This window comes from Cyrtonyx montezumae, unplaced genomic scaffold (genome assembly GCF_038088225.1).
Source record: "Cyrtonyx montezumae isolate F1298 unplaced genomic scaffold, pur_monq_1.0 scaffold_16, whole genome shotgun sequence".
Lineage (NCBI taxonomy): Eukaryota > Metazoa > Chordata > Aves > Galliformes > Odontophoridae > Cyrtonyx > Cyrtonyx montezumae.
Window position 1 is genome coordinate 1,343,674 of NW_027071892.1, and position 70,598 is coordinate 1,414,271.

A 70,598-nucleotide genomic window follows, 5' to 3' on the forward strand; every position below is an offset into this window, starting at 1 on the left:
CGATTCCTGCTGAGGGAAAAGAGAAAGGGCTGCAGAATGAAGCTCTGCTTGTTCCGCGTTGACGTCTATTCTAAAGCTGTGAAAAAGAGATTTCTGAACACGGCAAGAACCTTTCATGTCCGAATTAAGTCGATCCGACAACGCCAAGTGTTTCCACGAGTTGCGGTGTTTAATTTAAAGGATGCTGTTCTAGAGCCGATAACAAATGAGGCATTTTCCTTGATAACAGACATCTGGAAGATGAGCGTCGCACCGCTGCTTTCCAAAGGGCGTTCCGAGGGGAGGAGCGCTGGTGACAGATCCGCGCCGCTCTGACGCTCAGTGGCAGAGGGCTGCATGGATTTGTCTCATTTCCAGCTGGGACGGAATGGTTTCCGGCGTCTCTGGTGCGATGCTGTGGGTGAGGTCCCAGGAGAGGAACGTCCGTAACACCGATGCGTGCACCGAATAGGTGCGGTGCGGAGCCGAGGCTGTGCTCAGCGACGGGTGCGAGGAGAGAGGGAACGGAAGCTGAGAAGTGCCGGACCCGGGCGGGGACGCTCCGCATCGGACGGCGCCGTGCGGGACAGCGCGGGAGGCTGGGAGCTCAGCTTTCCTTTGCACCGCTCGGGGCCGAGCCGGGCATCGCTGGGGGCGGCGAGAGACCCCTTCTGCATCGCTTCTTACATACGCACAGATACATACATTAGACATCGTTGTCCTTTTCCATTTCTCTCCATTTTCTCTCAACCCACGCGTTCTGCGTTGGGTTTTTTTTTGCTCCTCTCCCCCCAGCACAGGGAAGGGGCAGGGAGCGGTGCGGTGCGGTGCGGTGCTGCCTGCAGGACGCAGCTCGGACCTGCTCTCCCCACCCGCTGTGCCGGCTTCTCCAGCTTTTTCTGTCCCTTTCCATTTTTCCCCCGGCTTCACTCATTCCCCCCGCATTCTCCTGCTCCCCCTGCCTTTTCCCTTCTCCTCCCCTCTTGTCCCCAGTTTTTCCATTTTCCCACTGAAACGTTTCCCTTGCTTTGTTTTTCTTGCTTGACCTTGTGTTCCCCGGTACACCTCACTTTTAACTATTTCCCCCATTTTTCCACTCTTTTCCTGCATTCCCACCCTCCTTCTCCCTTCTGCCTGTTCTCTGGTTTCCACTGCTCTCTTTTTCCTGGGGCTTTACTGCCATTAAAAACAACCCTGGCGCATTTAATACTCGGCTTCTCAACACTGCCACGGTGGCCCCGACCAAAACCAGTCGTTAAAGCAGAAATGCGAAGGAACATTTTGCCGATTTCTGACCGGCACAGCTAAGGGCCGCCGGAGCAGGGAGCCCTCAGCAGCGGCCCCGACGGCACCGGGAGCAGCACACAGCCCCGGCCGGGGCGGTTCCCTACGGCGTGAGCTCCCACGCGGCACCGCCCGGGCAGGATTCCCGCACGAGTGGGCTGCAGGTCCCGGCGCCGCGCGGGGCGGCTGCCCGCACTTCGGAACCGTCGGCTCCTGCGGGGCATGGCCGCGGCTCGGAGCCGCGCGTGGGACGTCCTGGAGCTGCCCCTGCGTTTTCCGTCCCTAGTTCCAGCCGTAAAAGAAATCGAAATAAACAGAAGGCTCCGGGACGCGGAGCAACGAAACGTAGCCCGGGCGCCCCCCAGGCCGAACAGCAGAGCGGGGGCTGGGCGGGCCCGGGCCCGCCCCTTCCCCATCCCCTCCTCCGACCTTCCGCGGGGCGGAGACGGTAACGAGAGGGCGGCTCCGCGCTCCGTCCGCGCTCCAGGAGCTCCGGCCCGCGCCGCGGGACACCGAGCGACAGCGGCCGGCGGGAGGTGAGCGGGGCCGGCACTGTGCGGACGGGGCACGCCGCTCCGGGTCCGGGTCTCGGGGTCGCCCGTGCAACGCCCCGCGGCGAGGCCTGGAGGTCGAGGCCTCCAGGTTCCCTCCGGGAGAGGATCCGGGCGGTGGGGCCGTGGGGGCTGCGCTCAGTGCCGCGGTTCTGTGCCGCAGTGCCCGGGGAGGGGAGGAGGCGGCCAAGTTTGGTCAGAAACGCTGACGGTTACGTGTTCGGAAACAGAAGGAAAGCGTGACGTGATGCGGGCGATGGAATCCAGCGACTACAGATGACGTCTGCAGGGGTGGAAAGAAGGGTTCGGCGGCTGCTGCTGCCCCGACACTGTCGCGCTCGGCGATGCGGGGACGCGCTGGGTGCAGAGCTGAGCTGAGCTGTGCGGTGCTGAGCTGAGCTGAGCTGTGCAGTGCAGTGCTGTATGGCCACAGAACCCTCCGAGTTGGAAGGGACTTCTGAAGGCCATCGCTGTCTCCCTGCAATGAACACGGATGTGCACAGCTCTGTCAGGTGCTCAGGTGAAGAGTCCATCCCCAACTCCTGTCAGTCCCCTTCAGCCACTGAGGGCCGCTCCCCGCGGCCCCCGCAGCCCCCTCCCCTCCTCCCGCACAGCCGCAGCTCTCCTTAGGGCGGTGCCGTACCCCCGTGCTTAAACGGCTCGGGGCTGTCATCCAAACTGCAGCCGCTGTGTGGCGTTGGGAAGCAGGTATTCGCAGTTGGTGACATCCACCCTAAGCACGTGTCCCTGAACCAAAGACCTTCAGCTGGTCGCGTTTCTGCTGTTACGTACACCAAACGTTCCCCGGGCAGTACACACATACTCAGCTCTCCCCCCAAACCCATTCCCATAGCATCCCTGCGCCTTGCACGAGCTCAGTGGCTTGGGTGGGGGTCTCAGGGTCCTCAGAGGTGAAGTAAGTGGTCTTCCTCTTTGTGACCCCAGATTGCCCCCTCGCTTTTTGCCAAGTTGGCCGTCCTACAGGGACATGCTGGGGAGGACCCCCACGCTGTCCCGGATTCCGATGATGTGTGGGACTTGCTGAGCAGGGAAAGGAAACTGTGCTGAGTGTCAGAGCCAGTGCTGCTTGGTGCTGGCTGCTTTTGTGAGAGCAGGCATTGTTCCATTAGGGATATTGGGGCCACAGGGAAGAAGATGGGGTGGACTGATTGGTGTTTCTGCCCTTGGGAGTTCGAGAAGAGCTTTCAGGACCCGTGTGCTAGGTTTCATTTGCAATCCTAATCTTCTAAGCTCCAGATCACAGAACTGTAGGGGTTGGAAGGGATCTCTAGAGATCATCGAGTCCAACCCCTGCCAGAGCATCTCCCTAGTACAGGTTGCACAGGTGGGCTTCCAGGCAGGTCAGTGACATTAACAAACAGAATCTACAGGATCTGTCTTGGCAAAAACTTTTTCTTCCTTTTCAGGAAACACCTGCAGGAGTGTGCAGTGCCCTGACCGTGGCTGCAGGGAAGGCCGGTGGCTGAGGAGCCCAGAGGTCGCACAGCTCACAGCATGTCTAAAGAGCTGCAGGAGCTGCAGAAGCAATGGCACTTCATCGTGCAGTCCATCCACAGCAACTCAAATGTAAGTGTGCACGAGAATGATCTGTAACGCACTCATGAAGCCAGGACCTTTCAGCTCTTGAGATGTGATGCCCCCATTTCTTTCAGTGATTTTTTTTTCCCCATTTTTCGGTGCTCTTTCTTAAGTGAACACTCATGAGCGCAGGGGAAGGGCAGCCCCACCTCTTCTGCAGTCATGTGAGAGGACAGCTGTTCTGCATTTCTGTTACTGCTAAGAACCATTTGAGGCAGAGGAGCAGCATCCTGGTGACATGCTTGTGCTGCTCTACAAAAAACTAAATCCAGTGTACATATTTCCTTAGAGGAAAAGAAATGCCTCTCCTACCTGAACATGGCAGCGTGTAAGTGCTGTAACAAGAAGGCTTTGCTTTCCACCTGCTACGCTGTACTCCCAACTATGCAGGCTTAGAAAAGACGTACCCGTGTTTTTCACTGGAGAGCTGTGGCCTTCGGAAGTTACGATGAGATGAAGTCTGAAGCGTTCTTCTTCCCTCCGCAGGTTGTCGCCTTTATGAACTCCCGCGTTGGCCTGTATTTAGATGACCATCCTTTTGTTGCCCTATCGCTCCTGATGTTTGTTGCCGTGTCCACTATTCCTGTGGGGTTTTTCCTGATTTTTGTTGTTACAACAGTCGTCATGGCTTGCGTCGGTGTGATAGTCATGGAAGGTATTGTATGCGTGCAATTTGTGGATGCAAAACCTTTTCCTTCCTCTTCTTCCCGGAGTCCTGGGTGAAGTGGTTGAAGATCCGTGTGTGTGGTGCCCCAAGCAGGCAGCAGAACTCAGCCCTCCGATGCTTTGCTGCTCTCGGCTCTTACCCTCTGCACTCAATGATTTTTCTCAAACGCTTTTACTTTGGGGTTGTGGTTGAATGCCTGCTTTTCCAACACGTTTAAATAACGATGTCTATTTTGTTTCCATAGGTGTTGTGATATCCATTGGGGGCATAGCCCTGCTTTGCGTGCTCTGTGGCCTGGGTGCGCTTTCACTCGGAGTTTCTGGAGTGCTCAGTGTTTGTTACATCGTTCTTTCAGCTCTGGTCAACTACTGGAGCTCCTCGAGGTAACAGCCCGTGTTTTGGTCTGCACTCTGACTTCAAACTGCAGCTACCCTGTAGCATTGGCTGCTTCATTTATTTTAACAGTGAACCGCTTCTGGTTCGTTTAGTGGATGTTTTCTGAGTGCTGGGGCATCTTCATCTGTTTTGGTGCTTCAGCGTTAAATGTAAACACCAAGTTGTCAGTATGGGGTTTGGGGAGAGTTACAATCATAGAGTCCTCGCAGTTGGAAGGGACCTTTAAAGGCCAACTAGTCCAAGTGGCCTGCAGTGATTAGGGACACACACAGCTCTGTCGGGTCCTCAGGCCCAGCCTGACCTTGAATGTCTCCATCCGTGGGGCTCCCAGCACATCACAGGGCATCCTGTGCCAGTGCCACCACCCTCACTGTAAAAGACTTTTTCCTTATGTCCAATGTAAATCTCCCCTCTGTGTGCCTTTTCTGAGAGCTCTGGCAGACAGCTAGCAGGTGCCCAGAAGTCTCAGACAGCGTCTCATCTCATGTTGCTCAGCTGTTCCAGCACAAAGTTAAAGGACAGCGGTCTTAGGGGAGGACAGAGCATAAAGCCATTCTTTTCTCCTTTGCACAGGAGCCAAGTGAGGAAGCAAGAAGCTAACGGAAGCTCGCTGCAGAAGAGTCTGTCTGTCATGGACTTCTCTGACAACAAACGGAAAAGCAAATAAATGGGATTCTGTCCATCTCCTTCAGCATGCAGGTCTGTCCTCTGCAGTGTACTCGTTTACGTGTCAAGCATTCAGCCTCAGTGCACGCCAAATGCAAACTGAAAGAATCAGCACTCACCTTGTGTTGGCACTGAGAAACAAACAGTTTGAGCAGCAATACTACGTGCACTGTGGCATGCTCGGCAGCACTGGGTGAAGGGAGGCTGCAGGCAGAGCAGAGCTGGTGGCTGCTGGGAGAAAGAAAGGGGGGTAGAAGGGGGGGTTGCCTGTGTTACTGGAGTTCTGGATGCACTAATTTTACAATTTGCAGATGGCTGTCGGCCATTCTGTGTGTAAGTGTTAAAGCCCAGAACATCAGAAATATTTTTGAAAGGTGAAAAAGTAATTACTAAGTGCTAACAGCCCTTATTAAAACACTGTGTACACCACACTGCTTTCTGTTGCAAGAGGAAAACGGGGTTTCGTCACGCCTTAATTTGTGGAATAAGCTCTTCACGCACATCTGCAGCGATGCTTCCTCGCCCTCACTGCCACATCACAGCAGCATGCACTCCACTCCATTTTGTCGTGTCCTTGTGGTTGTTTATGGGCCTGTTGTGCTTCTTGGTTGTAACCTCACACTTTATTTAAACTTTTCCCATTTCTGAAAACACTGTGGTATTTCTAAGCATTATCTAACTGTGCTCATTTAATAAAGCCTCATTTGTTTTACCATGGTCTTTCATTACTCTTTGCTTGAGAAAGTTCCCCTTTTAACTTAAAGAGAACTTATCTTTTAAGATAGCTTTCTGTTTCCTTAAGGGTTTGCCTCTCAAGCAGGTAGTAGCAATAGACAAGTAGCAGGTACATTCTCCTGAACTTCTTCATATGAAAACAGGGCTGTGATACTGTTTCTGTAATACACAGATGGAGAAACCCATCTACAAGAGGGAACAAAGACCCCATTTGAGTATACATGCTCAGTTTTTGTTTTTTGTTTTTTTTTGTTGTTTTTTTTCACTGTTACTTCTGCTCAATAAAATTTGTAGTGGCCAAGACCCAGGCCCCTTGAGCAGGGCTGCTGGGCAGCACCCCACGGTGCAGGCTGGCTGTGCTGCCATGGCCACCCCATCCCAGAACCCAGAACTGGGTTGATGGCCAGCAGCTCTCTGGCTCTGCAAGGCCCTTCCACCAGCTCCTCTCCCTGTACTGGCAGCAGGCTTACTCAGACCTTCTAGTGCTCCATTGGTCACAGAATCACCCACAAGATCATCCCATCCAATTACCCGCCTGCCCCAGGAGTTCTCATTAAACCACATCCCTAATAAATGAAAATATTAAGAGAGCTGGCCCTAAAATAGAGTCCCATGGAACCCCAGGAGTGACCAGCTGCCAGCCTGACCTACCCCTGTTTACAATAACCCCATGGGCCCAACCCATCACATTACATTTTGGGCTAGCTGTATGCTGGACACTTTGTGTAGTGAAAGCCTTACTGAAATCCAAAAGGTAATACCAGCTGGCTTCTTACTCAGCCACATGGGGGACCTTATCACAAAAGGAAATTACATTTGTTAAAGCAGACCTTCCCCTCACAAACCCGCAGTGTCCTTTGGGTGTTTGCAGTACCTCCTGGCATAATTCCTTCCCTCCTTGTACCAGGCACTGAGGTGAGATGACAAGCATGCAGTTACTGAAGTACTCTTTCTCACATTGTCTTCAGACTGGAACATTTGGCAGCCTGCATCTCTCCACATTGCCATCAACAGATAACCCAGAAAGGTCTCACACCGACCTCAGCCACCTCTGAGTACCCTGGGATAGATCCCATCAGGTCCCAGGGACTTACAGCCTACAGGTGAAGCAGCAAATCCACATGAGTTGTGGGGTGGCCAGGAGCTCCTTCATCAGCGATGCTGTAAGTTACCGGATGCTGATCTCCGCACACACTCCGTATGCAGTTCACAAGTTTTAGGGTAGTAAGTTCTGGGGTTCTCAGAGTCTGGCACTGATCTGCACTAACAAGTCTCACCTCAGCGTTCACTCAATGCGCTTGTGATGGCGTGTACTCCCCCACATCCTTAGGACACCCTCTCCAAGGCCCTTCTCAGCACTGACAACAACTGCTGAACACTGAGTTAGCCTTCCTCACCCAGGAGCCTCTTGAGCTCTAATCCTCATTAGAAGATCACACATGCCCTCTGCCATTCCTCCTAAACATTGTGAAGTGTGGGTGCCTATAGGTGCAGGGTGGGTCAAGTGGAGAAAGGATAGGAGCATGCCTCAAAGTCCATTACAGTCCCCATTTTGAGTGCCATCTGTCAGAAGCCAGGATCCATCCATCACCAGCTGAGTTATCTCAATCTGTGTGAAATAAGGCAGCAGGAGCTGAGCCCCAGCCCTCTCCCCTGGCCCTGCAGCAGCATCACAGAGGTGCCCACCGACCCACATCCCCCACGATGCCCCTTTGCCCCATTCACAAGAAGATGAAATCACTGATGAATAATTCTGTGGTGACATTAAAAATAAAAAGCAAGCTTAACTGTCAAGAACAGCTTTACTACTTCTTGCCACAGCAAAGCTCTGCATGCTCTCATAGAACTGTAGGGGGTGGAAGTGATCTCTAGAGATCATCCAGTCCAACCCCCTGCCAAAGCAGCAGCAGGTGTAGGACAGCACAGCTGTGTTTTTGAGAAAAGCTTAACCTTACACTGCTTCCCAATTGAACAGTTTCCTTGAAAGAGGCTTGATTACATCCATATTCCCACTCTTCTCTTTGTTCCCAAGCCGATTTCTTTTTGCTAAGCGGTTTCATGAGATTAAGGGTTACAAATCTCAAAACCAAAGCTGTTCCAGCAACTTCTGAGCAAACACACATAAGGTAGGGAAAATTATGTGCACAAACTTGGAGGTCCAAGGATAGCACCTCAAATCCTGACATGAGAGAGCCAGGGGAAAGTTCCTGTAAGCTCCACTTGGAAGGTCCTGGTTCCTTAGGAGCATCTAAACACTATGTACATCCAACACTGAACACACCAACCCCATCACTCATAGCACTTCACTCTTCTCTCCAGTCTAATATGGGATTAAAAGCAAGTACCATCTCCATGCTCAGTTTTAAGATGAATCTCATTAATCCAAAGCCATTGGGACCATTCAGCTTACTGGGGAAAGAGCTCACGTTCTCCACCTGTGAACTCCAGAAGCAGGAGTTCCTTCTGGAGATCAGTGCATTGGTATCAAAGGTGAAAGCAAGGAAACCGTACAAATGAAAGCTCCGCTCACAACATGACCTCTGTGCTGACAGCAGGTTGCCTGCCTGGGGCCAGAGCAGCCCTCACATCAAACACAGCGCAGTGAAATCAGTGCAGGCATGCTGGTCTTCCAAGGAGGCACAGGCAGCATCTGTGCTCGCCCTCCTTGCTTGCAGGCAGCCCTAGGTTAATCTGCAATGAAACCTGATCCTCCTCAAGATTCCCTCACTTTGAGAAGTGTTTCTTCAGAGAGAGGAGGAGCAGCCCACCTGCTCCCTGAAGCCTTATTTGATGGGAAGGTATAATACTCCAAGGAACACTCAAAGGGACTGCGGGAGCCTTCACCGAGGTGCATGGCACACTGACAGGAGTGCTGGGAAGCCGACAGGAGTCACTGCCCTGAGCTTCCTCCTAAGAACTCTTTAATGGGGGAAGAAAGGAAGCCAACGTGCACTTTATCTTCCAGCTGAGCACGCCACATTCACTCATGTTCTGCTTTCTGTTACATCCTTGTTTCTCACTTGCACCCTCCTCCCCCAGGCCCAGCTTGTTTTTTTGTGCACCTACATGAGCTTTACTGAAAGCTAAAGCCTCCAGGAGATCCTCTCCTGTTTTCAGCTTGGTTCCTCTGACCAAAGGCCTTAACAGGGGAGGGGGATGACGACTGCCTATGCTCAGCAAGTGAGACCCATGTTTTTACCTTCAAGGAACTAGACAACCAACTCCAGAGCAACATCTCTTACCTGAAAAGCCACATTTTTAATCCGAGTTTGTTTGTTAACAATTGCATTAACATACCACATTTTCCATGAATGCTCTTTTCTTCAGGCATTTAAGAAGAGCCCGGAACAGCAGCATTGTGGCCACCAGAGAGAGAACACCGACAGCAGCCATCGTAAGCACAGCCCACACCTCGCTCAGCAGAGTGCTCCCTACAAAGGGAGCGGAGACACACTGCAGTGAGGGGCTGCATCCCACAGCCGGGCAGTGAACACCAGCACCGTGCTGCTCCTCACCTCTTGCTGCCAGCCATCCATCGGGCACTAGGAGCACAGGACCCCGCAGGCTGACCACAGAGCTGGCACCCAGCATCCCACTGCCTGCAACAGCACGTGGCACAGGTGAGCAGTGCAATGCGGAGTGTTCATTGGTACTGCCATGTGACCCAGCACCCGCTCGGGCATTACCTCGCTTGCTCCTAGGTGGCCTGGGGCACCTCACCATACACAGAGGGGAGTCCAGCTGGAAGCGGTTACACATCAGGATGCTGCAGTGGAAATACACCTGGACACAAGACAAACATGGCCTTTTGCTTACAGGAATTTGAAATCATTTCATGATTTGAAACACTAGGTAAGAATGGTCCTACAAGATCAGTCCTACAAGATCATGTAAGCCCAACCATCCTCCTATCACCATCCCGACCCACTGAGCTACTCAGTCATATCCCTCAGCACCTCATCCAGATGCTTGCTGAACATCTCTAGGGATGGTGACTTCATCCCTTCCCTAGGCAGGCCATTCCAGCATCTGACTGCTCTTTTAGAGGAAAGGTTTTTCCTCATATCCCATCTAAATCTTCTCTGGCACAACTTGTGGCCATTGCCCCTCATCCTCAATGTCTTTCTGGGAGTGAGGGGAAGGAAGCAAGAGGCAACACTCACTAGGCTGGGGAGAGTCTTGTCACCAGATACAAAAGCAAAAGCCTTCACTTCCAGCCTCTGACGATAATTGGGGTAGCTGACACCACTCCCCACAGGATGGAGCACCGTTCTGTAGCTGTCCAGATCATATTCACACCTGTAGGGGAAATGAGCAGCCAGCTGATGGCAGGGCAAGGACCATAAAACCGTCTGGGTTGGAAAGGCCCACTGAGACCACCTAGTGGCTCTGTAGGGGGAACACCTCTCTCTAGACCAGGCTGCTTTGTTCGTGGCAGTGGATAACAGCTCGAGGCAGATGTGCTGCTGTGCTGCAAATTCCAAAACATGGCCACAGGTGGCAGCTGGCAGGACCCCCAGCGCAGCACCCCACCTGTCACCCCATTCTGCTCTATCAGAGCACAGAGATGTGGTGAGGGGAGAAGCAGCCAAAGCCTGCTGCCCGCTGACAGCAGGGCACTCACCCATCCACAACTATATTCCATTGAGGAAGCGAGCTCGGATCTTCTGATGCTGTTGCCCAGCAGTCATCCAGTTGGAGATAGAGGTTGGGGTCATTGCGGTTCAGGACCTGCACCTCCAGGAAGATGGGCTGCTGGAGGTACCTCACTAAGGGGTACTGGTCATCGCGGTACGGCTGCCTGTATGAGTCCTCTGCAAGAGCCAAAGCCCTAGCAGGTAAGCCAGTGTGCAACAGGAGCCCCGAAGAAACCTCAAGTGCTGTGAAGCCAGCCAGTGTACCAGCCACAGCTCCTCCTGGAGCCAGAGACACAGCTCCAGAATTAACTCCTTCACTTTGAGTAGCATAGTACGAGGAAGAGAAGCTTGTCAGGCCCCATGCACCTGGACTTGCATACCCTCCCTCTCATTTCAAGCATCAGTTGTTGCCCAGCTACCTGAACCTGGCAGTGGCTTACCTGGGTAGCTTAGAAGAATTAAAGAGAGTGGGCCTTGGTTCATGGAAGAAGGCAGTGGGGGAGGGCTGTCCACCCTTACAGAGAGGGAGGCATCGCCATTGCTGAAGGAGCACAGGACTGTTAACCTGAGCAGGGAATGAGCAGTAAGGCTCCTGTCTGTGCACAGGACACCCACAACCAAGTCTCACCAAATAAGCTTCCTAACACACCTGAACTCACTGTCCCTTGAGATCCTGCGCAGCAGATGGTCGGACCGCAGTGCCCTCACCTCGTTCTCATATGTTATCTTCTCTCCATCAAGCTGAGAAGAAGTGAGAGCAGCATTAGTGAGAGCACTCCCCCCACATGAAGCCCCCCCAGTGACTCTGGGAGCACTCACCCAGTACCTGGTCCCACACCTGCTCAGTGGGACATGGAACCAGGCCCTGTCGCTCATGGGGGACCTGAAGGCAGGCTTGCACACAGGATCTCTGAGCCTGAGTGTGTCCAGGGCTAGTGGTGGTGTAGTACTGCCAGCAAGGACTTCAAAATCCATGTACCCATCCTGGGTGCACAAAGCAGCTGGAACAGAGGTACAAGAGTCATGCCCAAACAGGGACAGCTCAGTCTGCTGAAGAGCTGCTGTATTTTGGCCAGAGAAAGCCTCCCAGGAAGGAGTAGGCCAAGAATGAGCAGGGTTGGGGCATGCCAGCTGAGCAGCAGCTTGGCCCAACTCCATCCCACGACAGAACTCACCTATTGGTGCACGCTGGTCGCAGGGGCACTCCGGGTACATCACTATTGCCACAGTCTCTCCATGGAAATGAAAAGTCAGATTCAAGGACAGGTAGGACTGAGCTCCTGGGCAGCTCTCCCCCCGTGGCTGGAAGACAAGTTACTCTCCTGGAGTGTGACTGCAACAGCTGCCCTTAACTCACACAGTGGAACAATTCAGTCCACCCTGCAGCCACACTGGGTGAAGAGCAGAAGACATGCATTGCCCCAGGCACCTCAGACATTGCCCGTCCCGGAGCAATGTAACCCCCACCTGCTCTCACAAGGAGGGTTCATGAAACCTGAGTTACTTCTTATATTGGTGCTTATCTGCTACTGGGCTGACATTTCTCTTCACCAGCCCCAGCACACACAGCTGACCCAACAGCCTTTCTGTTAGAGGTGCTGTGCTCTGTAAAAGGCAAAGGCCATAGAGCTGTGAGCACACCCAGCCCCACGAGCCCATAGCCTCAACTCACTGTGGACTTCAGGACCGCCCTGCTGATGTGCAGCTCGACCCCTCTTGCTGTGTTGAGGGTAATGCCATTGTCCTGGAGCTGGCCCATTGGGATGGTCTCATCCTCTACAGCCACAGCCACAAGAGTCCCTGGGAAGGCTGGGATGGTGACAGTCATATGTGTTGCATTACAAAGCACCGGGCCTGGAATGAGATCCTTGTTGAAGAAAACAAGCACAAACATCTTCCCCTGCCCCAGGGAAACAGAGAGCTTCCTCTACACAGTACCTGGAGCACAAAGCATTCTTGACTGTACAGTCAGTGTATGTTCAGGAGGGCCATACGTCAGCTTGAGTGCCACAGTGTGGAGCACCTTGTTGTTGTGCTGCAGGGCAAGACAGAGCAAGGCACTCAGTGCAGGAGCCAGCACAGGCCCAGCTCTGCAGAGCCACATACACCCACCTCAAGTGGGTTGGAAGGACCTGGAGCTTCGCGCATCTCACTGTCTAGGAAAGCATCCATACACCACACTGCTCACACACCCACAGGACAGGCTGCACCAGAACCCCAGCAGAGCCATGCTGCTGGAGGTGCACCCTGAGCAGGGCCAGACGACTCAAGGCAAGCCCCGCAAACTGGAGCAGCTTGCTCATGCCATTAAGCACAGCTTCAGATGAAAACAACTCTAGGCAAACTCACAAACGCCTCCATCAGGAGGAAGGTGTTCAGCCCCTGAAAAAGCCTTGTCAACTCCTCAGCACGAGCTCTGCACTCCTACCTTGTAGGAGACAACTCCAGTGGCAGTGAAGGCCACCTGAAAAACCAGGCGGTGGCCATCAGCCAGAAAGCTGTAGCCTTGCTGCATGGCTTCCCCAAGGCTCAGCTGGTGCACCCTGATTCCATCATCAATGGTCAGTGTCCCGGTCATGGCAGCTGCCTGAACCTGTGGAGCAGAAAGGGGTTCCTTCAGAATGGAAAGCACAGCCCCATGGCAGCAGTGAGTTGTGTCTCTCCGTGGTGCAGGTTGTGCATTCAAGCCATCTGTACTGTTTACACATCTGGCTTCCCAACAACAGGTAGCTGCCCCAGCCTGAAGGCATCAGGTTGCTCTTGGGTCCAAAACCAAGGCATGCCTCACTTCTGTCAGCCAGCAGGCACCTACCATGTGCTCATCATGGAGGTTCAGTCCTGGGAGAGTAACCTGAGGAAAAAGAGTGCAAGAGTTACCACAGAAGCAGACAGTGATTACAACTTCATCAGAGAGAATCCTCTGCTACAAGACTCCAAAGCCAGAGTTGGCACCAGCAGGGCTGCAGCCAGACCCCCAGCACCGGTAACGGCTGTTTGCAAGCGGCTCTCAAAGAGCAGAGGGCCGTGCCAAGGTAAGCATGCAGCAAACAGACCTCCCCAGAGCCCAGTGAGACGCCAGCCTGCCCCCAAGGCCCCCAGCCTCCCCTCACTTACTGCCATGGAATCTTTTGTGCAGTTTGTTGCACCAACAAAGAGGGGAGCAATGATTTCGTCCTCGTGGGCAGCGCTGCACTGAGCACTGTAGGTGACGTTCATCTCCTCTCCCACTGTGCCATTCAGCAGCAGTAGCAGCCTCAGCTGGTGCTGGCCATGCTGTGTGTGGGGAGGCAGGCTTTAATCAGAAGGGACAGCACATCAGAAAGCAGCAGATGCAGTCACTGCACCACAGAAGACCTTCACAGTTGGACCCTTCATAGGGCAAGCAGGAACTGATATTTCAGGAGCTCTGGGGATGAGCATGGGCTCCCTAGGAAAGCATGGGATCAGCAGACCAGGGGAGGAGAAAGAAACACTGAGAGATGCAGGAATGAGGAGGAAAGCCTCAGAGAGCTAGCAGCAGTGTCAGCTGCTCCTGGAGCAAGTACCAAGTGCCAGCAGACACATCAGTGCCACAGAGCCACCAGCACCAGGAAGGTGAATGCCTTTGGGTCAGCATCCCACTCACTAGTCTCCTCCAACAGCTCTGAAAATCTCAAAATACATATTTGTGTATCCATATACCTACATATTTGTGTATACACATATTTGTGTATACACAAATACATATTTGTGTATACATATACCTATGCTGACACCCTTGGCCCCTTCCTGCTCCCCATGAAGCATCACTTAAAGTTACTCAACTGCATTGCAGGAGAGCACAGTGTTCCTGGCAGCACCTGAAGGTGTTTATTGCACAGCTGGAAGAGCAAGCACTCAGGGATCTGTACCCCAACAGAAGCAGCTCTCCGCAGTAGAGATTTCTACTCTTGAGAAAAGTTTGAGCTAGAAACCCTGTTAAATCCAACCCAGCAGCAGAAAAGCCCAGACACTGTTCAACAGTACACTCCCAGAACAGAAACGCACTTTACCTCCAGGCTAGTGCAGTTCACCAACGGGGCACTGAGCAGCAGCTTCTCATAATCCACAGAGTGGTCACAGGACATCATCTCCTCCCCACTCGCATCTAGGGAGAAGGGAAAGGCCAGCTCAGCAGGCAGCAACAGACTTCAAGCTATGGAAGGAAGGACCAAGCCATGCCAGCAGCAGTACCTACCCACTGCATGCACACGCCACATGTGATTGCCAAGCTCTCTGGGAAGCTCCAGCTCCAGCCTGTCCTGCAGACAGGTCACGCTCACTGCAAAGGGAAGGCCAGGCAGCTCAGCTCCAACCCTGGATGAGTCCCAGCCCCAGAGCCCCTTCCACACCAGCACAGGAGGAAGCAGCTTCAAGCAAATGCAGAGCCCCCCAGACCAGAAGCAGCAGAAACAGGGCCCATTCATTACCCAAGAGATCCCAATCCCCTACGGCACCAGGGGCCAAGGGGAGCAAAAATCCAAACAGGAGGAACAGCAGCAGCCTGCAAGCAAAGCAAAACTACATCAGAGGGCAGCAAGGAAAAGGGCCCAAAAGGCCCAGCTCCCCCCAGCCCCACTCACCCCATCCTGAAGGCACCACAGCACTGCTGCCCCCACTAACAGCCCTATCTCCCCCCAGGCACCACAAGCCTGCAGGGTGCTGCCCAGCTGTGTTTATATGGGGCACACACAGGTGCAGCCTTTCTGATGTGGGGCGGGCTGCCACCTGCCCCTCATTGCAGCAATGCTGGGGATGCTTGGCTGATGCAAAGTCTTTGCTGTGGGGCTGTTGGATATGATTTTAAGGCATTTTTTCTTGCTCCAAGTTTATTTCCTTCCTTCCTTTGCACGCTTTTTGACAGCTATTATTTAAAAGGGAGATTTCTGTGCTGCTTTGATTTCCCAATGATTTGGAACAAGTGCACTGGGGGATCTGGATGTAACTGAGAGTTTGATTCTTCTCCCTGGGAACCCTGCGGTGACGGGCAGGAGAACTCGAGGGGCACTGAAAGAACAAAATGTCCCTATCAGAATTTAGGACTGAGAGAGCCTGGGGGCTCTGCCCAGCTCTGTTGTTCAGAGCTGTGAGGAAGAGTCCCAGGGAGAAGGAACCTCAGAGCTGCGCTCTGTTCCAGCTGCCTCAATGCTTTGGAAGTCAGACAGAGTAGGAAAAAGCAGCAGCAACAACAGACCCATATTTTTTAAAGCAATTGAATTCTGGTGATGCGAGAAAGCAAGAAGGCGGATCACAGGAGTGGGAAAAAGTGATACGGGCACCCATCTGGAAATGAGAAATTTGTCAGGGAATAAAAGCGTTGTGTTAACGTCGTGCATGTGACCTATAGGCATTCAATCATCTCTCTAGTTTTGCCGGCACCATGGTGCCCTCTGCGTGGTGTGGGCCCAGAGGCAGCACTGCAGCCACAGCATGGAGCCAGGCAGCGTGGCACTGCACAGTGTGATGGCACTGCACGGTGTGATGGCACTGCACGGTGTGATGGCACCATTCAGCCACCACTCTCCCACCACACACCCCCCCATGTGCCAGCATGCTGCTTCCCTTCTGTGCCTGGATTCTGAGCGCAGTTGTTCCACCCTGAGAAGCTCTGCTCCCCCTGCCTGCATGCCCAGCCTGTGCTGTGGCTCATACCCACAGCACAGTGCTGCTGAATGGCCACTCTGTGTCCTGGAACATAAGAGCATCTCTTCAGCTCTCTTGTTTCTGTGCTGCAAAACCCTGCCAGGTCCCCTCTTCAGTTTCTCTGTTTTTCTTTTCTTTCTTTGGTTTTCTGCCTTCTGGAAAACAAAAGGCATTTCCCGAGGCCGGTGCCGATCAGCCCAAGACAGCAGGTGCTGAAGACATCTGAGCACAGCCCCGCAGTGCCTGGCGCTGGGTTGCACACCACAGCAGGATGGCATTTCTTCCCCGCAGGAGCCTGTGGTGGCTGTGAGGAGGAGAGGAGGAAGCCTTTATGGTGTCTTCAGTGCACTATCATCCACACTGCAGAGCGGCCGTCACCCCGCGTGCCCCCGCTCCTTGCTATCTGAGCCCAATGGGGACGTGCTTGCTGCCCCTCGGCCCTCACCACACCGCGTTTGTTGCTCTCCAGTTTGCAGTGAGCAAATGCTGGCCCAGGGGATGCACCGTGCAGAGCAGGAGCAACGGCACCACTGCGTTTGTCACAGCTGAGAAGGGAGCAGCCAGCTACTGACTGCTTTGAGTGGAGCTGCTGTCTCTGGGACAGTCCTGGGAAGAAACAGAGTGATAACCAAAGACACAGCAAAAACCAAAGATGAAATGTGAGCTGGTGGCTCAGTAAGCCCTTAGCTTCCAGTAGCATGCACCGTTACCACAGCATTTCTCCCCAACCTGGTGGGACATTTCCATTGCAAGAGCAATGGTTTTAAGCTCCTTTCAAACCCCAAAAGAAAAGCTTCATTCAAACTGCTCCGGGACTTGGAAAAGCTCTCTTTTTTGAGCATTGCTCTCAAAAGAAACATCTGCATTCAGGCTGGGAAACTTCACTCACTTACTGTTGAGTCATGTATCACATTTTAAGTTGAGGTTTTCAGATGGGACAAGAGCTAACAAATAGCAGGAGCTTGGGAATAGATGGAGATGTTTGGTCTTTCCTCCTTTGTTTTTGTGTGTTGTTTTTCAGTCTTTCCTCCTGTGTTTTCCCTCCTTTCACTTTGGTGATGTTAAGAATTGGAGAGCTTTGCGAGGTCCCAGAGCTTCCCTCCAGCTGGAGCAGGTTTTGCTTTGCCTCCAATTAAAACTTGGAACAATAGCTTTCCACTTAGCATCATACAAAAACTTCCTTCTGAAAAAAACCTTTTGGGATGTTTAGATGACAACCAGCACTGTGAGATCAACATTTTGTGCACTGAACTAATTAGCAGAACGCTCATGAGTGCGTGGGAATGAGCGTACTTCTGCAGCGGGAGCCGTACCCAGAAGAAACCCTGGAGGCAGCTGTCGTGCCCCCCTCACTCTGAGGGCTGCGCAGGCTGCATAGGGAGCACGGCTGGCACAGGGAGAAGTGCAGCCCCCCTACTGAGGGCCGACATGACCGCCCTGGATAGGGAACAGCTCAGGTAGCACAGGGCACAGCTCAGCAGAGCACTGCACGGGGAGCATCCAGAACCTCTCTGAGCAGCCTGTGCTGGTGTCTCACCTCCCTCATAGTGAAGAATTTATTTCTGACATCTAGTCTAAGCCAACCCTCTTTTAGTTTAAATCTATTTCTCTTTGTCCTGTCGCTACATGCCCTATGAAAAGTCTCCCCCCAGCTTTTCTGTCCTTCAGGTCCTGGAAGGGCTATAAGGTCTCCTCAGAGCCTTCTCTTCCCAGCTCTGTCACTCTGTCCCTGTAGGGAGGTGCTCCATCCTCTGATCATCTCCATGGCCCATAAGATGTGTCCATACTGCCCACTGCCCACATCCCTCAGTGCCACATCTCCATGGTTCTTCAGGCTCTCCAGGGATGGAGACTCCCACCCTCCTCCCCCTGCAGTCTGTTCCGATGCATCACCACTCTTGTGGAGTTTTTCCAAGCACCCAACCCTGAGGTCCCATTCCACCGGCTTTCCCTCACAGGGGTCACCCATTGCTGCGGAGCAGTGCCATCAGTGGAAGTGGTGTCTAAACCAAAGACTGTGCCCGTGAGGATGAGGCCGGGCAGAGCTCCGCACTGCTATTGCAGGAGCTCCCTGCACTGCCTGGAGGAAATCAGCGACGTCCCACCATCTGTACCTGTGGGAATACAAAAAGTATATTTAGAGCTGCGGCTGTGGAACAGGATAAACAGCATGAGAAAGGAAGGCTGAGGACCAAGGACACTTCCAGAAGAAGAGGAAAACAAGTTCAAGTAAGCTGTGTGATGGCAGGCCCTAATTGGAGGAAGAGTGCAGGGCTTGGGAAGATTCACAGCCCTGACTGGATCATCACCTGTATGCACCGTTAAGGACTGTTTGGGGAAGTTATATCGTTGATATGTAAAGGCAGGTAGGAAAGTTACAAGAGAGAAATTGTGAAAGTATATAAGGGATGTTAAAACCTGTAATAAACGATTTGGATCGTTCACATCTGAGTCCATGCCCGAGACACTGCAAATGGTGCCCAATGTGGCGCAAATCAAGCCGCGGCTGAGCGAGCCCGGTCCAGCAGTGTCGCCTGACTGAACTTCAGATTGTTTCGTGCACGCCTGCACCGTTCTGCAGGACAGAAAGTGAGCAGTCGAGAACCATGGGGAGTTCACTAACGAAGGAGCAACAAGTAAATCTCGATGTACTATGGTTAGTTTTAAACTTCCAGGATCAGCCTGTATCTAATTCGTAACTAGCTACTTTTCTTAAATGGATAAGCAAAAATGTCCCCGAATTTCCGAAAACTGTGTTCTCTCTTGATGGCGAACTCTGGGACAAAATTGGCACAGAACTCTGGGAGGCTTCTGTTACTAAAGACAGAACGGCTGCCAAACTTTTACCTGCTTGGCACCAAACAATGGAAGGGCTTAAACAAATTCGACAAGGAAGAAGTTCTTCCGGCTATTCTCTATCACCCTCCTTCCCACCCCCGCTTCTGCCTTCCGGTTTGGGAAGCAGCCCCTGCCCGGACCCGATCCGCGGCTCCGACCCCCCCCGCGACCGGGGAGAAGAGAAATCGCAGCCCCAGCCGCGCTCCCGCCCTCCCCTCCGCGTCCGTCGTTCATCTCCGCTCCGCCCTCCGCTCCGCCCTCCGCTCCGCCTCCGACGCTCCCCGCGCTCCCGCCCTATGTTCCACCCCCGTCGCTCGTCGCGCCGCTCCCGCCCTCCGCTCCGCCCCCGATGGTCGCCGCTCCCCTGCCGCCTTCCCCTCCGGTTACGTGGCTTACTGCTGCTGCGCCGCAGCCTGCCTGTAACTTGATAAAAAATGAGGGCGAACCAGAACCAGAGGATCTTTCAGATCCTGGTTCAGTAGATATGGACGACAAATCGAACATTTTCCCTCCTGATGATAACTTGAAGGGAGCGGGAAAGAAAATTTTTTCTACAGCATACTATGGTGCTTTAGAGCAGTGCAGAAAAGAAGCAATATTACAGGGTGATGCTGATAAGTTGCAAGCCTTTCCTGTGTTCTATCATGCAAATCAGCCCCCCCGGGGGAATCCCTGCCTTATGAGGCAGTGAAGGAGCTAAGGAAGTCAGTGAGAGATTATGGAATTCAGTCTCCCTTTACATATCATCTTTTGGCTGCAATTGGTGACAGTTATATTATGACCCCTCACGATTGGAAAATTTTGTTACGAATAATTCTGTCTCCCATGCAATACACCGTGTTTAAGACAGAATATCGGGAACTGGCTACCATCCAGGCTATGAATAATCTGAATAACCTCAATCACATTGGCATAGAGGAACACATGGGGGAGGGGGTCCGGGCAATACCTCATGCTCAGGCACAGATGGACAGGCAATGCTTTGAACAAGTTAAGACTTTGGTGTTGCGTGCTATCCGTCGGATACCCGACACTAATTCATCTAACACATCATTTACATCAATTAGGCAGGAGGCTGCCGAGCCCTACATTAAATTTCTTGACCGTTTACAAAATACGCTATAGAGACAAGTCGAAAATCAGGCTGCCCAGGAGGCTTTGCTTAAGCAATTAGCAATAGAAAATGCAAATGCAGACTGTAGAAAGGTCCTACAATCCTTAAAGAATGCAGATCCATCCATTACTGACATGATTAAGGCCTGTCAGGATGTAGGGACAGAAAGCCATAAAATGGCCTCACTAGCAGACACCCTGGCAGCCCGACTTGGTGCAGGGACAGCTCAAAACATAAAGTGCTACAACTGTGGGGAACCTGGTCATGTACAAAGGGACTGTAAAAAGCCTAAAAAAGCAGATAAAAATGCTTCTGCTCTTCCTACTTGACCCTGTCCCCGGTGCGGGAAGGGGCTACACTGGGCGAGACACTGCCGGTCTAAGCTCCCTGTTGCTGCACGGCCCCAGGAAACGGGAAGAAGAGCGCGAGCCCACGTGCTATGACAGTAAATACAGTCCCGAATCAGCTGGCTGCTGCCTGTCCAGCTCACTCAGACCAGCCACTGCTGGCAGCGCAGGAGTGGATTTGGCCACCGCCCAGTCAATGACGCTGACTGATACCGACGTAACTCTTATTCCAACAGGGGTAATGGACCCCCTTGGGGACGGGCGCAGTGCCCTCCTGATAGGACGTTCTTCTGTTACACGGATGGGACTTTTTGTTTTACCAGGAGTTATAGATGCTGACCACGCTGGGGAAATTAAGATAATGGCATGGACACCCTCCTCCCCCGCTTTATCCCCAAAGGCCAAAAAATAGCACAATTAATCCCTTTTCATTCTATGACTAAACCTGGTATTGGGGATCGAACTGGGGGATTTGAAAGCACGGACAAGCCTGCCGTGCTATGGACTACAAAAGTATCAGAAGACAAACCACTATTATCATGTCTAGTAAATGGCAGGCAGTTATTAGGCCTAGTGGATACCAGAGCTGATGTTACCATCATTAAGTCAAGCGACTGGCCCTCTGAATGGCCACTAACACACCCTAGTTCTGCTATTGTAGGAGTTGGGGGCTTACAGCAGCCCAAAGTGCCCGAATTTTATCTTTTGAAGGGCCTGATGGTTCCATTGCTCACACTGCTCCTTACATCTTGCCAGTTCCCTATACTCTGTGGGGTTGTGATCTTTTAAGTCAATGTGGCATGATTTTGCAAACAAATTTTCAATAAGGACCATTGATTGGCAGCAACCTATACCCCTAGTTTGGAAAACAGAACAACTAATCTGGGTAGATCAATGGCTCTTAACAAAGGAAAAGTTGCTGCATTTACATGAGCTAGTTCAAGAACAACTGGCTGCTGGTCACATAATGCCTACCACCAGCCCTTGGAATACTCCAGTGTTTGTTATCCTCAAGAAGAGTGGAAAATGGAGGCTTCTACAGGACCTGCGTGCTGTCAATGCGGTAATTGAGCCCATGGGGGCATTGCAGCCTGGCCTCCCTTCACCTCCAATGTTACCATCAAATTGGCCTATAGCAGTCATTGATTTAAAAGGCTGTTTTTTTTACCATTTCGCTTCATCCAAAAGACGCACCACAATTTGCTTTCTCAGTGCCCTCCATCAACCAACAAAGCCCTGCTCAGTGCTATCACTGGACTGTGTTACCACAAGGAATGCTTAATAATCCAATGGTATGTCAACTGTCTGTAGCAAATGCATTACAACCAGTACGAAAAACTAGACCCCACATCCTTATTTATCATTGCATGGACGATATATTAATAGCAGCAGAACGAGAAGAGAGTCTAAAGGACACTTTAATGCTTGTAAGGCAGGCAGATCAATCTGTTGGCTTACAAATAGCAGAAGAAAAGGTGCAACTTAGTTCTCCATGGAAATATTTAGGATGGAAAATTACATCTCACACCATTCAGCCACAAATCCTCAAAATAATACCTCATGTACAGACATTGAATGATCTGCAAAAATTGTCAGGAACCATCAACTGGTTACGACCGCTTTTGGGTATTACTACTCAAGAGTTGCACCCTCTGTTCCAGCTACTCAAAGGAGACCCAGATTTAACCTCTAAAAGACAGTTAACACCACAAGCGTTACAGTACTTAGACTCTGTAATAACTGCAACATCGATATTGCCATCGTGTCTGTTTATCACTACCAGTATCTCTTGTAATATCAAATACCTATCAGCCATATAGCTTGTTATGTCAGTGGGATACCTCAAGAAAAGATCCTCTCATTATCCTGGAATGGAAATTCTTACCACATACCTTTTCAAAAACCTTTACATCACGGGTAGAGATGTTTGCAATGCTAATACAGCGAGGTCGTCATCATTTACAAATTTTACGAACTCTTGACCCTGAATTGCATCTACATACCTGCTACTAAAAAAGATTTAGATTGATTGCTTGCACAGTCACTCACCTTACAAACTGCTATGGCAGGCTATACAGGACAGATCTCCACCTATCCCCCCAAACATCAGTTACTGCATAATTTGAGTGATCTGTCCCTTTCTCCTAATATTTTACTTTCACATGTTCCAATACGTAATGCTGTTACTGTATTTACAGATGGCTCCAGCAAGACACATCGAGCAGTGGTTCTCTGGCGCGCGACTGCTACACAATGGCAGTCAGATGTACATGTTGTGGACGGATCACCTCAAGTTGTAGAACTCACTGCCATAGCCCGAGCTTTTCAAATTTTTTCAAATCAAAAGCTTAATATAATAACTGATTCTTTGTACGTTCAGGTATCATTCAGCGAATTGAAGGATCTTTTCTTAAGGAAGTTAATAACCCTGCTTTGTTTGCGCAGCTCAATCGAGTTTTACATTATGTCTCTCACCATACACTCCCTTACTTTATTATGCATATTCGATCACACACTACATTGCCTGGTCCAATAGCTGAGGGCAACCGTAAGGCTGATCACTGTCGCCTTTGCTACACCTCCATTGTTCCAGCAAGCGTGACTCTCTCATCATTTTTTTCATCAGAATAGGAGAGCTTTACAAAAACAATTTCAACTGAGCAGATCAGGACCGTAACATTATTCTAACATGCCCAGACTGCCAGGCAATTGCCCCTTTGCCTCAAATTGGGACAAATCCCCGTGGCACAGAGCCTCTTCAACTGTGGCAGACAGATGTTACTCATGTTCCCGAATTTGGCCATCTAAAATTTGTCCATGTAACAGTAGATACTCATTCTTCATACATATTTGCCACAGCACGTACAGGTGAACACAGTCGCGATGCCCGTAAACACTGGTAATCTGCTTATGCTGCTATGGGGATCCCACATACTATAAAAACAGATAATGGGCCTGTGTACACTTCTAAGGCCACTCGAACTTTCCTCCAAGAATGGGGCATTAAACATATTACAGGCATTCCTCGTTCTCTCACCGGACAAGCTATCATTGAGCGTGCTCATCAAACACTGAAATCCATTCTTAATAAACAAAAAAAGGGGAATACGGGAGATCCACCACAAGAAAGATTATGTAAGGCTTTGCTTGTGCTGAATTTTTTGAATTGTGATCATACAGATACAACTCCTGTGGACCGTCATTTTGGGGTCTCCCCAATGCTCAAGGAATTTCCAATGGTTAACGTTCGGAATATGGCCACAGGGCATTGGGAAGGTCCTCTACCATTGATAACTTGGGGTCGTGGATATGCTTGTGTTTCCACAGGGACTGGTCCTACATGGGTTCCAGCATGATATGTTCGGCCTCATCTCAAGGCAGAAAATAGCATCCAGCCTTTATGATTACTGGGATTGTGTGCTTCTGCTATTTTAGTGGTAGATCGAGTGTGAAGAATTATTATCTAGGTTGTTGTGTGCTTCTTCTGTTTCAGTAGTAGATCAAGTGTGAATTAGACAGGATTTGATGTTACCAACGCTGGAGTTTATGGAAATAGCACTTTTAATGTATTAGGAACGCACGGTTATGATGTTATTAGCCCATCAATTAGCCTTTTTTCTAATTTGCAAAGACAAAAACCTGGAAAAGAATCCTAGGCAAAGGGATGATTTTGTGTTTTAGAATGATCAACTCTCTTTCAATTCGCTAATCAAAATAGTTTTTTATAACCATGCATCATTTGAGACAAAGGCATATGCTAAGAGAGCTAACCTGGATAGTTTATTCTGTTTTTCAAGCAGGTGTTCCACTTGGGCTCCGCATCACGCACTGGCCACGCGGATTTGGTGTACAAATGGAAAAAACTCTTCAAACCCTGAGAAGAGTAGGAGCAGGGGGGAGTCTGTGGTGGATGGAAGAGGAAAAGTGCACCTTGAAGCAGGGGACGCCCTGCTGGCACTGCCTATCGCGTCCACCACTGGCATGTTCCTTTTCTCTCTTCTTTCTGGTGGTTTGCCATTTCTCAAGGATCAATAGCTAATAATGTGTTTACTTAGGGAGTTTCTGCTTCTCACACTAATCTGAAATGGATGTCTGCATGTGTGTAAGTGTGTGTATGTTGGCTAAAACCCTAACCCTCTGTGTTGCTCTGAATGCACAATTTGCTTGCTTCTGCTCTTGAGATGTCTTGTCTCTCAGATCCAGGATACCGTGAAACAGCACCGCTCAAGCTTCAGCCACAATCACCAAGTTAGGATGTTAGTTGGCAAAGGAAAGCAATACCCCTAGTGATACTCTAGCAGGCCTAGCCACTGATGTTGATTCCATTTGACATGCAACTTTATATCTTCTAATCAGTTACTGGTACACAAAGAATGGGACCCTCAGGGATTCTTTTCCAGGTTGCAGGAACCTAAAGCCATGGGTGAAAGGTGTGTTTGTTCACTTCTTATTAAGTTTAAGAATATTTCTTGTCCTTACGATATGATGACCTTGTCTCTTTCCTTACATTCAGTGTCTTATCAATTGAAACCTTGATTAAATTGTGATAGCCTAAATGCATTCAGAAATACTGTTACAGAGTTAAATTATTTATAGTATGTTAATAGTTTGCTAATAAATAAAAAAGGGGGAATAGTGGGAATACAAAAAGTATATTTAGAGCTGCAGCTGTGGAACAGGATAAACAGCATGAGAAAGGAAGGCTGAGAACCAAGGACACTTCCAGAAGAAGAGGAAAACAAGTTCAAGTAAGCTGCACAATAGCAGATGATTGTAACCTGCAGCACTGTCTCATATCCAAACGACATATATATACGACATTGTGTCATATCCAAACAACACGCTCCAATGGCAGAGCAGCAAGCGACGTGGGTGGGGCAGAGGGAGGCAGCGCAGAAGGAGTTTGCCATTTTCCTGCTCCGCAGATGGGGCTGGGTTTGGAATCACAGTTCGAGCCCGGGCTGGAGCTGCTTCCTGTGCTGAGGGGTGGCAGAGGGGATTGCGGGGCGGGGAACAGTCGGAAGAATTTGCCCTTCCTTGTCGAGTTGTTTGAACGATTTGGAAATGAGAGAGAGGTGCCCTTATTCAGGGCAGTAACTCAGTAGAGCTCAAGGTCACCCTTACACGTATCATGCCTCCCCAGCACTTCCCAGTCGTGCTGGGACCTTTGGTGACCGTCCACTTAGACAAGCAAGCTGAGGCTGGGACCAAGGAGGCCCTCCCTGGCGAGAAGCTCTCCCACTGCTTCTCTGGCTCAAAGTGCTGGCCCCAGCCCTACGCACTCTATCCCAGTGGAAATGGTCACAGCAGCAGCTTTTGGACAGAGGGTCTTTATTGGTCAAAAATTGCTTCTTTCCAATAATTAGTCAAAAAGTGGGCCTTTCCAATGAACCTGAGCCTTGCTTCCAATGGCTACAGGGTCACTGGATGGCTCAGGGGAATCCCTAGAATTGTGGTTGCTGGTGGAAGAGGCACTGTCAGTGGGAGAACTCCTGCGATCCGTGGACTGGTGGGAGGGGTCTGTCCTGGTTCTGCTGCACAGTGAGTCAAATTGTGCAGCAGAGGATGGCCTGGAGCTGCTGTTTTTTTCCTGGGCAAGTATGTTCTCCTTTATAGCCTCTCCCAACTCTGCTCTGCCTTTGTCTCTAGTTGATTTGGTGTGTGGTTGATCCAGTCCTGCTGCTGCCCATTCTCTCTTGCGTGCTCTGTGGGAATGATTTTGCTGTGCTCACTGGCAGGAACAGAGGGAACACTTAAAGGACCTTGCAACATAAATCCTGGCAGTGTACTGCCAGCAGCTGATTTGGCTGTCCAGGATCCTGTCAGCACAAATGCTTTGTTACCAAACGCAGTAATTGTGTTTTAAAGAATAGACAACTCACTAATATTTTTTCCACATGCAGAGCATAAGAATAAAGCTCAGCGCCAGCACAGACAGCAGCGTGGACAGCAGAACAGCACAGGCCACTTCCAGCACAGGGATGTTGAGTGTTTTGCAGCTCAGGAGCCATGGTGGTATTCCCAGCATCCACCTCTGGAAGAACAGATGCAATGCTGCAGGTTACCGGGGGGAGGGGGAAAAAGGGAATAGATGGGTCTACAAAAATAAAACTACGGCACGATTTGAGAAGGAACGTTAACTTTACTAAATCTAATAAAATTGAACAATTGAGAGAGAGAGAAAGTTTCCAAACCAAAAACTGGGAGCTTACGTTGGCGAGGAACTGCAGGAGAAACACACGTGCTGAATCTCCACAGCAGCTGAGAGAGCGGGGCCTGGCATCTGGTGTGGAGCTCTGCCCCTCTGCTGCTCCCCAAGAGCATTAACTCCTTAACTGTCTGCATGATGTTCTGATGTGGAAAACCGGCATCAAAACCACAAAACCACAACAGAAGAAAACTGAGCTCTACACATTCCCATTCAGAGCAGTGGTCGGTGCACCCATGGCACAGACAGCTGCACAGAACAGGGCTCCAGGGGCACTGGCTGCTTGCTGAGTCACTGTTGGGAAGGGTGAGCTTCCATGTATCCCAATGAAGAAAGGCCAGAGGAGAAGCAGGCATGAACAGCACAGGTATAGGTGCAGCAGCAAAAGCAGCAGAGCTCCCCAGGAGTGAAATGCTTCCTTGCAAGCATGGGAAGTGGCAGCTACTGCCTGTGCTCCACTGCTGCACCAGACATGGGCCCTGCTCTCTCATCTCCAGCCATGGGCTGGCAGCTGTGTCCTTCCCAGCCAGGACAGCAAGCCCTCAGCACTTTTCATTGCCTGCAGCTCCCAGCAGGCCCAGGCGAGGGCACAGGGCAGCAGTCTTGTCAGCGAGGAGCTTGCCCAGAGAGCCCAATCCAGAGTCAGGCTGTAGAGAGCGGTGAGTTCTGCCAGAGTCCTGATTGACTGCCTGAGAGAGCGCACTTTGGACTTGTTTCCTCAGAGCTGAGCAGGTGCAGGTTTGTGGCCTACGGCACCTGCAGCAGCCATCTGTCCCCTGTGCCTTCCCCGTGCTCACACATACGCCACAGCCAGCATTTACAGGGCCAGCCAAGGGAGATGGAACATGGCAGCTGCATTTCACTCGTAGCTCTCATTTCCTGTGTGATGGTGGGACACAGGAGCTGAGACACAGTGCCTCTTGTTCTGGTCAGCTCTGTACCCTTCCTGCACCTGTACGTAGTGCTCTACATCCTTGGCTGCTGCCACTGCTCCCGAGTTTGAAGGGCGCTGTGCTGTGCCTCCTGTCTGTACCTGCTTTCCAGTTCCCATTGCTAGACATGGTAGGTCCACCTGGTTGGAACTGCAGTCAGCTAATGTGTGTATGAAAGAAGGATGACAGAAGTCTTCTTTATTTCACAGGCTTTAGTCTTCAGTACACCTTGTGCTTTGGGTCTCAACAGTGCGCTGCCACTTGCAGAACGTTTACTTTCCCTTCAGATGAAATATTACTTGTGTATTCTTTGTTTTCTTTTTCTCTTCAATTAATCTGCAAAACATCCCCAGACATAGCAGATGCACCACAGAATATCCTTACCAGGCACTAACAAGGGCAATCCTCAGCTGCAGATGCTGATGGCATTCTTAATCCCAGAAGTCACGAGGCTGAGCTGCACTGCTACATCCCAGTGACCTTCATAGGGATTACAGAGAACTGTGCTTGAAAGCTTGAAGTTAAAATGCTGACGGATGATGGCCAGCAGGGAAGGGGCCTAGCACTTATCCTAGTGGAGCAACTCCAGGGTGCTCTTGGGTTTGCTCTGCTGAAGAAAAAATATATTTCATCTGACTTATACTGTCAATCCTGAGACCTAGCTTCAACTGCTAAAATCCCGTGGTGTTTGCTTAAAACTATTTCAGCCCTGATGCGCTGGACAGCAGAGACGTTTACACACATATAGTCACTCTGATGCCTTGCTTCCCGCTACTGCTAACAGATGCATTCGAAATCCCAGGACGAAGCAAATTAACAGTGCTGCATCCTTCCTGATCAAAATTTCCAGACACCTCAGGGGTACAGGGACGCTCCCTTAACCCCACCTAATTGCCACAACACTTCCTGTCGAGGTTCCCATCAGTTCAAAGGTATTAGAGTCGCTCTTGGGCCTGTTTCTTTCCATCTTCTTGGCTGTTCTTTCTGGAATGCAGGGATTTCTTTTGGGGCCCGCAAACACTGCCGGCATAACCAAACACAAGCTATCCCTTTTAATGACCTTCCTTCAGAAAAACTCAGTGCTGCACAACTCTGTATTAGGTACAGATCTCTTCAGTATTGAATGCAGGACTGGAAGGTGTAGGAAGTAAGTTTGCAGATGGTACCCAATTGGGAGGAGCAGCTGATTCCCTTGAGGACAAAGGTCTTGTAGAGAGAGCTCGGAAAGTAAGAGGGCTGGGCAATCACCGACCGTATGAAATTTAGCAAGACCAACTGATGGATTCTGCACCTGGGATGCAGCAACCCTGGATATAAGTTACAGACTCAGGGAGGAGTGGCTGCAGAAGAGCTCTGTGGAAGGGGATCTGGGGGTTCTGGCTGGTGGCAAGTTGAATGTGAGCCAACTGTATGCCCTGGTAATCAGACAGGCCAACTGTCTTCTGTTGGGCATAAGGCCCAGCATTGCTAGCTGATCAGCAGAAGAAACTCCCTTGCTGTGCTTTATGCTGGGCGACCTCAGCTCAACGACCGTGTGCACTTTTGGGTGTCACGATATAGGAAAGACTTAAAACTTGTAGAGAGTGTCCTAAGGAGGGTACCAAAGATGGTGGAAGGTCTAGAGGGCGAGACATAGGAAGTCATTTTGATAGTTCAGCTTGGAGAATAGGATGTCTGCGGAGAAGGAGCTGGGTGTTCTGGTGGACAACAGGCTGGCCATGAGCAAGCAAGGTGCCCTTGTGACAAAGAAGGCCAGAGGTATCCTGGGGGACGTTAAGCACAGCATGTCTGGCAGGTCGAGGGAAGTGATCTGCTCTGCTGAGGCCACATTTAGACTGCATTGTCTAGTTATAGGCTCCCCAGTTCCAAATCAGACAGGGACCTCCTGGAAGGAGGGCCACAGAGATGGCTGGATGGAGCCCTGGACAGGCTGAACCAGTGGGTGGTGTCCCTGCTCACGGCAGTGGGGTTGGAGGTATAAGTTCTTTAATGTCCCTTCCAACCCAAGGCATCCCAGGATTCTGTGATTCTATGATGGAAGCAGCGGCCCCAGGCATCCCTGGTGAAGCGCATTACGAGAGGAGCAGCCTGCATCGAGCCTCCACCTGGAATCATGGTACCGAGAGGTCACAATGCCCCACTGTATGCCTGCACTGAGTCATGATGTCACAAGGTCCAACTGTGACAGCTGTTTCATGACACGGGCATTGCCCTGTGCCTGCCCCAACAGCAGCACTTGCTGTGGCTGCAGCAACAGTAGTGGCAGCATGGCACGATTGTGGGGGGACATGGCCCCTACCCACCTTGTCCTCCTCCTCCTGCTGATGGCTATGCTTACACAGGAGATTGGTGCTGCTCCATGGCAAGCACAGGGAGCAGGTGAGTGGGCAGAGACGGGTCCAAAACTGAGCGCCACTGGGGGCAAGAAGTCAGGCTGTGACCATGGCCGTGCGTCAGCCTTCCCTTGGGATGCCTTCCATGGTGGGTGTTAGGCAGGGGATGACAGGCAGCATCACAGGAGCCAGGCAACAGCCTGTGACAGCATGGCTTCCCAGGGCTGAAACAGACCATGGTTCTGCTGCTTGCTGGCTGGAGCACTGCCTTCATTCTGGGACATGTCCCTGGAGAGAGCTCAGAAGATGTGTGCTGGGAAAAGCATGAGCTTTTCTTTTCCAGCCTCGTGGTACTCCCCATACATGAGTCCCAGTTTCCAACACAGAGCCCCAGCCCACAGGAAGAGAAGGGCGTGTTTTCCTCTGGTGCTTCAGTGTGACCTTCCTTTTTTGTGCACTGGAGATGTCCCCAGAAGAAGGTCCCAAGGCGGTGTATCTTCTGCCATGAGGTCCGTGAGGGGTGTAGCGCATGGTGTGGAGAGTATTCTGTAAGCTGCCAGGTGGCAGACAACAGCTCATCATGTCTGCTCTGCAACTGTGCCAATCATCACCCGAGTCTTTCTCCCGTCCCATTTCCTGACCCAACTCCACTTACTAAGGGAGAAGATCACAACATGCAAAGGGAAGTACTCTAATCTGCTCGTCTTAATTCTAGATGATGGCATTGGTGTGCCCTATACAGATGATGACGAGGATCCAGGCTTGGTGTCCTGGGGTCAGCACAGAGGTAAGTTGTGAGAATTCTGCTAGTACCTTGGAGGCATTGCACAGGTCAGTCGTGAGTATTTGGGTACTTGGAGAGCTGCCAAGTTTCAGTGGGAAGGACCCCGCAACTCAATGAGGAAAAAGTGGGTCTCGACACGCAGAGGAAGCTCTCCTCACCACTGCCTAATCACACTTGTCCCTGCAGGCCCTCTTGGTCAATTTGCGGAGCCGAATCCTGTCCCAAAGCCTGTGTTGGATGCCGCAGGTAAGTCACCAGTCTTCATTTCACTGACATGTGTTCATCCTTGGTGCTGATACTTCTATAAGGGAAGATCACTGACAGAGCATCGTTCTGTGCTGTTTGTGTGCAGATATGACTGGAGGTGAAGGTGATCTAGCTTCCCCTCTGAGTTCTGGGACTGAAGCTCTGACAGGTCGCTTGGGTACGTCATGGCTTTTCACTTCCTTTGAGAGCTGCCAGCTCAAAACCCTAATCTCAGTCATTTCTGCATGCAATTGTGAGAGCGTCGTACTTTATGTGCGTGTATGCCCTTTGTTCTCACAGTCTCAGGGTTTGCTCCGCTATTCAGTGATGCTGTGTTGTGTGATGGAAACTTTTCGTGTGTCTTTGGTTGCAGAAGTGCCTCCAGCGAGGGCTTATCCGAGGCCTTGGTTCCTTCCTGCGCCGGAGCCCAGCTGGAATCCCGTGGGTGAGTAGTTTGTGTTTGGGATTCCACTGACTCCCCACTGGTATTCAACACTTCAGGCACAGGAGATTTACCCTCATACATTCTGTTAAGGTCTAGAAAGAGGAAAGGATACCTCTACAAAAGAGGAATATTTCCAGAGGTCCTCTCAGATCATAAGAAAACTGTTGCGGAAAATTTTGAAGGCAGAGCATGGTGAGGAAGAGACTGCACAGCAGGAGCCATTGCAGGAAGGCATTGGTGACACACAGGCAGTCTCTGGCAACGAAACACAGGCAGTGAAAGGAACTGGTTGGCCAGGTAATTTCTTTCCAGTGGTCATCCGTTGTCACGTAGCAGAATCACTGTGTGCCAACAGGCTCTTCCTGCCTGCTCTCGCACAGCAGACCAGCAGCCAAACCTGAGCATGTTGGCACAGAGCACGTGCTATAAAAGAAGGCTCCCTCAGGCGAGGAGCCGGGCCCTGTGTGGCAGGAGCCTGCAGGAGTGTTTCTCCCCAGGGCTGGCTCCAGCTTTGCCTTGTGCTGGCTGGAGCTCAACCTTGAGCCTGGGGGATATCATCTGAGGGAGATATCAGGGCTTGCGAGACTGGGAGTGTATGAGGGTTCCTGACCTTCAGTGCTCCTAGCAGTGCAAGCCCAGAGCAGAGCCCCAGCCCTTGACACTGAGTAAGACACGGGCAGCACCGGCGTATCCTTTCCCCCCCAGTGAGAAGTGGAAGCAATCATCCTTGTCCTCTGGTGGCCAGGCAAGAGAGAAAGAGCTACCCACTGATGAAAAAGGACGACTCTTGGGTCCATGAATCACACTGAGAGATTATCTGCAGCACAGATGATTGTAACCTGCGGCATTGTCTCTGTTCTTCCAGGCGTGGATGCTGGGAATGCCACCACAAAGTCTCCTGTTGGCAGAGAGCTGCCAAAACTGGACATCCTTCTGATTAGTTTGCTCTTAGCTATGCTGCTGTTTGAGCTGGTGATGTCCTGTGTTCTTATGCTATCATTGTGGAAAACAAACCAGTGAGTTGCTTTTTCTCTAAAACACTATCACTGTATTTGGTAAAAAAGCATTTGTGCTGCCAGGATCCTGGACAGCGAAATCAGCTGCTGGCAGTACACTGCCAGGCCTTATGTTGCAAGGTCTTTTTAGTGTCCCCTTGATTCCTCTCAGTGAGTACTGCAAACTCATTCCCACAGAGCATGCAAGAGAGAACAGGCAGCAGCAGAAGGTCTGGATCATGCGGACAACAACTGGAAGAGAGATCCAACTGGAAACGAAGGAAGATGGGAGATGGGAGAGTCTAGTTGTCATGAATGAAAATGACGTTTCCAAGCCAGCCTTTGGAACATCTTGAATCACTGATCAACTGAACGAGGGAAGACCCCACATTTCTGCCCATGATTTCCAGCAGCTCTTCCACTGTCAGCGACTCTTCCTTCTCTACTTGAAGTTTTGACATGGGTTCCCAATTTTTGTTATCCATATTCCATATCATAATATCATGTAGGGCACTGTGATGTAAAGGGTTAATGTTGCAGTTCCATGGATTTTCGAATAGTTTCAGGCATCCCTTTCTCAGAAGGGAAGAAGAACTACGTACCCCAGAGGACTTTGCATTACGTTTGATTTTGCCTTCTCCATTCAGAGGAAAAGATGAAACAGGTGGCAAGTAAAAAGAGCCCTCTCTTTCCTGTTTAGATTTTCTCAGCAGCATGTTAGGCCTTCGGACTCCAGACACTCACTCCTCTCTCTCTCTCTCTCTCTCTCATATTATTTGATTGATTAGCCTCATTTCCAATTATATTGTATTATATTGTTATTTTGCATTCCAATGTCCTATTTATATAAGCTAATAAATTAGCTTTCCCCCTCAGATCATTGTCACTGTTATGTTTTTACGCCCATCTGTCTACCTGCCCTTTTCCTCTTTTCTTTCCTGGGATGGGGGTCTGTGTGTCCCCCATCCTTCAAGTCACAGAACTGAGCTGAACTGACCCATAAAATGTTGACAAGTTCTCAGGATTCTCGTGAGCCACCCAGTGCTCCTATAACCGGTGCCAGCAAGGCTGGGGTTCTTTGGAAAGACCTAGCTTTTGACCAAGAAAACATTCTGTCCGAAAGCTGCTGCTGTGCACATTTCCACTGGGATAGAGTGCGTAGGGCTGGGGCCAACACTTGGTGCCATGGAAGCAGTGGGAGAACTGCACTCCGGGGAGAGCTTCCTTGGTCCCTGCCTCAGCTTGCTTGTCTAAGTGGACAGTCACCAAAGCTCCCAGCACAACTGGGAAGTGCTGGGGAGGCTTGATATGTGAAGAGCTGTCCTTGAGCTCTAGTGATATCGCCCTGAATCAGGGCACACTCACCACTGTCAAGGATTCTGCAAGGCCTATCTCTGCCTCTCAAGGATATACGACCTAAAGGGAGATAGACTGTTGGGGTTTGAGGGTGTTGTTTATATTTATTCCCTGCTGGACTGTGTCCCTTATTACAACATAGAAACAAGTTATATCTTACTGCTCCTGTGGCCAAGGAAGAATGCAAGCTTTTGTTTGCATGTATGTCTGCGTGCAGGAAGGTGTCACGGTGTTATCCGTGACAGTGACCCTAGGGAAACCGAGAAGGGGGAGACAAAGGAATGAAAAAAACTGCACCGTCAGTGGCCACGTGGCCGCCAGAGAAGAGCTGCGTGCACTGGGGGGAGGGGGTAAAAGGGAATAGATGGGTCTACAAAAAAAAAAGAAAATCTACGGCACGATTTGAGTAGGAACGTTAACTTTACTAAATCTAATAAAATTGAACAATTGAGAAAGAGAGAAAGTTTCCAAAATAAAAGCTGGGAGCTTACATTGGGGAGGAACCACAGGAGAAGCACAGGTACTGAATCTCCATGGCAGCCAAGAGAGCTTGCCGATATTAAGAGCGCCACCTGGCATCCGGTGCGGAGCTCCGCCCCTCTGCTACGGCCCCACAGCATTAAGTCGTTAACTGCCTGCATGATGTTCTGGTGCCAGCATCAAAACCAGAAAACCACAACATTCCACCCCTTACTCCACATCATCACATCATGTTTAACACATATCTGTACAGAACCAAAACAGAAATAACATAAGTTACATACAAACATGTCTATGCATACGTATACATGGAATCAAAGACTGCACTCCCCCAGCATCAAATTCCCTTGTGGTACACACTGGACGTCCCCATTTTTATCCATTACCCACCAGGTGCACCCAGGTCCCTGTGCAAAAACGGTTCCATGGAGGGGTTTGCCCTTTCCAGAGGCTGGAAGGACCCACACCGCTTTTCCCAACATGCTCCTCACATGTACCACAGGGACCTTATCTTCCTCTACGGTCTGTAGAGAGCTGGATTGTGTAGGACCAGCTCGGTTGACTGATCCCCTAGTGCTGACCAACCAGATGGCTTCTGCCAGATGCTTCTCCCAACGCTTAAATGTCCCGCCACCCATTGCCTCTTTGCCACAGACTCCAAGTGGGATCTTTCTCTCCAGCAGCAGTGTAGAGGATGTTCTTTACATCCTGTCCCATCTGTACTGGCCCCAGGGCCACAGCACAGGCTATCTCCTGCTTATTTTGCTCAATGGCCAGCCGCTGTTCAGGAACCCATGCAAAATTATTCTTATTTTGGGTCGCCTGATAGAGGGTCTTACTATGAGGCTGTAGTTTGGGATGTGCATCCTCCAAAAACCTACTACACCCAGAAAAGACTGTGTCTCTTTCTTGCTAGTCGGTGGTGACATACTGGTGATTTTATCACCAACCCCCAGTCACCCCAGAAATATAGTTTAAGTCTGTCCCTTGGTGACTCGAGGCCATTAGAGTGCACTGAGAACCAGTGTCCACCAATGCCTTATATTTTTGTGGTTCTGATGTGCCAGGCCATCGAATCCACACAGTCCAATACACTCTATTATCCCATGCCCCCCCCCCGGCTGGGGGCAGGGCCCCTCTATTTGTTACCTCTGTTATTTTTATGCCTACTGCCTTGTCTGTCGGTTACTGGAGCAGTCAACTTCTTGGAGAAGTTCACCCTGATGGTTGATCTATTTCGTAACTCTTTTACCCGTGCCTGAAGTGCAGATGTGGGTTTTTTATGCCACTTCTTCTTATCTTCCCCCTGGTCATGTAGGTAACGCCACAAGGCAATACATGACATAGTCTTACTGTTGTCACTTCCTCGAGCAGGCGAACATCCTCTTTTGATAGCTGAGACATTACTGTTTTGGGAATCCTGGTTCCCATCACATCCATCAGTTTTGTCAGAATCAAGCACAGTAATCAGTTCGTCCATTATATCTTCTTGATTGCTCTCTTGTCTGTCCACTCTTTCAGTTACCTTTACCAAGGTTGAAACATAAGCTCGTAGAGGGGTTAAATGTAACTCAGTGTCTTGAAGTTTGTTAATCAGGTCATTTATAAGGGGTCTTCTTTGTCTTCTGCCATACATTGCTGCTAATGTACTGGCATACCTGTCTGGTGCAGTCCTCGTGAATATACGCCACATAATTGGTGTACATCTGATTCTCTCAGGGTCATGCTCTTGGTTTGGTTCATCATGAATGAATGCAAGGTCATGTAACAGTTCCACCACAGCATATTCTCTCAAATAATGTATGCCCTTTTCCATATCAGACCATTTCTTCTTCTCAGGCAACAGATCATCTGTGAAGGGATATTTTTCTTTCACGGCTATCAGCATCCGCTTCCAGAGAGTGAAGGGTCTATTGTGGCATGTACTAATGCCTCTATCAATGGCAGAGTCCCTGGCAATGCTACCCAATTGGCGAGCTTCGTTACCATCTAGCCACACAGTATTGGCCCCACTGTCCCAAAAGCATAGTAACCAGGTGACAAAAGGTTCACTTGTGTGGCGTGTAAAGTCTTTTCTCAAACTTTGAATTTCATTCATTTTCATAGGTCGAGTAACATCGGTAACAATTTCTCTTTCATCTCCTACTCTATCAGGACTCATTGCCCTTCTAGGCGCTGGTGACCATGATCTTGTTGGGTGACTCAGCCCTCCTACTGGAAAATCTAGAGTTCTGAACCACTCCTCTGGACCTCCTTTCTTCTCTTCTCTTACAGTGTCTGTTTCCTCTACTTTCTCTTCTTCTCTTTCAGAGTCTGCTTCTTCCACTCTTAGCTCCTCTTCTTCTATTCTAAGGGAGTTGAGACTTTTTTCATTCTCCATCCTCTTACAGGGGCAACTGACATCGATTCTGGTGTCACCTGTGGTTGATCATATTGGTTAGTATTAATGATCATTCTCTCTAGCTTGGCTCGAGGTTCATCTCGCTGAGCTATGAGGGAATTTAGTTCACCTTGGAGCTTGTCTTATTAAGCCGGAACATGGGTCAGTTCATTTTCATAATGGAATAATGTACCTTGGCAGGAAAGATACTCAGCTTTGAGGAGTTTTTGGTCAGATTGGAGGGCGTCTAATTCAGATTGGAGGGCATCTTGCTGGGACCAGAACGCATCCATATTGGGTCGGAAAGCATCTCGTTGAAACCGGAGGTTGTCTCTCTCAGTCTGGAGGTCATCTTTCTCAGTCTTGAGGGTGTCTCTCTCAGTCTGGAGAACGTGTCTCTCAGTCTGGAGGGCATCTCTCTCAGTCTGGATGGAGTCTCTCTTGGATTGGAATGCGTCCATGTTGGATAGGAGAGCTTCTTGTTGAGACTGGAGGGTGTCTCTCTTGGACAAAAGGGTGTCTCTCTCGGTCTGGAGGGTGTCTCTCTCAGCCTGGAGGGTATCTCTCTCGGGTTGGAGGGCATCTTTCTCAGTCTGGAGGGTGTCTCTCTCAGCCTGAAGGGCATCTCTCTCGGATTGGAGGGCGTCTTTCTCAGCCTGGAGAGCATCTAGATTGGACTGGAGAGTCTGATTGTCAGCTAAAAGACTCTCTTTCTGGATCAGGAGACAGTTCCTTTAGGCTCGGAGACTCTCTCGCTCTATTTCAAAAACTCTATACCTCTCTGGGATAGTATTGAAGAAGGCCCGGTAAGCGTAAGCCAAACTCCAAATAATTTGGGCCTCCTCAGATCTGTTTGAGCCGCAACATCCCTGTCTCAAATATCTGCTTAAGTTCTCAGGATCTTGCAGGTGTTCAGGAGAAAAGTTCCATGACACTGGTGATGCCCATTTCTCTAAAGTCTCTCCTAAGTCCCTCCAAACTCCCTGCCAGTCACTATTCTCTGGCTCTGGGGAGGGTTTTCTCATAATATTATAAATACAAATACTGAGTAAAATGATGAAGAGTACATTCAGGGAGACTGACACCACAATCATTACTAGCATTGGATGAGCATTCAGAAAATGCATAATGAATTCAAAGGAGAGGCCAGGAGTCTGTTTAAAAATCACAAGTTCCATAGAGTTAGCAACTCCATCTGGAGTTACTCCCTCCAGAACTGAATGCCACATCGTGTGCAAAAGCCAGGAAGGTATTTCCATCAGTGTATTTAGTTTATCATATAGAGACCATGCTCCATGGATCAGACAGGCAAACTTAATTAAGTCCCAGTAGGTTCTGAGCATTACAAGGGAAAAAACGATGAAACGCAGTCCCTTTAAGACCAGTTTAAAAAGAGAAAGCATTTTTTTCTCTCTCTTTTTTTTTTTCTTTACAAAAAATAGCTGGCAGCACTCAAAAAGTTTACAAATATCCCAGGACAATTGGCAGTACGCTCAGACTTCAAGGTCGTGTTTTGCCGTACAGCACATGCAGTACAGATAAGCTTCCTAACGAAGCTCTCTCTCTGAGAGCAAAGAGAGATTCGTTCTAAAAGTATGTCTCTGCCCGGCTAAGGCAGCTGGTTTTGCCCCATGTTGGGCGCCAAAAATGTCAAACGGTTTACGGGCAGGTTTGGCCTGGTTCCGTGACAATTGGTGTGGGGGACCCACGGATCCACGCCTCAGGAAAGGGGAAGGGGGAAAGGGAAAAGGGAGATGGGCCTAGGAACACAACAGCGGCAACGATCTGAGGAGGAAAGCTAATTTACTAAATAAGATATCGGAAAGAAAAAAAACACAATATAATACAATATAATTGGAATTAAAGCTTATAAATAAAATAAAATTAGCAAGAGAGAGTGTCTGATAAACCAAAGGCCTTACGCTAATGCTGAAGGCGAGACAGCAGCGAGCACCCACTGCTGAGTTGATCCCAAAGGAAAAAGAGACCGTCCCGTGACCGCAGACAGTTTTTATCTTTCCCTCTGAGCGTAAACACGTAAGAACGCAAAGCATCGCAAAAACATCTGGGGACTGTAGTACTTCTTCTCTTCTGACACAGGTATACCTGGAACTATCGATGATCCACGGAGCTGGAGCATTAACTCTTTAACTCTAAATGCACTACATGAAGTTATGATGTGGAATACCAGTACCAAAAATCATAAAACCATGACAGCAAGGCAGGGGCCAACCAATTCGGGACCGTATTTGTTGTCATAGCGCGCTGTTACATGCTCTTCTTCCCGTTTCCTGGCAGATCAGAGGGCCATGCAGCAACAGGAAATTTAGACTGGCATTTTCTAGCCCAGTGTAGCCCCTACCCACAATTGTAACACTTCATTTTTTGAGCTACCCCTACACTGAGTCATTTTATGACTTTCTCTGCCTATATCTTGACAGGCTTTAATCAGGTCAGTTATGGATGGCCCTGCATTATTTATGCATCATAAAGCCTTTTGACAGTCTGCATTAGCATTTTATATCATAGAATCATAGGGGTTGGAAGGGACTTCAAGATACCATGGAGTCCAACCACCCTGCCAAAGCAGGTTCCCTACACCAGGCCACACAGGGCATCCACAACTCCCCTGGGCAGCCTGTGTCAGTGCTCCATCACCCTCACCATAAAGAAGTTTTTTTCACAGTCGTGTGGAATGTCCTGTGCTGCAGTTCCTGGCCATTTCCCCTTGTCCTGTCTCCACACACTGCTGAGAAGTGTCTGGCCTCACTACTTTGTCCCCCACACCTCAGATATTTATAAGCCTGGATCAGGTCCCCTCTCAGCCTTCTTTTCTCAAGGCAAACAGACCCAGTTCACTTAGCCTTTCTTCATAGGGGAGATTCTCCAGGCCCTTCACCATCTTTGTGGCCCTCCGCTGGACTCTTTCTAAGAGATCGCTGTCTTTTTTATACTGGGGAGCCCAGAACTGGACACAGTACTCCAGATGAGGCCTCCCCAGACCAGAGTAGAGCAGGAGGATCACCTCCCTTGACCTGCTGGCCATGCTTTCTTTAATGCATCCCAGAATGCCATTGGCTCTCTTGGCCACAAGAGCACGCTGCTGGCTCATGGTCAACCTGTCGTCCACCAGGACACCCAGGTCCCTCTCTTCAGAGCTCCTCTCCAGCAGGTCATCCTCCAGACTATACTGTTGCATGCAATTATTCCTCCCTAGGTGCACTTGTCTAACGTACTTTGTAAACGGACAAGGAATTCAATGTAGGGCTCGTCGGTCCCCTGCTTATATGATGTGAATGAGGCACTGGGAGAATTGATATTGTCCTCGAGATCAACTGCTTTAGAATCGGCACAGGCAGAGCTGCAGTGGCAAGTTTTGTGGTGCAGGGGGTTTTTCAGGTGGTTCCTGTCTCACAGGAACGGAATGAGAGCGACTAGTCCCTTTCAGCTCCCGGCAGCTCTCTCACAAGAGGCTGATGTGGCGTAGGCGTTGCCAGGGCAACGGTGCCCTTGCCCACACCCTCAGCTCTGAAAAGGCCTCAGGGAGGGCAGTGACACATCACGAGGCATAGGGAGGAGTGATGTACACGTGAGTACCACCCCCTTACTGTGCTGCTGTAGGTGTGGGAGCTCGTGTGGCAGAGTTCATCCTATTTATTGCCGGTCTCTGTGTCAGGTTTTATTGTTTGTTTGTTTTTTAAGATATATTTATTTTTATTTTTTACTATCATTATTTATATATATAAAATTATAATTTTAAATTATTTTCATTCATTTATTTTTAATTTTACATATTTATTTATTTTTATTCCTTTTTTTTTTTTTTTTTTTTTGTGCCATGCTCTCTACTAGACAGAGGGTTTGCATTAAAAAGGCTGTGGCAACCCAAAGTGAAGGTCTGCCTAGAAACGTGGCTACACAGGTCTCTGGCTGCAGGGAGTGCCAGAGCCTGCTGCTGCTGGAGGAGGGTGGCAAGCAGTTCTCCTGTGCGAGGTGTGAGCAGGTGGAAGATCTGCTTAGCATGGTGACAGAGCTGAAAGAGGAAGTTGAGAGGCTGAGGGCCATCAGGGACTGCAAGCAGGTGATTGACTGGTGGAGTAGCTCCATTGAGTGACAGAGAGAAAGGCGCCGGGGAGATCCCCTGCAATTGGTGGTGGACTCCCTGACTTGTCCCTGTTGGGCAAAAGGGGGACGGTATCTGATGAATGAGGAGGGCTGGCAGAGAATTCCTGCTCGGTACCGTGGGCAATCTCCACCTCTGCCTACCTCGTGTCCCCAGGTCCCCCTAAGCAATAGGTTTGCAGCGTTGGACGTTGAAGAGGAGATAGGGGGGGAGGTGCAGGAAGATTCTCCAAGAAGGTCACCAATGGCAAGGCAGTCGACTCCACGCATTGAGACTGCCGCTGACAAGAAAGAAAGGAAGATGATCATAGTGGGCGGCTCCCTTCTCAAGGGAACTCAGGGCCCCACTTGCAGACCAGACCCAAACTATAGGGAAGTGTGCTGACTCTCTGGGGCCCAAGTCAGGGACATAATTAAAAGACTCCCAGATTTGATATGCCCCACCGACTACTATCCGTTACTCATAGTTCAGGCAGACAGCAAAGAAATAACTCAGAGAAGCCTGCAAACTATAAAAACAGATTTCAGGGGTTTAGGGTGATTAGTTTAAGGGGCGGGAGCACAAGTGGTGTTTGCTTCCATACCTTCTGGGGCAGTGAAGGACACAGAATGGGCTAGGAAAACACAGGTGATGAATAATTGGCTGAGAGACTGGTATAGAGACAGACACTTTGGGTTTTTGACCATGGGGCAGTTTACTCAGCTCCTGGCCTGTTCTCTGTTGATAGAATGCACCTGTCTCAAAGGGGGAAACGAATCCTAGCACAGGAGCTAGCTGGACTAATTGAGAGAGCTCTAAACTAGCTTTGACGGGGGAAGGGGATAAAACAGGGCTCACCAATAAAGAGCCTAAGGGGGCTGTGCTGGAGCAAGGGTTGAGGCAGATGTCTCAGCTGAAGTGCATCTACACCAATGCCCGCAGCACGGGCAACAAACAAGAGGAGCTTGAAGCCATTGTGAGGCAGGCTAACTGTAACCTTTTGGCTATTACAGAAACATGGTGGGACCCCTCCCATGACTGGAGTACTGGGATTGATGGCTACAAGCTCTTCAGAAGGGATAGACAGGGAAAAAAGGGTGGTGGCATAACTCTCTATATCAAAGAGTGTTTTGATGTTGAAGAGCTTGAGGTTGGAAATGATAAAGTAGAGTGTCTATGGATAAGGATCATGGGAATGATCTTTAGGGGCGACATCGTGGTGGGGGTCTGTTATTGACCACCTAGTCAGGATGAAGAGATAGATGAGGTGTTCTACAAGCAACTAGTAGATGTTGCACGATGGCCAGCACTTGTTCTCATGGGGGACTTCAACTTCCCTGATATATGCTGTAAATATAATACTGCGCAGAGGAAGAAGTCCATGAGATTTCTAGGATGTGTGGAAGATTGCTTCCTGACACAGCTGGTGCAAGAACCTACCAGGGGACATGCCTTGCTAGACCTGCTCTTTGCTAACAGAGAAGGACTAGTAGGAGATGCGAAGGTTGGAGATTGTCTTGGCCAGAGTGACCATGAAATGGTGGAGTTTGCTATTCTGGGTGACGTCAAGAGGGTGACTAGCAAAACTGCTACCTTGGACTTCCGGAGGGCAGACTTTGACCTGTTCAGGATGCTTGTTGCAAGGGTCCCTTGGGACTTGCTCCTGAGGGGTAAAGGGGTCCAGGAAGCCTGGATGCTCCTCAAGATGGAAATCTTAAAGGCACAGGAGCAGGCTGTCCCTGAGTCCCGTAAGTCAAGCCAGAGGGGAAGAAGACCAGTGTGGATGAACCGGGAACTTTTGTTGAGACTCCGAGAGAAAAGGAGAGTCTGTGTCCTCTGGAAGATGGCACAGGCTACTTGGGGAGACTACAGAGAATTTGCCAAGAATTTGCACTACTCCGGGAGCACCTCTCCTGGAATACCATTCCACATATTGAAACTTAACTGTGTCTTTGGAACTGTTTATGTGTTTGCCCCTCAGGAACCTATTAAGTAATTTTGGGACCTGTGAAGATTATTGAGTATTTTCAAAACTTAAGAGTACTTCCTAAAGTGAGTGGGGAGTTACCGTCATTTAGGGTTGTTGCATTCAATTGGACCATCCCAGACTGGGTGTCAGGTGGGAAATAGAAGTATGGAGAGGAATTAGAGCAAGTTTGGGTGTCAGGTGGGAAATGCAAGTATGGAGAGGAATTAGAGCAAGTTAAAGGGCCACAATTTCAGTTGCTTGTCATCAACTCAACTAGGTCCGTCTTTGTTGACAGAGATGGGGAGGGTGATTACAGTGTAGATGTAGGATGGCAAAATCTGACAGATATTGGTTGTAGCTGGGAATACGGTAATTCAGGGTTGGTATCAGGCAAGAATGAAACATCCCATTGGAAGCAGGGTGGAGAATGTGATCCTTGAGAAAATAGGTGGAGTGCTTGGCACTCAAACAGTGAGGTTTTGGGAACTGTGGGAATGGGAAAGGCGTTTACGCAACAAGAGAACATGACCAACCCTTGCAAATTGCCTTTTGGATATTGGTGGCTATGTGAGGATGGTTGGGCTCGAAAGGCATTACCGTGGAATTGGACGGCTACATGCGCAGCAGGGTATTTGATGCCACAGGCATCAGTATATAACAGATCTTTACAGGGCTTGTTACAATCCCCATGGAACCACGTGAGAAGGACTAATAATTCCCTTGTGGACAAGCCCACAGGATTCCACAGTTTCATCAAATGTTTTTTTCCACGTTTAGGAGTTAGTGAGTTAGAAAAAGCAATTGTAAATATTTCAGCTTCTCTGGAGGTGATAGAAAATGCCACCATTGATGCCATCAAAACAATGCAGGGAGAGGTTTCAGCATTAAGTAGAATAGTATTACAAAATAGAGTGGCATTAGACATCCTAACAGCCAAGGAAGGTGGAATCTGCATGGTAATAAACCAGAGTTGTTGCGCTTATGTTGATAAGACACAAAGAATAGAGACAGACTTGCAGGCAATATGGGAACAGGCCAAGGTACTTCATCAAGTGTCTATGGATGATACTTCACTCGGAGTTTTGGACTTATGGGAAAAGCTTACGGACTGGTTACCTAACCTGGCGTGGTTAAACCAACTTTTTATTGTCTGTGTCCTGGTGCTTCTGGTGATTGCCTGCATCACAATCTGCATACCATGCTTCATGAGCTGTCTGCAATGATGTTTAAGCAACATGATGGACAGAGCTTTTGATCAACGCGTGGAATACAGTAGACTTTTCGAAAGATTGTAATCGGGTTCGCGAGATCATTAGGTAAAAGTCTTATTTATCACCCGCACTTAGAATAGTAGATTGTTAAGCTGTTAGGAAAATTATTTGGTAAGATGAAATAGAATTGCTAGGAACATTGCGTTCGCAATGTAAAGGGGTGAAGCTTAATCGAGAGGACAATGGCATGTATAGGCACAACGCGGGGATTTCGGGATGTACACGGTTAGGGTCCTCTCGAGTTGTAGTAGATTTGTTTGAGCTTGGGGAGGGGGAGATGTAGTTAACGGAAAACCTGGAAAAAGGATGTGGTAGTCTCCAAGTTGCAACAGGACCCACAGGGGACCCTTGACTCTTGGGAAACCATGGTAACACTATCTTGAAGATAAGAGAGGAGAACAAGTATGGCTAAATATGGAGAAGACAAGACATGCCACACATCCATTGGGTAGAGATAACCGTAGGATAGGTGACTGGTAATACTGTAATGTAGAAAGCTATAAGAAGAGTGCACTGCTTTCAGTAATTGCCATTTGCCACTCACCGTATTGGTGCATATCATGGTGGCAAGTGGACCGGGTGGGGCATGGGACCGATAGGGACGGGCGCTGGGCCTGTAGGCTGTGAAACCACTGCAGGACGGAGTGGACCGTAACTGAGGTTGCCGGGGAAAAGGCAACAAGATTTGCAGGCAGGAAGTTAGAAATGCAAAAGCCCAGCTCGAACTTAGACTGGCTACTGCAGTAAAGGAGTACAGAAAATCCTTTTACAAATATATTAACAGCAAGAGAAGAACTAAAGAAAATTTCTCTCCTTTACTTGATGCGGCAGGGAATGTAACCACTGAGGATAAGGAAAAGGCTGAGGTTCTCAATGCCTTCTTCACATCTGTCTTTAATAGACAGAGCAGTTATCCTCAGGGTACTTTTCGCCCTGACCTGGAAGTCTGGGGCAGAGCACATAATACAGCCCCTGTGATCCAAGCAGAGACAGTCAGAGACCTGCTCTTCCATCTGAACTGTCACAAGTCCATGGGACCAGATGGGATCCACCCAAGGGTACTGAGAGAGATGGCAGAGGTGATTGCCAAGCTGCTTACTACCATCTCTCAGCATTCCTGGGTATCTGGAGATGTCCCACAAGATTGGAGGCTTGCCGATGTGACTCTCATCTACAGGAATGGCCATAAGGAAGACTCGGAGAACTACAGGCCTGTCAGCCTGACCTCGGTATCAGGGAAAGTTATGGAACAGATGATCTTGAGGGAGATCACGCGGCACGTGCATGGCAACCAGGGGATCAGACCCAGCTAGCACAGGTTCATAAAGGGCAGGTCATGCTGGTCCAACCTCATCTCCTTCTATGACTGGGTGACCAGACAGGTAGATGAAGGAAAGGCTGTTGATGTTGTCTACCTGGACTTCAGCAAGGCCTTCGACACGGTCTCCCACAGTATTCTCCTGAGGAAACTGGCAGCCCGTGGTGTGGACAGGTTCACCCTTCTCTGGATGGAGAACTGGCTGGAGGGCTGTGCCCAGAGGGTAGTGGTTAATGGAGTTAAGTCCAGCTGGCGTCCTGTTACGAGTGGTGTCCTCCAAGGGTCGGTTTTGGGGCCCATCTTGTTTAATATCTTTATTGATGACCTAGATGAGGGAATTGAGTGTACCCTCAGTAAGTTTGCAGATGACACCAAGTTGGGAGGATGTGTCAAACTGCCTGAGGGTAGGGAGGCCCTTCAGAGGAATTTGGATAGGCTGAATAGCAGGGCTGAGCTCAATGGGATGAGGTTCACTAAGACCAAGTGCCGGGTCCTGCACTTTGGCCACAATAACCCCATGCAATGCTATAGGCTTGGGGCAGAATGGCTTGAAGAATGTAGAGAGGAAAAGGACCTGAGGGTATTGGTTGACGCTTGGCTTAACAAGAGCTGGCAGTGTTCCCAGGCAGGCAAGAAGGCCAACGGCATCCTGGCCTGTATTAGAAATAGTGTAGCCAGCAGGAGCAGGGAGGTGATCATCCCTCTGTACTCAGCTCTGGTGTGGCCACACCTCGAGTACTGTGTTCAGTTTTTGGCCCCTCACTACAAGAAGGACATTGAGGCGCTGGAGTGTGTTTAGAGAAGGGCAACAAAACTGGTGAGGGGTCTGGAGCACAAGTCTTATGAGGAGCGGTTGAGGGAGCTGGGATTGTTAAGTCTGGAGAAAAGGAGGCTCAGATGAGACCTTAACGCACTCTACCACTTCCTGAAGGGGGGTTGTAGTGAGGAGAGGGTCATCCTCTTCTCCCAGATAACTAATGATAGGATGAGAATGAATGGCCAGAAGTTGCGCCAGGGAAGATTTAGATTAGACATGAGAAAACTAGACATTTTTTTTCTGAAAGAGTGGGCAGGCACTGGAATGGCCTGCCTAGGGAGGTGGTTGAGGCACCATCCCTAGCGCTGTTCAAGAAGCGTTCAGATGAGGTGCTGAGGGATTTGATTTAGTAGTTCAGTGGGTAGGGAAGGTGATAGGAGGATGGTTGGACTAGATGACCTTGTAGGTCCTTTCCAACCTAATGTATCTATGAATCTACATCAGGTATCCGATGTGTAGTGCGCAACATCAAAGTCTTAATTTGTTCAAGGCCATTGCCTATTCACCTGCACCTGGGCTTGAGGTGTTGCTCGGAACCCCTCCCCCATGAGCTCCCCCATGAGCTCCTCCACGCCAATGTAATTTAAGTCAGTCAAATTATTCATAACCCGGATGATAGCTTTCAGCTAGGGCAGCTGATAGATTATACGTAGAAGTGGACTGCATTCTGTAATCTTTAATCAAATTCCTCACTTCCTTCACTATTTCATAAGGCATCCCCTCACAACAAGAAGGACATGGAGGCCCTGGAGTGTGTTCAGAGAAGGGCAACAAAACTGGTGAGGGGTCTGGAGCACAAGTCTTATGAGGAGCGGCTGAGGGGGCTGGGATTGTTTAGTCTGGAGAAGAGGAGGCTCAGAGGAGACCTTATGGCACTCTACCACTTCCTGAAGGGAAGTTGTAGTGAGGAGTGGGTGGGCCTCTTCTCCCTGATAAATAATGACAGGACGAAAGGGAATGGCCAGAAGTTGCACCAGGGAAGATTTAGATTAGACCTGAGAAAACATTTTTTTTCTGAAAGAGTGGGCAGGCACTGGAATGGCCTGCCTAGGGAGGTGGTTGAGGCACCATCCCTAGCGCTGTTCAAGAAGCGTTTAGAAGAGGTTCTGAGGGATTTGATTTAGTATTTGGGTAGGGATAGTGATAGGAGGATGGTTGAACTAGATGATCTTGTAGGTCCTTTCCAACCTTATGAACCTATGAACCTATGCAGGGGTTCCCAGCGGGGTGGCTGATATGCACCACATATCACAGGAAGGGCTTGTAATATATCAGCATCACCCCCTGCTAGCAGTCCTTTCCTGCACTGCTCTAAAGCACCGTAACGCTCTGTGGGAGCAACAACCTTTGTGCATCCCATTCCCTTCAAATTATTGTCAGGAAGGACAGAGTTCGGCTCGTCTGCCAAATTTACTGGACCAAAATCAAACAAATCCTGCATTTCGGCTCCATCCTCATCTTTATCCAAACGACACACCCCAAAGGCAGAGCAGCAAGCGACGTGGGTGGGGCAGAGGGAGGCAGAGCAGAAGGAGTTTGTCATCATCCTACTCCCCGGGTGGGGCTGGGCTTGGAATCACAGATCGAGCCCGGGCTGGAGCTGCTTCCTGTGCTGAGGGGTGGCAGAGGGGATTGCGGGGCGGGGAACAGTCGGAAGAATTTGCCCTTCCTTGTCGAGTTGTTTGAACGATTTGGAAATGAGAGAGAGGTACCCTTATTCAGGGCAGTAACTCAGTAGAGCTCAAGGTCACCCTTACACGTATCATGCCTCCCCAGCACTTCCCAGTCATGCTGGGACCTTTGGTGACCGTCCACGTAGACAAGCAAGCTGAGGCTGGGACCAAGGAGGCCCTCCCCGGCGTGCAGCTCTCCCACTGTTTCTCTGGCTCAAAGTGCTGGCCCCAGCCCTACGCACTCTATCCCAGTAGTCACAGCAGCAGCTTTTGGACAGAGGGTCTTTATTGGTCAAAAAGTGCTTCTTTCCAATAATTAGTCAAAAAGTGGGCCTTTCCAATGAACCTGAGCCTTGCTTCCAATGGCTACAGGGTCACTGGATGGCTCAGGGGAATCCCTAGAATTGTGGTTGCTGGTGGAAGAGGCACTGTCAGTGGGAGAACTCCTGCGATCCGTGGACTGGTGGGAGGGGTCTGTCCTGGTTCTGCTGCACAGTGAGTCAAATTGTGCAGCAGAGGATGGCCTGGAGCTGCTGTTTCTTTCCTGGGCAAGTATGTTCTCCTTTATAGCCTCTCCCAACTCTGCTCTGCCTTTGTCTCTAGTTGATTTGGTGTGTGGTTGATCCAGTCCTGCTGCTGCCCATTGCTGTGCCTCCTGTCTGCACCTGCTTTCCAGTTCCCATTGCTAGACACGGTAGGTCCACCTGGTTGGAACTGCAGTCGGCTAATGTGTGTATGAAAGAAGGACGGCAGAAGTCTTCTTTATTTCACAGGCTTTAATCTTCAGGACACCTTGTGCTCTGGGTCCCAACAATGCGCTGCCACTTGCAGAACGTTCACTTTCCCTTCAGCTGAAATATTACTTGTGTATTCTTTGTTTTCTTTTTCTCTTCAATTAATCTGCAAAACATCCCCAGACATCTATTAATTCTGAGGAAAAATACCCAGTGTATAAAGAGGCCTATTACTAGCAGTATCTGAGAATGCAGCAGAACTGAAGAGTCTCCAGAAGAAAAGGAGCGTTCCGTACAGCAGATGGGAATGAGTCATTTCCAGATCAAAGCGTCCTGCCGTGACAAAAGCCTGCAGATGCACCGCAGAATATCCTTACCAGGCACTGACAAGGGCAATCCTCAGCTGCAGATGCTGATGGCATTCTTAATCCCAGAAGTCGTGAGGCTCAGCTGCACTGCTACATCCCAGTGACCTTCATAGAGATCACAGAGAACTGTGCTTGAAAGCTTGAAGTTAAAATGCTGATGGATGGTGGCCAGCAGGGATGGGGCCTAGCACTTATCCTAGTGGAGCAACTCCAGGGTGCTCTTGGGTTTGCTCTGCTGAAGAAAAAATATATTTCATCTGACTTATACTGTCAATCCTGAGACCTAGCTTCAACTGCTAAAATCCCGTGGTGTTTGCTTAAAACTATTTCAGCCCTGATGCGCTGGACAGCAGAGACGTTTACACACATATAGTCACTCTGATGCCTTGCTTCCCGCTACTGCTAACAGATGCATTCGAAATCCCAGGACGAAGCAAATTAACAGTGCTGCATCCTTCCTGATCAAAATTTCCAGACACCTCAGGGGTACAGGGACGCTCCCTTAACCCCACCTAATTGCCACAACACTTCCTGTCGAGGTTCCCATCAGTTCAAAGGTATTAGAGTCGCTCTTGGGCCTGTTTCTTTCCATCTTCTTGGCTGTTCTTTCTGGAATGCGGGGATTTCTTTTGGGGCCCGCAAACACTGCCGGCATAACCAAACACAAACTATCCCTTTTAATGACCTTTCTTCAGAAAAACTCAGTGCTGCACAACTCTGTATTAGGTACAGATCTCTTCAGTATTGAATGCAGGACTGGAAGGTGTAGGAAGTAAGTTTGCAGATGGTACCCAATTGGGAGGAGCAGCTGATTCCCTTGAGGACAAAGGTCTTGTAGAGAGAGCTTGGCAAGTAAGAGGGCTGGGCAATCACCGACCGTATGAAATTTAGCAAGACCAACTGATGGATTCTGCACCTGGGATGCAGCAACCCTGGATATAAGTTACAGACTCAGGGAAGAGTGGCTGCAGAAGAGCTCTGTGGAAGGGGATCTGGGGGTTCTGGCTGGTGACAAGTTGAATGTGAGCCAACTGTATGCCCTGGTAATCAGACAGGCCAAATGTCTTCTGTTGGGCATAAAGGCCCAGCATTGCTAGCTGATCAGCAGAAGAAACTCCCTTGCTCTGCTTTATGCTGGGCGACCTCAGCTCAACGACCGTGTGCACTTTTGGGTGTCACGATATAGGAAAGACTTAAAACTTGTAGAGAGTGTCCTAAGGAGGGTACCAAAGATGGTGGAAGGTCTAGAGAGCGAGACATAGGAAGTCATTTTGATAGTTCAGCTTGCAGAATAGGATGTCTGCGGAGAAGGAGCTGGGTGTTCTGGTGGACAACAGGCTGGCCATGAGCAAGCAAGGTGCCCTTGTGACAAAGAAGGCCAGAGGTATCCTGGGGGATGTTAAGCACAGCGTGTCTGGCAGGTCGAGGGAAGTGATCTGCTCTGCTGAGGCCACATTTAGACTGCATTGCCTAGTTATAGGCTCCCCAGTTCCAAATCAGACAGGGACCTCCTGGAAGGAGGGCCACAGAGATGGCTGGATGGAGCCCTGGACAGGCTGAACCAGTGGGTGGTGTCCCTGCTCACGGCAGTGGGGTTGGAGGTATAAGTTCTTTAATGTCCCTTCCAACCCAAGGCATCCCAGGATTCTGTGATTCTATGATGGAAGCAGCGGCCCCAGGCATCCCTGGTGCAGCGCATTACGAGAGGAGCAGCCTGCAGCGAGCCTGCACCTGCAATCACGGGACCGTGAAGTCACAATGCCCCACTGTTTGCCTGCGCTGAGTCATGATGCCACAAGGTCCAACTGTGACAGCTGTTTCATGACACGGGCATTGCCCTGTGCCTGCCCCAACAGCAGCACTTGCTGTGGCTGCAGCAACAGTAGTGGCAGCATGGCACGATTGTGGGGGGACATGGCCCCTACCCACCTTGTCCTCCTCCTCCTGCTGATGGCTATGCTTACACAGGAGATTGGTGCTGCTCCATGGCAAGCACAGGGAGCAGGTGAGTGGGCAGAGACGGGTCCAAAACTGAGCGCCACTGGGGGCAAGAAGTCAGGCTGTGACCATGGCCGTGCGTCAGCCTTCCCTTGGGATGCCTTCCATGGTGGGTGTTAGGCAGGGGATGACAGGCAGCATCACAGGAGCCAGGCAACAGCCTGTGACAGCACGGCTTCCCAGGGCTGAAACAGACCATGGTTCTGCTGCTTGCTGGCTGGAGCACTGCCTTCATTCTGGGACATGTCCCTGGAGAGAGCTCAGAAGATGTGTGCTGGGAAAAGCATGAGCTTTTCTTTTCCAGTCTCGTGGTACTCCCCATACATGAGTCCCAGTTTCCAACACAGAGCCCCAGCCCACAGCCCAGAGGAAGAGAAGGGCGTATTTTCCTCTGGTGCTTCAGTGTGACCTTCCTTTTTTGTGCACTGGAGATGTCCCCAGAAGAAGGTCCCAAGGCAGTGTATCTTCTGCCTTGCGGTCCGTGAGGGGTGTAGTGCATGGTGTGGAGAGTATTCTGTAAGCTGCCAGGTGGCAGACAACAGCTCATCATGTCTGCTCTGCAACTGTGCCAATCATCACCCGAGTCTTTCTCCCGTCCCATTTCCTGAGCCAACTCCACTTACTAAGGGAGAAGATCACAACATGCAAAGGGAAGTACTCTAATCTGCTCGTCTTAATTCTAGATGATGGCATTGGTGTGCCCTATACAGATGATGACGAGGATCCAGGCTTTGTGTCCTGGGGTCAGCACAGAGGTAAGTTGTGAGAATTCTGCTAGTACCTTGGAGGCATTGCACAGGTCATTTGTGAGTATTTGGGTACTTGGAGAGCTGCCGAGTTTCAGTGGGAAGGTTACCCCTGCCCCTGTTCAGCTGAGAGAACCCACGCCTTTGCATTTGGGCCACGTTCTTCCCTGACCCGCCACCGGACCCCACAACTCAATGAGGAAAAAGTGGGTCTCGACACGCAGAGGAAGCTCTCCTCACCACTGCCTGATCACACTTGTCCCTGCAGGCTCTCTTGGTCAGTTCGCAGAGCAGATTCCTGTCCCCAAGATTGGGTTGGATGCCGCAGGTAAGTCGCCAGTCTTCATTTCACTGACATGTGTTCATCCTTGGTGCTGATACTTCTGTAAGGGAAGATCACTGACAGAGCATCGTTCTGTGCTGTTTGTGTGCAGATATGACTGGAGGTGAAGGTGATCTAGCTTCCCCTCTGAGTTCTGGGACTGAAGCTCTGACAGGTCGCTTGGGTACGTCATGGCTTTTCACTTCCTTTGAGAGCTGCCAGCTCAAAACCCTAATCTCAGTCATTTCTGCATACAATTGTGAGAGCGTCATCCTGTATGTGCGTGTATGCCATTTCTTCTCACAGTCTAAGGGTTTGCTCCGCTATTCAGTGATGCTGTGTTGTGTGATGGAAACTTTTCGTGTGTCTTTGGTTGCAGAAGTGCCTCCAGCGAGGGCTTATCCGAGGCCTTGGTTCCTTCCTGCGCCGGAGCCCAGCTGGAATCCCGTGGGTGGGTAGTTTGTGTTTGGGATTCCACTAACTCCCCACTGGTATTCAACACTTCAGGCACAGGAGATTTATCCTCATACATTCTGTTAAGGTCTAGAAAGAGGAAAGGATACCTCTACAAAAGAGGAATATTTCCAGAGGTCCTCTCAGATCATAAGAAAACTGTTGCGGAAAATTTTGAAGGCAGAGCATGGTGAGGAAGAGACTGCACAGCAGGAGCCATTGCAGGAAGGCATTGGTGACACACAGGCAGTCTCTGGCAACGAAACACAGGCAGTGAAAGGAACTGGTTGGCCAGGTAATTTCTTTCCAGTGGTCATCCGTTGTCACGTAGCAGAATCACTGTGTGCCAACAGGCTCTTCCTGCCTGCTCTCGCACAGCAGACCAGCAGCCAAACCTGAGCATGTTGGCACAGAGCACGTGCTATAAAAGAAGGCTCCCTCAGGCGAGGAGCCGGGCCCTGTGTGGCAGGAGCCTGCAGGAGTGTTTCTCCCCAGGGCTGGCTCCAGCTTTGCCTTGTGCTGGCTGGAGCTCAACCTTGAGCCTGGGGGATATCATCTGAGGGAGATATCAGGGCTTGTGAGACTGGGAGTGTATGAGGGTTCCTGACCTTCAGTGCTCCTAGCAGTGCAAGCCCAGAGCAGAGCCCCAGCCCTTGACACTGAGTAAGACACGGGCAGCACCGGCGTATCCTTTCCCCCCCAGTGAGAAGTGGAAGCAATCATCCTTGTCCTCTGGTGGCCAGGCAAGAGAGAAAGAGCTACCCACTGATGAAAAAGGACGACTCTTGGGTCCATGAATCACACTGAGAGATTATCTGCAGCACAGATGATTGTAACCTGCGGCATTGTCTCTGTTCTTCCAGGCGTGGATGCTGGGAATGCCACCACAAAGTCTCCTGTTGGCAGAGAGCTGACAAAACTGGACATGCTTCTGATTAGTTTGCTCTTAGCTATGCTGCTGTTTGAGCTGGTGATGTCCTGTATTCTTATGCTATCCTTGTGGAAAACAAACCAGTGAGTTGCTTTTTCTCTAAAACACTATCACTGTATTTGGTAAAAAAGCATTTGTGCTGCCAGGATCCTGGACAGCCAAATCAGCTGCTGGCAGTACACTGCCAGGCCTTATGTTGCAAGGTCTTTTTAGTGTCCCCTTGATTCCTCTCAGTGAGTACTGCAAACTCATTCCCACAGAGCATGCAAGAGAGAACAGGCAGCAGCAGAAGGTCTGGATCATGCGGACAACAACTGGAAGAGAGATCCAACTGGAAACGAAGGAAGATGGGAGATGGGAGAGTCTAGTTGTCATGAATGAAAATGACGTTTCCAAGCCAGTCTCCTCAGCCTTTGGAACATCTTGAATCACTGATCAACTGAACGAGGGAAGACCCCACATTTCTGCCCATGATTTCCAGCAGCTCTTCCACTGTCAGCGACTCTTCCTTCTCTACTTGAAGTTTTGACATGGGTTCCCAATTTTTGTTATCCATATTCCATATCATAATATCATGTAGGGCACTGCGATGTAAAGGGTTAATGTTGCAGTTCCACGGATTTTCGAATAGTTTCAGGCATCCCTTTATGATACAATCCCCTTTATAATACAATTATCCCCTTTATAATACAACTAACCCCTTTATCCCATTTATAATACAATTATATTGTATTATATTATTATTTTGCATTCCAATGTCCTATTTATATAAGCTAATAAATTAGCTTTCCCCCTCAGATCATTGTCACTGTTATGTTTTTACGCCCATCTGTCTACCTGCCCTTTTCCCCTTTTCTTTCCTGGGATGGGGGTCTGTGTGTCCCCCATCCTTCAAGTCACAGAACTGAGCTGAACTGACCCATAAAATGTTGACAAGTTCTCAGGATTCCCGTGAGCCACCCAGTGCTCCTATAACCGGTGCCAGCAAGGCTGGGGTTCTTTGGAAAGACCCAGCTTTTGACCAAGAAAACATTCTGTCCGAAAGCTGCTGCTGTGCACATTTCCACTGGGATAGAGTGCGTAGGGCTGGGGCCAACACTTGGTGCCATGGAAGCAGTGGGAGAACTGCACTCCGGGGAGAGCTTCCTTGGTCCCTGCCTCAGCTTGCTTGTCTAAGAGGACAGTCACCAAAGCTCCCAGCACAACTGGGAAGTGCTGGGGAGGCTTGATATGTGAAGAGCTGTCCTTGAGCTCTAGTGATATCGCCCTGAATCAGGGCACACTCACCACTGTCAAGGATTCTGCAAGGCCTATCTCTGCCTCTCATGGATATACGACCTACAGGGAGATAGACTGTTGGGGTTTGAGGGTGTTGTTTATATTTATTCCCTGCTGGACTGTGTCCCTTATTACAACATAGAAACAAGTTATATCTTACTGCTCCTGTGGCCAAGGAAGAATGCAAGCTTTTGTTTGCATGTATGTCTGCGTGCAGGAAGGTGTCACGGTGTTATCCATGACAGTGACCCAAGGGAAACCGAGAAGGGGGAGACAAAGGAATGAAAAAAACTGCACCGTCAGTGGCCACGTGGCCGCCAGAGAAGAGCTGCGTGCACTGGGGGGAGGGGGTAAAAGGGAATAGATGGGTCTACAAAAAAAAAAGAAAACCTACGGCACGATTTGAGTAGGAACGTTAACTTTACTAAATCTAATAAAATTGAACAATTGAGAAAGAGAGAAAGTTTCCAAAATAAAAGCTGGGAGCTTACATTGGGGAGGAACCACAGGAGAAGCACAGGTACTGAATCTCCATGGCAGCCAAGAGAGCTTGCCGATATTAAGAGCGCCACCTGGCATCCGGTGCGGAGCTCCGCCCCTCTGCTACGGCCCCACAGCATTAAGTCGTTAACTGCCTGCATGATGTTCTGGTGCCAGCATCAAAACCAGAAAACCACAACATTCCACCCCGTACTCCACATCATCACATCATGTTTAACACGTATCTGTACAGAACCAAAACAGAAATAACATAAGTTACATACAAACATGTCTATGCATACGTATACATGGAATCAAAGATTGCACTCCCCCAGCATCAAATTCCCTTGTGGTACACACTGGACGTCCCCATTTTTATCCATTACCCACCAGGTGCACCCAGGTCCCTGTGCAAAAACGGTTCCATGGAGGGGTTTGCCCTTTCCAGAGGCTGGAAGGACCCACACCGCTTTTCCCAACATGCTCCTCACATGTACCACAGGGACCTTATCTTCCTCTACGGTCTGTAGAGAGCTGGATTGTGTAGGACCAGCTCGGTTGACTGATCCCCTAGTGCTGACCAACCAGATGGCTTCTGCCAGATGCTTCTCCCAACGCTTAAATGTCCCGCCACCCATTGCCTCTTTGCCACAGACTCCAAGTGGGATCTTTCTCTCCAGCAGCAGTGTAGAGGATGTTCTTTACATCCTGTCCCATCTGTACTGGCCCCAGGGCCACAGCACAGGCTATCTCCCGCTTATTTTGCTCAATGGCCAGCCGCTGTTCAGGAACCCATGCAAAATTATTCTTATTTTGGGTCGCCTGATAGAGGGTCTTACTATGAGGCTGTAGTTTGGGATGTGCATCCTCCAAAAACCTACTACACCCAGAAAAGACTGTGTCTCTTTCTTGCTAGTCGGTGGTGACATACTGGTGATTTTATCACCAACCCCCAGTCACCCCAGAAATATAGTTTAAGTCTGTCCCTTGGTGACTCGAGGCCATTAGAGTGCACTGAGAACCAGTGTCCACCAATGCCTTATATTTTTGTGGTTCTGATGTGCCAGGCCATCGAATCCACACAGTCCAATACACTCTATTATCCCATGCCCCCCCCCCGGCTGGGGGCAGGGCCCCTCTATTTGTTACCTCTGTTATTTTTATGCCTACTGCCTTGTCTGTCGGTTACTGGAGCAGTCAACTTCTTGGAGAAGTTCACCCTGATGGTTGATCTATTTCGTAACTCTTTTACCCGTGCCTGAAGTGCAGATGTGGGTTTTTTATGCCACTTCTTCTTATCTTCCCCCTGGTCACGTAGGTAACGCCACAAGGCAATACATGACATAGTCTTACTGTTGTCACTTCCTCGAGCAGGCGAACATCCTCTTTTGATAGCTGAGACATTACTGTTTTGGGAATCCTGGTTCCCATCACATCCATCAGTTTTGTCAGAATCAAGCACAGTAATCAGTTCGTCCATTATATCTTCTTGATTGCTCTCTTGTCTGTCCACTCTTTCAGTTACCTTTACCAAGGTTGAAACATAAGCTCGTAGAGGGGTTAAATGTAACTCAGTGTCTTGAAGTTTGTTAATCAGGTCATTTATAAGGGGTCTTCTTTGTCTTCTGCCATACATTGCTGCTAATGTACTGGCATACCTGTCTGGTGCAGTCCTCGTGAATATACGCCACATAATTGGTGTACATCTGATTCTCTCAGGGTCATGCTCTTGGTTTGGTTCATCATGAATGAATGCAAGGTCATGTAACAGTTCCACCACAGCATATTCTCTCAAATAATGTATGCCCTTTTCCATATCAGACCATTTCTTCTTCTCAGGCAACAGATCATCTGTGAAGGGATATTTTTCTTTCACGGCTATCAGCATCCGCTTCCAGAGAGTGAAGGGTCTATTGTGGCATGTACTAATGCCTCTATCAATGGCAGAGTCCCTGGCAATGCTACCCAATTGGCGAGCTTCGTTACCATCTAGCCACACAGTATTGGCCCCACTGTCCCAAAAGCATAGTAACCAGGTGACAAAAGGTTCACTTGTGTGGCGTGTAAAGTCTTTTCTCAAACTTTGAATTTCATTCATTTTCATAGGTCGAGTAACATCGGTAACAATTTCTCTTTCATCTCCTACTCTATCAGGACTCATTGCCCTTCTAGGCGCTGGTGACCATGATCTTGTTGGGTGACTCAGCCCTCCTACTGGAAAATCTAGAGTTCTGAACCACTCCTCTGGACCTCCTTTCTTCTCTTCTCTTACAGTGTCTGATTCCTCTACTTTCTCTTCTTCTCTTTCAGAGTCTGCTTCTTCCACTCTCAGCTCCTCTTCTTCTATTCTAAGGGAGTTGAGACTTTTTTCATTCTCCATCCTCTTACAGGGGCAACTGACATCGATTCTGGTGTCACCTGTGGTTGATCATATTGGTTAGTATTAATGATCATTCTCTCTAGCTTGGCTCGAGGTTCATCTCGCTGAGCTATGAGGGAATTTAGTTCACCTTGGAGCTTGTCTTATTAAGCCGGAACATGGGTCAGTTCATTTTCATAATGGAATAATGTACCTTGGCAGGAAAGATACTCAGCTTTGAGGAGTTTTTGGTCAGATTGGAGGGCGTCTAATTCAGATTGGAGGGCATCTTGCTGGGACCAGAACGCATCCATATTGGGTCGGAAAGCATCTCGTTGAAACCGGAGGTTGTCTCTCTCAGTCTGGAGGTCATCTTTCTCAGTCTTGAGGGTGTCTCTCTCAGTCTGGAGAACGTGTCTCTCAGTCTGGAGGGCATCTCTCTCAGTCTGGATGGAGTCTCTCTTGGATTGGAATGCGTCCATGTTGGATAGGAGAGCTTCTTGTTGAGACTGGAGGGTGTCTCTCTTGGACAAAAGGGTGTCTCTCTCGGTCTGGAGGGTGTCTCTCTCAGCCTGGAGGGTATCTCTCTCGGGTTGGAGGGCATCTTTCTCAGTCTGGAGGGTGTCTCTCTCAGCCTGAAGGGCATCTCTCTCGGATTGGAGGGCGTCTTTCTCAGCCTGGAGAGCATCTAGATTGGACTGGAGAGTCTGATTGTCAGCTAAAAGACTCTCTTTCTGGATCAGGAGACAGTTCCTTTAGGCTCGGAGACTCTCTCGCTCTATTTCAAAAACTCTATACCTCTCTGGGATAGTATTGAAGAAGGCCCGGTAAGCGTAAGCCAAACTCCAAATAATTTGGGCCTCCTCAGATCTGTTTGAGCCGCAACATCCCTGTCTCAAATATCTGCTTAAGTTCTCAGGATCTTGCAGGTGTTCAGGAGAAAAGTTCCATGACACTGGTGATGCCCATTTCTCTAAAGTCTCTCCTAAGTCCCTCCAAACTCCCTGCCAGTCACTATTCTCTGGCTCTGGGGAGGGTTTTCTCATAATATTATAAATACAAATACTGAGTAAAATGATGAAGAGTACATTCAGGGAGACTGACACCACAATCATTACTAGCATTGGATGAGCATTCAGAAAATGCATAATGAATTCAAAGGAGAGGCCAGGAGTCTGTTTAAAAATCACAAGTTCCATAGAGTTAGCAACTCCATCTGGAGTTACTCCCTCCAGAACTGAATGCCACATCGTGTGCAAAAGCCAGGAAGGTATTTCCATCAGTGTATTTAGTTTATCATATAGAGACCATGCTCCATGGATCAGACAGGCAAACTTAATTAAGTCCCAGTAGGTTCTGAGCATTACAAGGGAAAAAACGATGAAACGCAGTCCCTTTAAGACCAGTTTAAAAAGAGAAAGCATTTTTTTCTCTCTCTTTTTTTTTTTCTTTACAAAAAATAGCTGGCAGCACTCAAAAAGTTTACAAATATCCCAGGACAATTGGCAGTACGCTCAGACTTCAAGGTCGTGTTTTGCCGTACAGCACATGCAGTACAGATAAGCTTCCTAACGAAGCTCTCTCTCTGAGAGCAAAGAGAGATTCGTTCTAAAAGTATGTCTCTGCCCGGCTAAGGCAGCTGGTTTTGCCCCATGTTGGGCGCCAAAAATGTCAAACGGTTTACGGGCAGGTTTGGCCTGGTTCCGTGACAATTGGTGTGGGGGACCCACGGATCCACGCCTCAGGAAAGGGGAAGGGGGAAAGGGAAAAGGGAGATGGGCCTAGGAACACAACAGCGGCAACGATCTGAGGAGGAAAGCTAATTTACTAAATAAGATATCGGAAAGAAAAAAAACACAATATAATACAATATAATTGGAATTAAAGCTTATAAATAAAATAAAATTAGCAAGAGAGAGTGTCTGATAAACCAAAGGCCTTACGCTAATGCTGAAGGCGAGACAGCAGCGAGCACCCACTGCTGAGTTGATCCCAAAGGAAAAAGAGACCGTCCCGTGACCGCAGACAGTTTTTATCTTTCCCTCTGAGCGTAAACACGTAAGAACGCAAAGCATCGCAAAAACATCTGGGGACTGTAGTACTTCTTCTCTTCTGACACAGGTATACCTGGAACTATCGATGATCCACGGAGCTGGAGCATTAACTCTTTAACTCTAAATGCACTACATGAAGTTATGATGTGGAATACCAGTACCAAAAATCATAAAACCATGACAGCAAGGCAGGGGCCAACCAATTCGGGACCGTATTTGTTGTCATAGCGCGCTGTTACATGCTCTTCTTCCCGTTTCCTGGCAGATCAGAGGGCCATGAAGCAACAGGAAATTTAGACTGGCATTTTCTAGCCCAGTGTAGCCCCTACCCACAATTGTAACACTTCATTTTTTGAGCTACCCCTACACTGAGTCATTTTATGACTTTCTCTGCCTATATCTTGACAGGCTTTAATCAGGTCAGTTATGGATGGCCCTGCATTATTTATGCATCATAAAGCCTTTTGACAGTCTGCATTAGCATTTTATATCATAGAATCATAGGGGTTGGAAGGGACTTCAAGATACCATGGAGTCCAACCACCCTGCCAAAGCAGGTTCCCTACACCAGGCCACACAGGGCATCCACAACTCCCCTGGGCAGCCTGTGTCAGTGCTCCATCACCCTCACCATAAAGAAGTTTTTTTCACAGTCGTGTGGAATGTCCTGTGCTGCAGTTCCTGGCCATTTCCCCTTGTCCTGTCTCCACACACTGCTGAGAAGTGTCTGGCCTCACTACTTTGTCCCCCACACCTCAGATATTTATAAGCCTGGATCAGGTCCCCTCTCAGCCTTCTTTTCTCAAGGCAAACAGACCCAGTTCACTTAGCCTTTCTTCATAGGGGAGATTCTCCAGGCCCTTCACCATCTTTGTGGCCTTCCGCTGGACTCTTTCTAAGAGATCGCTGTCTTTTTTATACTGGGGAGCCCAGAACTGGACACAGTACTCCAGATGAGGCCTCCCCAGACCAGAGTAGAGCAGGAGGATCACCTCCCTTGACCTGCTGGCCATGCTTTCTTTAATGCATCCCAGAATGCCATTGGCTCTCTTGGCCACAAGAGCACGCTGCTGGCTCATGGTCAACCTGTCGTCCACCAGGACACCCAGGTCCCTCTCTTCAGAGCTCCTCTCCAGCAGGTCATCCTCCAGACTATACTGTTGCATGCAATTATTCCTCCCTAGGTGCACTTGTCTAACGTACTTTGTAAACGGACAAGGAATTCAATGTAGGGCTCGTCGGTCCCCTGCTTATATGATGTGAATGAGGCACTGGGAGAATTGATATTGTCCTCGAGATCAACTGCTTTAGAATCGGCACAGGCAGAGCTGCAGTGGCAAGTTTTGTGGTGCAGGGGGTTTTTCAGGTGGTTCCTGTCTCACAGGAACGGAATGAGAGCGACTAGTCCCTTTCAGCTCCCGGCAGCTCTCTCACAAGAGGCTGATGTGGCGTAGGCGTTGCCAGGGCAACGGTGCCCTTGCCCACACCCTCAGCTCTGAAAAGGCCTCAGGGAGGGCAGTGACACATCACGAGGCATAGGGAGGAGTGATGTACACGTGAGTACCACCCCCTTACTGTGCTGCTGTAGGTGTGGGAGCTCGTGTGGCAGAGTTCATCCTATTTATTGCCGGTCTCTGTGTCAGGTTTTATTGTTTGTTTGTTTTTTAAGATATATTTATTTTTATTTTTTACTATCATTATTTATATATATAAAATTATAATTTTAAATTATTTTCATTCATTTATTTTTAATTTTACATATTTATTTATTTTTATTCCTTTTTTTTTTTTTTTTTTTTTTGTGCCATGCTCTCTACTAGACAGAGGGTTTGCATTAAAAAGGCTGTGGCAACCCAAAGTGAAGGTCTGCCTAGAAACGTGGCTACACAGGTCTCTGGCTGCAGGGAGTGCCAGAGCCTGCTGCTGCTGGAGGAGGGTGGCAAGCAGTTCTCCTGTGCGAGGTGTGAGCAGGTGGAAGATCTGCTTAGCATGGTGACAGAGCTGAAAGAGGAAGTTGAGAGGCTGAGGGCCATCAGGGACTGCGAGCAGGTGATTGACTGGTGGAGTAGCTCCATTGAGTGACAGAGAGAAAGGCGCCGGGGAGATCCCCTGCAATTGGTGGTGGACTCCCTGACTTGTCCCTGTTGGGCAAAAGGGGGACGGTATCTGATGAATGAGGAGGGCTGGCAGAGAATTCCTGCTCGGTACCGTGGGCAATCTCCACCTCTGCCTACCTCGTGTCCCCAGGTCCCCCTAAGCAATAGGTTTGCAGCGTTGGACGTTGAAGAGGAGATAGGGGGGGAGGTGCAGGAAGATTCTCCAAGAAGGTCACCAATGGCAAGGCAGTCGACTCCACGCATTGAGACTGCCGCTGACAAGAAAGAAAGGAAGATGATCATAGTGGGCGGCTCCCTTCTCAAGGGAACTCAGGGCCCCACTTGCAGACCAGACCCAAACTATAGGGAAGTGTGCTGACTCTCTGGGGCCCAAGTCAGGGACATAATTAAAAGACTCCCAGATTTGATATGCCCCACCGACTACTATCCGTTACTCATAGTTCAGGCAGACAGCAAAGAAATAACTCAGAGAAGCCTGCAAACTATAAAAACAGATTTCAGGGGTTTAGGGTGATTAGTTTAAGGGGCGGGAGCACAAGTGGTGTTTGCTTCCATACCTTCTGGGGCAGTGAAGGACACAGAATGGGCTAGGAAAACACAGGTGATGAATAATTGGCTGAGAGACTGGTATAGAGACAGACACTTTGGGTTTTTGACCATGGGGCAGTTTACTCAGCTCCTGGCCTGTTCTCTGTTGATAGAATGCACCTGTCTCAAAGGGGGAAACGAATCCTAGCACAGGAGCTAGCTGGACTAATTGAGAGAGCTCTAAACTAGCTTTGACGGGGGAAGGGGATAAAACAGGGCTCACCAATAAAGAGCCTAAGGGGGCTGTGCTGGAGCAAGGGTTGAGGCAGATGTCTCAGCTGAAGTGCATCTACACCAATGCCCGCAGCACGGGCAACAAACAAGAGGAGCTTGAAGCCATTGTGAGGCAGGCTAACTGTAACCTTTTGGCTATTACAGAAACATGGTGGGACCCCTCCCATGACTGGAGTACTGGGATTGATGGCTACAAGCTCTTCAGAAGGGATAGACAGGGAAAAAAGGGTGGTGGCATAACTCTCTATATCAAAGAGTGTTTTGATGTTGAAGAGCTTGAGGTTGGAAATGATAAAGTAGAGTGTCTATGGATAAGGATCATGGGAATGATCTTTAGGGGCGACATCGTGGTGGGGGTCTGTTATTGACCACCTAGTCAGGATGAAGAGATAGATGAGGTGTTCTACAAGCAACTAGTAGATGTTGCACGATGGCCAGCACTTGTTCTCATGGGGGACTTCAACTTCCCTGATATATGCTGTAAATATAATACTGCGCAGAGGAAGAAGTCCATGAGATTTCTAGGATGTGTGGAAGATTGCTTCCTGACACAGCTGGTGCAAGAACCTACCAGGGGACATGCCTTGCTAGACCTGCTCTTTGCTAACAGAGAAGGACTAGTAGGAGATGCGAAGGTTGGAGATTGTCTTGGCCAGAGTGACCATGAAATGGTGGAGTTTGCTATTCTGGGTGACGTCAAGAGGGTGACTAGCAAAACTGCTACCTTGGACTTCCGGAGGGCAGACTTTGACCTGTTCAGGATGCTTGTTGCAAGGGTCCCTTGGGACTTGCTCCTGAGGGGTAAAGGGGTCCAGGAAGCCTGGATGCTCCTCAAGATGGAAATCTTAAAGGCACAGGAGCAGGCTGTCCCTGAGTCCCGTAAGTCAAGCCAGAGGGGAAGAAGACCAGTGTGGATGAACCGGGAACTTTTGTTGAGACTCCGAGAGAAAAGGAGAGTCTGTGTCCTCTGGAAGATGGCACAGGCTACTTGGGGAGACTACAGAGAATTTGCCAAGAATTTGCACTACTCCGGGAGCACCTCTCCTGGAATACCATTCCACATATTGAAACTTAACTGTGTCTTTGGAACTGTTTATGTGTTTGCCCCTCAGGAACCTATTAAGTAATTTTGGGACCTGTGAAGATTATTGAGTATTTTCAAAACTTAAGAGTACTTCCTAAAGTGAGTGGGGAGTTACCGTCATTTAGGGTTGTTGCATTCAATTGGACCATCCCAGACTGGGTGTCAGGTGGGAAATAGAAGTATGGAGAGGAATTAGAGCAAGTTTGGGTGTCAGGTGGGAAATGCAAGTATGGAGAGGAATTAGAGCAAGTTAAAGGGCCACAATTTCAGTTGCTTGTCATCAACTCAACTAGGTCCGTCTTTGTTGACAGAGATGGGGAGGGTGATTACAGTGTAGATGTAGGATGGCAAAATCTGACAGATATTGGTTGTAGCTGGGAATACGGTAATTCAGGGTTGGTATCAGGCAAGAATGAAACATCCCATTGGAAGCAGGGTGGAGAATGTGATCCTTGAGAAAATAGGTGGAGTGCTTGGCACTCAAACAGTGAGGTTTTGGGAACTGTGGGAATGGGAAAGGCGTTTACGCAACAAGAGAACATGACCAACCCTTGCAAATTGCCTTTTGGATATTGGTGGCTATGTGAGGATGGTTGGGCTCGAAAGGCATTACCGTGGAATTGGACGGCTACATGCGCAGCAGGGTATTTGATGCCACAGGCATCAGTATATAACAGATCTTTACAGGGCTTGTTACAATCCCCATGGAACCACGTGAGAAGGACTAATAATTCCCTTGTGGACAAGCCCACAGGATTCCACAGTTTCATCAAATGTTTTTTTCCACGTTTAGGAGTTAGTGAGTTAGAAAAAGCAATTGTAAATATTTCAGCTTCTCTGGAGGTGATAGAAAATGCCACCATTGATGCCATCAAAACAATGCAGGGAGAGGTTTCAGCATTAAGTAGAATAGTATTACAAAATAGAGTGGCATTAGACATCCTAACAGCCAAGGAAGGTGGAATCTGCATGGTAATAAACCAGAGTTGTTGCGCTTATGTTGATAAGACACAAAGAATAGAGACAGACTTGCAGGCAATATGGGAACAGGCCAAGGTACTTCATCAAGTGTCTATGGATGATACTTCACTCGGAGTTTTGGACTTATGGGAAAAGCTTACGGACTGGTTACCTAACCTGGCGTGGTTAAACCAACTTTTTATTGTCTGTGTCCTGGTGCTTCTGGTGATTGCCTGCATCACAATCTGCATACCATGCTTCATGAGCTGTCTGCAATGATGTTTAAGCAACATGATGGACAGAGCTTTTGATCAACGCGTGGAATACAGTAGACTTTTCGAAAGATTGTAATCGGGTTCGCGAGATCATTAGGTAAAAGTCTTATTTATCACCCGCACTTAGAATAGTAGATTGTTAAGCTGTTAGGAAAATTATTTGGTAAGATGAAATAGAATTGCTAGGAACATTGCGTTCGCAATGTAAAGGGGTGAAGCTTAATCGAGAGGACAATGGCATGTATAGGCACAACGCGGGGATTTCGGGATGTACACGGTTAGGGTCCTCTCGAGTTGTAGTAGATTTGTTTGAGCTTGGGGAGGGGGAGATGTAGTTAACGGAAAACCTGGAAAAAGGATGTGGTAGTCTCCAAGTTGCAACAGGACCCACAGGGGACCCTTGACTCTTGGGAAACCATGGTAACACTATCTTGAAGATAAGAGAGGAGAACAAGTATGGCTAAATATGGAGAAGACAAGACATGCCACACATCCATTGGGTAGAGATAACCGTAGGATAGGTGACTGGTAATACTGTAATGTAGAAAGCTATAAGAAGAGTGCACTGCTTTCAGTAATTGCCATTTGCCACTCACCGTATTGGTGCATATCATGGTGGCAAGTGGACCGGGTGGGGCATGGGACCGATAGGGACGGGCGCTGGGCCTGTAGGCTGTGAAACCACTGCAGGACGGAGTGGACCGTAACTGAGGTTGCCGGGGAAAAGGCAACAAGATTTGCAGGCAGGAAGTTAGAAATGCAAAAGCCCAGCTCGAACTTAGACTGGCTACTGCAGTAAAGGAGTACAGAAAATCCTTTTACAAATATATTAACAGCAAGAGAAGAACTAAAGAAAATTTCTCTCCTTTACTTGATGCGGCAGGGAATGTAACCACTGAGGATAAGGAAAAGGCTGAGGTTCTCAATGCCTTCTTCACATCTGTCTTTAATAGACAGAGCAGTTATCCTCAGGGTACTTTTCGCCCTGACCTGGAAGTCTGGGGCAGAGCACATAATACAGCCCCTGTGATCCAAGCAGAGACAGTCAGAGACCTGCTCTTCCATCTGAACTGTCACAAGTCCATGGGACCAGATGGGATCCACCCAAGGGTACTGAGAGAGATGGCAGAGGTGATTGCCAAGCTGCTTACTACCATCTCTCAGCATTCCTGGGTATCTGGAGATGTCCCACAAGATTGGAGGCTTGCCGATGTGACTCTCATCTACAGGAATGGCCATAAGGAAGACTCGGAGAACTACAGGCCTGTCAGCCTGACCTCGGTATCAGGGAAAGTTATGGAACAGATGATCTTGAGGGAGATCACGCGGCACGTGCATGGCAACCAGGGGATCAGACCCAGCTAGCACAGGTTCATAAAGGGCAGGTCATGCTGGTCCAACCTCATCTCCTTCTATGACTGGGTGACCAGACAGGTAGATGAAGGAAAGGCTGTTGATGTTGTCTACCTGGACTTCAGCAAGGCCTTCGACACGGTCTCCCACAGTATTCTCCTGAGGAAACTGGCAGCCCGTGGTGTGGACAGGTTCACCCTTCTCTGGATGGAGAACTGGCTGGAGGGCTGTGCCCAGAGGGTAGTGGTTAATGGAGTTAAGTCCAGCTGGCGTCCTGTTACGAGTGGTGTCCTCCAAGGGTCGGTTTTGGGGCCCATCTTGTTTAATATCTTTATTGATGACCTAGATGAGGGAATTGAGTGTACCCTCAGTAAGTTTGCAGATGACACCAAGTTGGGAGGATGTGTCAAACTGCCTGAGGGTAGGGAGGCCCTTCAGAGGAATTTGGATAGGCTGAATAGCAGGGCTGAGCTCAATGGGATGAGGTTCACTAAGACCAAGTGCCGGGTCCTGCACTTTGGCCACAATAACCCCATGCAATGCTATAGGCTTGGGGCAGAATGGCTTGAAGAATGTAGAGAGGAAAAGGACCTGAGGGTATTGGTTGACGCTTGGCTTAACAAGAGCTGGCAGTGTTCCCAGGCAGGCAAGAAGGCCAACGGCATCCTGGCCTGTATTAGAAATAGTGTAGCCAGCAGGAGCAGGGAGGTGATCATCCCTCTGTACTCAGCTCTGGTGTGGCCACACCTCGAGTACTGTGTTCAGTTTTTGGCCCCTCACTACAAGAAGGACATTGAGGCGCTGGAGTGTGTTTAGAGAAGGGCAACAAAACTGGTGAGGGGTCTGGAGCACAAGTCTTATGAGGAGCGGTTGAGGGAGCTGGGATTGTTAAGTCTGGAGAAAAGGAGGCTCAGATGAGACCTTAACGCACTCTACCACTTCCTGAAGGGGGGTTGTAGTGAGGAGAGGGTCATCCTCTTCTCCCAGATAACTAATGATAGGATGAGAATGAATGGCCAGAAGTTGCGCCAGGGAAGATTTAGATTAGACATGAGAAAACTAGACATTTTTTTTCTGAAAGAGTGGGCAGGCACTGGAATGGCCTGCCTAGGGAGGTGGTTGAGGCACCATCCCTAGCGCTGTTCAAGAAGCGTTCAGATGAGGTGCTGAGGGATTTGATTTAGTAGTTCAGTGGGTAGGGAAGGTGATAGGAGGATGGTTGGACTAGATGACCTTGTAGGTCCTTTCCAACCTAATGTATCTATGAATCTACATCAGGTATCCGATGTGTAGTGCGCAACATCAAAGTCTTAATTTGTTCAAGGCCATTGCCTATTCACCTGCACCTGGGCTTGAGGTGTTGCTCGGAACCCCTCCCCCATGAGCTCCCCCATGAGCTCCTCCACGCCAATGTAATTTAAGTCAGTCAAATTATTCATAACCCGGATGATAGCTTTCAGCTAGGGCAGCTGATAGATTATACGTAGAAGTGGACTGCATTCTGTAATCTTTAATCAAATTCCTCACTTCCTTCACTATTTCATAAGGCATCCCCTCACAACAAGAAGGACATGGAGGCCCTGGAGTGTGTTCAGAGAAGGGCAACAAAACTGGTGAGGGGTCTGGAGCACAAGTCTTATGAGGAGCGGCTGAGGGGGCTGGGATTGTTTAGTCTGGAGAAGAGGAGGCTCAGAGGAGACCTTATGGCACTCTACCACTTCCTGAAGGGAAGTTGTAGTGAGGAGTGGGTGGGCCTCTTCTCCCTGATAAATAATGACAGGACGAAAGGGAATGGCCAGAAGTTGCACCAGGGAAGATTTAGATTAGACCTGAGAAAACATTTTTTTTCTGAAAGAGTGGGCAGGCACTGGAATGGCCTGCCTAGGGAGGTGGTTGAGGCACCATCCCTAGCGCTGTTCAAGAAGCGTTTAGAAGAGGTTCTGAGGGATTTGATTTAGTATTTGGGTAGGGATAGTGATAGGAGGATGGTTGAACTAGATGATCTTGTAGGTCCTTTCCAACCTTATGAACCTATGAACCTATGCAGGGGTTCCCAGCGGGGTGGCTGATATGCACCACATATCACAGGAAGGGCTTGTAATATATCAGCATCACCCCCTGCTAGCGGTCCTTTCCTGCACTGCTCTAAAGCACCGTAACGCTCTGTGGGAGCAACAACCTTTGTGCATCCCATTCCCTTCAAATTATTGTCAGGAAGGACAGAGTTCGGCTCGTCTGCCAAATTTACTGGACCAAAATCAAACAAATCCTGCATTTCGGCTCCATCCTCATCTTTATCCAAACGACACACCCCAAAGGCAGAGCAGCAAGCGACGTGGGTGGGGCAGAGGGAGGCAGAGCAGAAGGAGTTTGTCATCATCCTACTCCCCGGGTGGGGCTGGGCTTGGAATCACAGATCGAGCCCGGGCTGGAGCTGCTTCCTGTGCTGAGGGGTGGCAGAGGGGATTGCGGGGCGGGGAACAGTCGGAAGAATTTGCCCTTCCTTGTCGAGTTGTTTGAACGATTTGGAAATGAGAGAGAGGTACCCTTATTCAGGGCAGTAACTCAGTAGAGCTCAAGGTCACCCTTACACGTATCATGCCTCCCCAGCACTTCCCAGTCATGCTGGGACCTTTGGTGACCGTCCACGTAGACAAGCAAGCTGAGGCTGGGACCAAGGAGGCCCTCCCCGGCGTGCAGCTCTCCCACTGTTTCTCTGGCTCAAAGTGCTGGCCCCAGCCCTACGCACTCTATCCCAGTAGTCACAGCAGCAGCTTTTGGACAGAGGGTCTTTATTGGTCAAAAAGTGCTTCTTTCCAATAATTAGTCAAAAAGTGGGCCTTTCCAATGAACCTGAGCCTTGCTTCCAATGGCTACAGGGTCACTGGATGGCTCAGGGGAATCCCTAGAATTGTGGTTGCTGGTGGAAGAGGCACTGTCAGTGGGAGAACTCCTGCGATCCGTGGACTGGTGGGAGGGGTCTGTCCTGGTTCTGCTGCACAGTGAGTCAAATTGTGCAGCAGAGGATGGCCTGGAGCTGCTGTTTCTTTCCTGGGCAAGTATGTTCTCCTTTATAGCCTCTCCCAACTCTGCTCTGCCTTTGTCTCTAGTTGATTTGGTGTGTGGTTGATCCAGTCCTGCTGCTGCCCATTGCTGTGCCTCCTGTCTGCACCTGCTTTCCAGTTCCCATTGCTAGACACGGTAGGTCCACCTGGTTGGAACTGCAGTCGGCTAATGTGTGTATGAAAGAAGGACGGCAGAAGTCTTCTTTATTTCACAGGCTTTAATCTTCAGGACACCTTGTGCTCTGGGTCCCAACAATGCGCTGCCACTTGCAGAACGTTCACTTTCCCTTCAGCTGAAATATTACTTGTGTATTCTTTGTTTTCTTTTTCTCTTCAATTAATCTGCAAAACATCCCCAGACATCTATTAATTCTGAGGAAAAATACCCAGTGTATAAAGAGGCCTATTACTAGCAGTATCTGAGAATGCAGCAGAACTGAAGAGTCTCCAGAAGAAAAGGAGCGTTCCGTACAGCAGATGGGAATGAGTCATTTCCAGATCAAAGCGTCCTGCCGTGACAAAAGCCTGCAGATGCACCGCAGAATATCCTTACCAGGCACTGACAAGGGCAATCCTCAGCTGCAGATGCTGATGGCATTCTTAATCCCAGAAGTCGTGAGGCTCAGCTGCACTGCTACATCCCAGTGACCTTCATAGAGATCACAGAGAACTGTGCTTGAAAGCTTGAAGTTAAAATGCTGATGGATGGTGGCCAGCAGGGATGGGGCCTAGCACTTATCCTAGTGGAGCAACTCCAGGGTGCTCTTGGGTTTGCTCTGCTGAAGAAAAAATATATTTCATCTGACTTATACTGTCAATCCTGAGACCTAGCTTCAACTGCTAAAATCCCGTGGTGTTTGCTTAAAACTATTTCAGCCCTGATGCGCTGGACAGCAGAGACGTTTACACACATATAGTCACTCTGATGCCTTGCTTCCCGCTACTGCTAACAGATGCATTCGAAATCCCAGGACGAAGCAAATTAACAGTGCTGCATCCTTCCTGATCAAAATTTCCAGACACCTCAGGGGTACAGGGACGCTCCCTTAACCCCACCTAATTGCCACAACACTTCCTGTCGAGGTTCCCATCAGTTCAAAGGTATTAGAGTCGCTCTTGGGCCTGTTTCTTTCCATCTTCTTGGCTGTTCTTTCTGGAATGCGGGGATTTCTTTTGGGGCCCGCAAACACTGCCGGCATAACCAAACACAAACTATCCCTTTTAATGACCTTTCTTCAGAAAAACTCAGTGCTGCACAACTCTGTATTAGGTACAGATCTCTTCAGTATTGAATGCAGGACTGGAAGGTGTAGGAAGTAAGTTTGCAGATGGTACCCAATTGGGAGGAGCAGCTGATTCCCTTGAGGACAAAGGTCTTGTAGAGAGAGCTTGGCAAGTAAGAGGGCTGGGCAATCA

The 70,598-nt window shown here is 49.4% G+C and overlaps 2 protein-coding genes across 2 annotated transcripts; one reads left to right on the plus strand and one right to left on the minus strand.

The window, feature by feature from the left end:
• The first annotated feature begins 1,687 nt into the window (after window positions 1-1,687).
• Window positions 1,688-5,386, plus strand: LDAF1 (lipid droplet assembly factor 1). Its single transcript, XM_065732309.1, has 5 exons — window positions 1,688-1,799; window positions 3,242-3,401; window positions 3,900-4,068; window positions 4,325-4,463; window positions 5,050-5,386. Exons 2-5 carry the CDS (start codon window positions 3,330-3,332, stop codon window positions 5,141-5,143), a joined length of 474 nt encoding a protein of 157 aa, XP_065588381.1. The 5' UTR covers window positions 1,688-1,799; window positions 3,242-3,329; the 3' UTR covers window positions 5,144-5,386.
• Window positions 5,387-9,165: 3,779 nt separating this feature from the next.
• On the minus strand, window positions 9,166-15,271 carry LOC136046054 (zona pellucida sperm-binding protein 2-like). Its single transcript, XM_065732323.1, has 18 exons — window positions 15,261-15,271; window positions 14,963-15,036; window positions 14,731-14,814; window positions 14,546-14,640; window positions 13,629-13,787; window positions 13,327-13,365; window positions 12,943-13,107; window positions 12,453-12,549; window positions 12,187-12,368; window positions 11,690-11,816; window positions 11,334-11,515; window positions 11,164-11,255; window positions 10,955-11,079; window positions 10,502-10,691; window positions 10,041-10,176; window positions 9,564-9,660; window positions 9,393-9,476; window positions 9,166-9,308 (listed from the first exon to the last, which is right to left on the minus strand). Exons 1-18 carry the CDS (start codon window positions 15,269-15,271, stop codon window positions 9,166-9,168), a joined length of 2,082 nt encoding a protein of 693 aa, XP_065588395.1.
• Between the last annotated feature and the right edge of the window lie 55,327 nt (window positions 15,272-70,598).

Bases quoted from the DNA above. Each gene is read 5' to 3' on its own strand.
- LDAF1 (XM_065732309.1), top strand. From the start codon at position 3,330: ATGTCTAAAGAGCTGCAGGAGCTGCAGAAGCAATGGCACTTCATCGTG. The intron at 3,402-3,899 runs GTAAGTGTGCAC...TTCCCTCCGCAG, and splicing joins CCATCCACAGCAACTCAAAT to GTTGTCGCCTTTATGAACTC. The intron at 4,464-5,049 runs GTAACAGCCCGT...TCCTTTGCACAG, and splicing joins AACTACTGGAGCTCCTCGAG to GAGCCAAGTGAGGAAGCAAG.
- LOC136046054 (XM_065732323.1), bottom strand. The intron at 14,815-14,962 runs GTAATGAATGGG...TTCCCTTTGCAG, and splicing joins AGGGGATTGGGATCTCTTGG to TGAGCGTGACCTGTCTGCAG. The intron at 12,369-12,452 runs GTACTGTGTAGA...ATCTCATTCCAG, and splicing joins AAGAATGCTTTGTGCTCCAG to GCCCGGTGCTTTGTAATGCA.